General features: G+C 41.7%; 2 protein-coding genes, 5 long non-coding RNA genes and 1 pseudogene across 7 annotated transcripts; 2 read left to right on the forward strand and 6 right to left on the reverse strand.

Annotated features, from left to right (window-relative positions):
- Positions 1–14,705: 14,705 nt before the first annotated feature.
- LOC123484128 lies at positions 14,706–15,068 on the forward strand. The gene is made up of 3 exons (XR_006658412.1): positions 14,706–14,762; positions 14,860–14,889; positions 15,048–15,068. It is a non-coding gene; the product is annotated as an uncharacterized LOC123484128 (long non-coding RNA).
- A 1,199-nt stretch (positions 15,069–16,267) lies between these two features.
- Positions 16,268–16,700, forward strand: LOC123484122. Its single transcript, XR_006658409.1, has 3 exons — positions 16,268–16,304; positions 16,495–16,512; positions 16,630–16,700. It is a non-coding gene; the product is annotated as an uncharacterized LOC123484122 (long non-coding RNA).
- Positions 16,701–17,338: 638 nt separating this feature from the next.
- On the reverse strand, positions 17,339–20,190 carry LOC121552861 (vacuolar protein sorting-associated protein 27). Its single transcript, XM_041865944.2, has 11 exons — positions 20,122–20,190; positions 19,914–19,979; positions 19,767–19,811; positions 19,565–19,624; positions 19,007–19,249; positions 18,689–18,751; positions 18,261–18,386; positions 17,892–17,921; positions 17,698–17,781; positions 17,508–17,571; positions 17,339–17,392 (listed from the first exon to the last, which is right to left on the reverse strand). Exons 2-10 carry the CDS (start codon positions 19,971–19,973, stop codon positions 17,536–17,538), a joined length of 747 nt encoding a protein of 248 aa, XP_041721878.1. The 5' UTR covers positions 19,974–19,979; positions 20,122–20,190; the 3' UTR covers positions 17,339–17,392; positions 17,508–17,535.
- Positions 20,191–26,354: 6,164 nt separating this feature from the next.
- Positions 26,355–28,088, reverse strand: LOC123484121. The gene is made up of 6 exons (XR_006658408.1): positions 28,045–28,088; positions 27,741–27,803; positions 27,145–27,234; positions 26,962–27,012; positions 26,691–26,772; positions 26,355–26,587 (listed from the first exon to the last, which is right to left on the reverse strand). It is a non-coding gene; the product is annotated as an uncharacterized LOC123484121 (long non-coding RNA).
- A 10,146-nt stretch (positions 28,089–38,234) lies between these two features.
- On the reverse strand, positions 38,235–39,547 carry LOC123484124. Its single transcript, XR_006658411.1, has 5 exons — positions 39,486–39,547; positions 39,257–39,307; positions 38,941–38,976; positions 38,570–38,677; positions 38,235–38,268 (listed from the first exon to the last, which is right to left on the reverse strand). It is a non-coding gene; the product is annotated as an uncharacterized LOC123484124 (long non-coding RNA).
- A 1,744-nt stretch (positions 39,548–41,291) lies between these two features.
- LOC123484129 lies at positions 41,292–47,506 on the reverse strand (annotated as a pseudogene).
- Positions 47,507–47,532: 26 nt separating this feature from the next.
- LOC123484123 lies at positions 47,533–56,016 on the reverse strand. Its single transcript, XR_006658410.1, has 4 exons — positions 55,933–56,016; positions 47,986–48,041; positions 47,786–47,851; positions 47,533–47,553 (listed from the first exon to the last, which is right to left on the reverse strand). It is a non-coding gene; the product is annotated as an uncharacterized LOC123484123 (long non-coding RNA).
- Positions 56,017–67,083: 11,067 nt separating this feature from the next.
- Positions 67,084–68,132, reverse strand: LOC123484126 (glycoprotein hormones alpha chain 2-like). Its single transcript, XM_045214141.1, has 4 exons — positions 68,032–68,132; positions 67,790–67,902; positions 67,376–67,551; positions 67,084–67,175 (listed from the first exon to the last, which is right to left on the reverse strand). The coding sequence occupies exons 1-4, from the start codon at positions 68,094–68,096 to the stop codon at positions 67,098–67,100; spliced, it is 432 nt and encodes a 143-aa protein (XP_045070076.1). The 5' UTR covers positions 68,097–68,132; the 3' UTR covers positions 67,084–67,097.
- Between the last annotated feature and the right edge of the window lie 3,687 nt (positions 68,133–71,819).

Genomic DNA, 71,819 nt, shown 5'->3' on the forward strand with positions numbered 1-71,819 from the left:
AGGAATCACTTCATAGTGTAAAGTGTGAGGTTCCAAAGGGTGCTGAATGTTGTGATGAACATTCTGCGTGATGCAGGAAATCAATGGACAGCAGTCGCTGTCTGGGAGTTCCATGAAATACCTGATAGACAGAAAAGTCAATTAATTAATTTATAGGATATACATTTTACTCATGATGTTGGGGGGAATCCATTGTTGGAAAAAGTACCCAATTGTCATACTTGAGTTAAAGTAAATATACTTTAATAGAGAATTACTCAAGTAATAGTGAAAGTCACCCATTAAAATGCTACTACTTAAATATTAAGAGTAAATGTAATTGCTCGAATATACTTAAGTATCAAAAGTAAAAAGTAAAAGTATAAATAATTTCAAATCCCTTATATTAAGAAAACCAGACAGCATAATTGTCTTGTTTATTTTATCTTATTTCATAGTTTTGATGTCTTCACTATTATTCTACAATGTAAAAATTTGTAACAATAAATAAAACCCTTGAATGAGTAGGGTGTTCTAAAGATTTGACCGAAGTGTATATAAAAGCTTTTAGGCATTTCTGAACATTTATTAGAATTTGTAACAGCTTGAGTCATTTATGTTACTATAAAGACAAAATATCAACTACATCCAGCTAATCGCTGAAATAATTTTTGAATGTGTTGTATAAATGGATTTTCATTCTTTGAAAACACATGCAGTACCAGTGTTTTGCAAACAAACACCCACTTCGCTCCCCACCTTTGAATGTTGCCAAATCGTCATGGAACTACTTGATTATAGAATTAAGTAGGCTTTTTGATTACAAGTTAAACTGAGTCACCAGCTTAAAAAGTATAATATGCAGAACACAATCCCCACCTTACCATGAAACTTATGATCAACTTTTTTATTTCTTGAATGTATATGTTGATCAAGCAAAAAGTTTCATTTCAGATCATTTTTATAAGTTCACACGTTTTAAAGGCATCTGTTTTTGTAGAGAAGTAAACTAATATACAACATAAAATATAAAATTCCTAATCTTGAAGTACACTCATATGAGCTACTGTCAAACTGCCACAGAATGCCATTGCAATCACAGGGCTCTTTCTGTTGGTAAACTGGCATTGCGGAACTGAAGGTCAATTAACCCATTACAGTCCAAACCCTGTCTAAGCCAGTGGGAGGAGGGGTGGGGATCTTCTAAGCTATTCATGGGTTGCATGTTTGCATGTTTCGTCACAATATGGTTTTGAACGTTTGTTTTGGACTGATGCCAGACTGAGCATTCTATTCAATGCATCGTCAATGAGTGCTGATGAAGATTTCATCAATACAATAACATTCGAAAATAGGCAAATAATTAGTAGGAAAACCTATTCTCATCATCTTTATGTCACCAGTTTGACTTTAGATGCAGTATAATGAGAGCGAGCTAGCTAAGATTGAGGAGGAGGCAATTCATTTTAGCTAGCTAACGTTAGCATTGCAAGCTATTTTTGTTGAACTTTGCTAACTAATGACAAATTTGACGACATGATAACGCTGGCAAACTTGTTTTCTACTAAGTATTTGACTACTTTAGCAATGTCATCATATTTCAAGGCACTATAGAGTAATTTAGACTAAACAGTAGTTAGCCTCCATCCAGAATGACTGGGTTTATCAACACTTTATGGTGCGCCGATAGAGGGCAGCTTGAGTTCGTTCCATAAGAATGGCATGAAGTGACCAGTGAAGGTGGTGCAACCTATGAATATGGATTTTTATTTTAAAGGTCATACCAAGGATCATTTTGCTGTTTGATATTGAATTTTATGACCCCTTGAAGTATCCCAAAAACAATATATGTAATTGTTCTTACTGTTTTTAGCCCATACAAACGCATTGAATAACATATTCACAACATGGAACAACAGAAAGTCCCCTCAAAAAATCTAAAGGAAGTTTGTTCTGAAGTCCTATATCTGAGAAATAAGAAAGATCAGGAAACCTTTTTTTTTTTTTTTTCATGTATTTAAACCATTATTCTTGGCAATAAACAGACTCCATATATACAGTACTTCCACTCATTTTTTCAACTGGTACCGTGTGACCTTCAGACAAGTCTTGTGAGGCCTGTGGGCATCCTACAGCGAATCAACCAACATGTACGTGTTCATGAGTGTCTCACCTTTCCACAGAGGGGGTCATATTAGTGTGTAAGCCCAAACTGTTCGGATGCTACCGTCAGACGTTGGCAGATCAGCTGTACCGACTTCAGACGAGTCCCAAGAGGCTTGTGGGGGTCATAGAGCAAAGCGGAAAACACCATCATGTTCGTTAGAGTCTCGTCTTTCCATAGCGGGGTCATGTAGCCTAATCCATTTGGATGCTACAGACGATTTTGTGAGAAGACTGTTTTTGGGATGTCTCTTGGTCTAACAAACACAGCTCTAGCTCTGTCAACTTTAACCGCAGATGCGTAGTGCAACATCAGAGGATGTGGTGGATTGAGATGCTTCCAATGCAATAAAAACAGATATCTCTAGCTTAAACATACAGATTTTTATGGGGAATTTTTGCATTATACTAATTAGATTTCCGTGGGGCGCGGACATCGACTCCAGGGCGTACACCCATTAGCAAAGCCTGAGTGATAATTGCCCTCTTGCACACATCACACAGACGTTGTGTTTTCTCAAACTGTATAGAGATTGCACAACACTTAATGTCTAATATAAGTGTCCATAGGTAGAAAACTTAGAGCACAAAGATTCTGGCCAGGTGAAGAGACTTGCGAGACTAATTTCAGATGTGGTTTGTCTCATAGCAACCTCTAAATAAATACATTGAATAGCAATGAAAACAATTATTATCTACTTATCGCTCAGCTGGTAGAGCCACGGCGCTTGTAACGCCAAGGTAGTGGGTTCGATCCCGTGACCACCCATACACAAAAAAATGTATGCACGCATGACTGTAAGTCGCTTTGGATAAAAGCGTCTGCTAAATGGCATATTAAATTAAATTAAATATTACATTTATAAATATGAGCTTTTGTTAATCTTGCAGAGACTGAGAGGGTTAATATTGTGTCTTGATTGTCATACGAATTGTTCCCCAATATCACTGTTTGAATATTATTACTCTGGCATAATATGCTTAATCCATTATAATGGGCTCTGAATTAGTAAATAATGAATCAATTCTCCAACAAAAAGTCTTCACTCTCACACGAGACGCACACGCACACACACACTGGAAAAACACACTACACACACACATCAGGTGAGGTATTACCTTTAACCACATGGTGTCACTCATGGCATGAAATTGAAATTGCTTCCATAACGTTTCATCACTACAGTAGTGTCTCCTTTTTCTTTATATTAGTTTTTTCTTTATCTCTATGTTTTCTTTGTCAATGTGATGGTAACTGTGAGAGAAAGTCTCCCAAAAGTACAAAAAATCTTACTCTCAGCATAGCCAAGCACATCCTGCAAGAGAATAAGTCTAGAACTAGTATTGCCACTTATTTTGCACCTGCCTTGTTCTTTTATGAATACAATGTCTTCGGAAAGTATTCAGACCCCTTGATTTTTCACATTTTGTTACGTTAAAGCCTTATTCTAAAATTGATTAAATTGTTTATTTCCCCTCACTAATCTACACACAATACCCCATAATGACAAAGCAAAAAGTTTCCCTAGAAATTTTTGCTAATTTATAATTAAAAACCCTGACATATCACCTTTACATAAGTATTCAGACCCTTTACTCAGTACTTTGTTGAAGCACCTTTGGTCAGCGACTACAGCCCCAAGTCTTCTTGGGTATGACACTACAAGCTTCGCACACCTGTATTTGGGTAGTTTCTCCCATTCTTCTCTGCAGATCCTCTCGTGCTCTGTCAGGTTGGATGGGGAGTGTTGCTGCACAGCTATTTTCAGGTCTCTCCAGAGATGTTCGATTGGGTTCAAGTCTGGGCTCTGCCTGGGCCACTCAAGGACATTCAGAGACTTGTCCCCAAGCCACTCCTGCGTTGTCTTAGCTGTGTGCTTAGAGTCGTTGTCCTGTTGGAAGGTGAACCTTCTCCCCAGTCTGAGGTCCTGAGCGCTCTGGAGTAGGTTCTCATCAAGGATCTCTCTGTACTTTCCCTCTGTTCATCTTTGCCTCAATCCTGACTAGTCTCCCAGTCCCTGCCGCTGAAAAACATCCCCACAGCATGATGCTGCCACCGTAGGGATGGCTTCACCGTAGGGATGGTACCAGGTTTCTCCAGTCGTGACGCTTGGCATTCAGGCCAAATAATTCAATCTTGGTTTCATCAGACCAGAGAATCTTGTTTCTCATGGTCTGAGAGTCTTTAGCTGCCTTTTGGCAAACTCCAAGCCCGGGCTGTCATGTGCCTTTTACTGAGGAGTGGCTCCGTCTGGCCACTCTACCATAAAGGCCTGATTTCTGGAGTGCTGCAAAGATGGTTGTCCTTCTGGAAGGTTCTCCCATCTCCACAGAGGAACTCTAGAGCTCGGTCAGAGTGACCATCGGGTTGTTGGTCACCTCCTGACCAAGGCCCTTCTCCCCCAATTGCTCACTTTGGCCGGGCTGCCAGCTCTAGGAAGAGCTTTGGTGGTTCCAAACTTCTTCCATTTAAGGATGACGGAGGGCACTGTGTTCTTTGGAGACCTTCAATGCTGAATAAATGTTTTAGTACCCTTCCCCAGATCTGTGCCTTGAAAAATTATGTCTTGGAGCTCTACGGACAATTCTTTCAACCTCATGGCTTGGTTTTTGCTCTGACATGAACTGTCAACTGTGGGACCTTTTATAGACAGGTGTGTGCCTTTCAAATCATGTCCAATCAATTGAATTTGTAACAGGTGGACTCCAATCCAGTTGTAGAAACATCTCAAGGATGATCAATGGAAAATGGATGCACCTGAGCTCAATTGTTGAGTCTCATAGCAAAGGGTCTGAATACTTATGTAAATAAGGTATTTCTGTTTTTCATTTTTAATACGTTTGCTAAAATTTCTAAAAACCTGTTTTCGCTTTCTTATTATGGGGGTATTGTGTGTAGATTGCTGAAAAAAATAAAAACATGTAATCCATTTTAGAATAAGGCTGTAATGTAGCAAAAACATTTAAAAGTCAAGGGGTCTGAATACTTTCGAAGGCACTGTATGTACTGTACTGTGTCTAGGTACAGTAACTGTAACCCAGTGACTTATTTACTTTACTCATCATAAGCAGCCTGGTGAAATAAGCAGTGGAGTGAGAACAGGTTGAATGATTAAATGTATGCAACATTATACTATATTATGTAATGGCTTTCATTGATTTCATCCATCGAATGATTGAAATGTTTGACCATTAAATTTGGCTTCTTGACTTCCTTTAACCTACTTTACTCATCATAATTTGAATCCTATTTAAGACATGTTTAAATGTTTAAAACATAACTCAAATATTGTTCACAACCAATATAGCCTCACTAAATATATTAAGAAACATCAACAGACAAAACAAGATGCTAATCCTCAGATTTAAGTAATTTGTTACTCATTTTCTCTCAAGCCCCACCCCTTTCTCTCTCACACACACTACCCCTCTCTTTTTTTCCTCAGTCGAGTAGATTTTATTTCAAATCACAAATCGGGTATTGATTGAATTTGCATCAGGGACGATAGAAAAATGAAAATTAGTAAAACAATTAAGCAGGGCAGTTGTATACTAGGCTACTATTAAGTGTTGATACTGACTCAGAGCTAGGGAAAGATAACTAGAGTAATCAAAAGGGGACCATCATGCTCTCCCAGAAGCTTGGCCGGTGCGTAAAACCCGCAAATCCAGACAAACAAAAGGTGTAATGGGTCCGCACTCAAAAAGACGTTGCATAAATCTTACTAGATATCTAGAGCACCTGACTTCATTCTGATGTTATAGATTATGTTGTAAGCCATTTGCAAAGTGTCTTTCAAAATGGTCTTGTTATTAGCCACCAAACAACATATTTCATTATGTGCTACCCAAGAGGTACTAGTAGTGGGTCTTGACCCTTTTTTGGAAACACCAATTGTGTTAGGGACTTGTAGAGCCTTCCACCTTATGTCAGAGAGGTTTCGCTCTTGTTTTGAAAGATCTCAAATAGTTTGTCAAACAAACAGAACACAACAGACAAAGACATAAACAATGACAGATCTTAACTTATTTCATTTATTGATAATGGAATAATCAGCTCTGAACAGCAGCTAATCTCAACATATTTGATGTAAACAAGGTGGAGAAATGGGAGTCTGATTTTTTTCTCTGGCTCCTCTGTTGACGCCCATCTCATTTTCCACCGGCTGCTGGGGCTGGGGCTGGGGCTGGGGCGGGAGCTGCAGCAGGAATTGCGGCAGGAGTGGCAGCGAGTCTGGCCAATAGGAAGGGCAGGAGGGCCATCAGGGCGGAGTTACTTTGGGGAGGCTGGGCGTAAGGGAAGTATGACGGGTACTGAGGCTGCTGAGGCTGCTGATAGGGTAGAACCCCCAACACCACCCCATAACCCCTGAACATCTGTGGAGAGAGAGAGCGAGAGAGAGAGAAAGAGAGCGAGAGAGAGAGAGAGAGAGAGAGAGAGAGAGAGAGAGAGAGAGAGAGAGAGAGAGAGAGAGAGAGAGAGAGAGAGAGAGAGATGGATGGATAAATTGTTCTGAACTCAAACATATTGGTAATCGTATTCAAATAGTAGCTCATACTATAGTATCCCATACTCTAATAGAATACCTAATAGATACCAATAGATAGTACTATATATAACTTCACCTCATGCTAGCTGAGCGCTCCTCTCGATCATGTTCCTCCGACACTGCACAGAAACAAAATCCCAGGATGAAGGATATTACAGTATAAAGTAATCAACACTCAAAGTGTGGACTCAAGTCCACTCATATTGAAAGAATTCAGATATTTTTGTATTCCAATGCAATGCAATCTGTGGAACCAGCAATCTCTTGATGTATTGATGTGTAAATTGCAGGATTGATGTTGTATTTCAAGAATTCTTACAGGAATGGAAGAACAAAATCCAATCAGGCACATCACTAGCACTAGTAGTTTCATGGTCGCCATGGAATCCTTGAAATGAAAAAGATGTATAGTGAATTCAAAGCTAGACAAGCATGCCTAAATTCCACTACAGTATTCTTTGAAACTCTTACCTGTTCAAGTAAAATAGTTAAAAAGTTGGAACTAAAGATGTGACACTAATGCTGTATTGTAACTTAACATAGATGGGTTTTTATAGATGTTGTGAGTAACCAATGAGCGTCAGGGACCAATGAGCTTTCAGTGCCAGGATCAAATGTATAAGTGATGAAATTCGGTATTTGGTGGGTAATCCTGAAAATCTGTATATCCACAGTCCCCACAAAGAACAATGTCTCATCAGTATTAGGAAACTTTAGCTAAGATGAGAAGTTTTGAAACTGTGGATGATTCATTCACATGGTTGTTGGGGATTGTGGATGCTAAATGAACACATTTACTCATGCTAAATAACGATATTGATCAAATATTGTTTCAAATTGTATTGTACGACTTTAATTTTCAAATAATGCAATGTAGCTCAAGTACTACAATTTATTTAGATTTATCTTATCATACAAATGTAATGTACCAGACCTTTTTTTTTCACAATTTCCAAAACTTTATGAGCGTTCATCAGAGGACTGAGAGAGACATACAATGTAGCTGAAATATTCATTTGTTTATTGAACAGAAATGTATAAAGGAATCACACTTGTAGGTAAAGGTGGGGGTTCCACAGAGTGCTGAATGTTGTGATGAAGATTTGGCGTGATGCAGGATATCAACGGACAGAGTTATTCTGGGGAGTTCCATGAAATACTGATAGACAGAAAAGGAATTAACTAATATATAGGATATAACCATTCATCATGTTGGGGGGACTGTAATATGTTGAGATAGTGAAATGAATAATGGCTGGCTTACTTGTCATCACCTCACCTGGTTAACGCCAGCAGGGGAGGGGTTGGGGCTGGTGCAGGTGCAGGTGCTGGGGCTGGTGCAGGGGCTGGGGGCTGGTGCAGGGGTTAGGGCTTGAGGGCTGGTGCAGGGGTTGGAGCTGGTGCAGGGGCTGGAGCTGGTGCAGGGGCTGTTGCAGGGTTGGGGCTGGTGCAGGGGCTAGGGCAGGAGCAGGGGCTGCGGCAGAGGCAGCAAACAGGGCAAGTAGCAGTTGAAGGAGCTGATCTGAATTCAACTGTGGCAGAGAGGGCAGAATGGAGCCAGCCTAAATAGGAAAATAAAACAGCAGTTTTTTCTCATTCAATTTCATTTTGATATACACACCACACATGGAATCATATCTCAGAATATCCACATATGTTTCATACACATTTATCTGTATTTACATTTGACATTTTAGTCATTTAGCAGACGCTCTTATCCAGAGCGACTTTACAGGAGCAATTAGGGTTAAGTGCCGCTCAAGGACACATCGACAGTTTTTTCACCTAGTAAGCTCTACAATATGTTGAATAAATTTCCTCATAATCTGAGGGACGTACCTCTTTAGAGTTTGAGTTAGAGTTTGAGTCAGAGATAGAACGTGCAACTCTCAAGTGATCCACATCAGCCTGAAAATTAATAATTTTGTACATGCATATATATTAATATATTTAAAACATTTAAAAAATATCAATAAAATTTGATATAAAGTAGAATATTATGGTAATTTGGGGCATATCCATTGATGTTTATTTTTGTTAAACTCACAGGAAGAGCCAAAGACAGGCCCAGGAGGAACCCAGAAAGATTGCAGTCTTGATCATCATCTTGATGGTCAGTTCTAAAAACATAAAATAAACAAAACCCTTTTTTTGGGGGGATGCGATATAGCATGTGAACACCACACCATAAGTATATTTACCAATGTTCAAAAGCCATGCTTTAAGACCAATACCTTTGAGTCACAGTCAATTTCAGCAGCTGATCTGGTGTAATGATGCAAAGACAATGAGCTATACCCAGTTGGTGGGTTCTTTTTAAATAGAGTTAAGAGCACTGATGTCACAACCCCTACTACTAAGTGGTATTATTGTGAAAATAATTATGATGTTTAATATTCTGAAATCTTTCATCTCTCTGTTGAAGTATAGGTGTGGGTAAGGGATTAACGTTTTAACTTCACAGATGAGTCATATATAAAATGTATGATATAAAACACAACAGTGTGGTAACACTTCACAATAATTTTATGAATAAACCTTTTATAAAGAGTATACATTATTAGTATATAGTATATCATTATTTAAAAAAACAGTATAAGTATTATAAGTATACAATGCATAAGCATTTATAAAATGTATAATAGTATATAGTATATCCCCCAAAATTTAAAGTGGTTATCCCACTGGCTATAGGGTGAATGCATCACTTGTGAGTCGCTCTGGACAAGAGCGTGCTAAATGACGTAAATGGCCCTTGAGCAAGGCACTTAACCCTAATTGCTCCTGTAAGTCGCTTCTGGATAAGAGCTGTCGCTAAATGACTAAAATGTAAATGTAAATATATATTAAAGCATTTTAAACATTTCTGAACATTTATAAGAATTTGTAAAAACTTAGTCTGCATCCAGCTAATTACAGATTTTTTTTGGGAAAAAGTGATATAAATGGATATTAATTATTTTGAAAACACATACAGTACCAGTGTTTTGCAAACTAACACCCAATTCGCTCCCCACCTTTGAATGTTGCCAAATTGTCATGGGAAGTACTTATAGAATTAAGTAGGCTTATGATTACAAGTTAAACTGAGTCACCAGCTTAAAAAGTTTAATAAGCAACACAATCCTCACCTATTTCTATTATTATAATTTTTTTGAAATATTGCAGATAGATTGTAACTCCATCAATATAATTCTCTGTTTCACTTCCAATCCCCCATATGTTTTTTTATATATGTATATACATATACATACATACACATACATATACACATACATACATACTGTATAAATACATATACAACATATACATATCCTTGAAGAAATACATATTTCCCTTTATTACTTTCCAACCCCACCACCCCTCCCTAATTGGAGTAAACTAGTGAACAACAATGCTTAGGCCTCTACTTCAGCTTATACATAATATGTACATTTTATGGACACAGTCAATTTTACAATAATTCTATGTTGTTTGTTTTTACTCCTGAACTCCTCTACCCTCAACCTCTCAGATTATTTTCATGATGTCATCCGGTTTGCTTCTATATGCCATATCTTTCTAACTGTGCCTTTCACAAAAGTCCAACCTATAACCTATATACTTATTATGGACACAGTGTGCTTTACATGAGTATCTTGTTGTTATTAGTTGTTGTTAGTTGTTATTAGTCCCATCCTTCAACTCCATTCAACACCACCCATCTATCTCTTAACACCATCCATATTGGATTTCTATTTGCCATATATTTTTCAACTGTACATGATGTTTTACAAAAGTTCTGAACCTTTCTATTCTCATTGTTTCACAGATTGTAAATTGAAAATAAACATTTTTTCTAAAAGTATTATTATATTATTGATCGATTGATATGACTTTTCAGATCACCTAGTGATATCTGCAGGGTTAGCTCCAGGTAAATATTGCAACTTTAGCCATTCCTGGACCTGTGTCCAAAAAACAAGCTACAAAATGGACAGTACTAAAACAAATGATCTAATGATTCTGTCTCTTCACAGCAAAATTGCAGAGCTGGGAAGATTGTATTCCCATAAAATAACAGTGAGAGGTTGTAATCTGAATAAAGAGAAAAAGGCATTCTTGAACATTGAGTGAGACAATCTTACTAATTTGCTAGAGAACCAGTTCGGATTTAAGTATAACTTTTGTATGACTGAAGCTTTTTAGTGATAGGTCTAATGCTTTAAAATTTAATAATTTCTGTCCCCCGAATTCATATTCATTATATAAATAGGCCCGGAATTTGTCTGGCTTGCTGTTCCAAATCAAATGGAATGTTTTTTTCTCATATAATAAAAAAAACGTTCGCTAGGCGTAGGCTGAGACCATAAGCAAATAGGTAAACTGGAATAGTACTAAAGAGTTAATCAGGGTGATTATTCCACAAATTGACAGGTATTTACCTTTCCCTGGTAGCAAGATCTTATCTATTTTTGCTAACCCCTATTAAAATGTATTGGAGTGAGATCATTTATTTATTCTGTGATATGTATCCGAAGTATATCCACATCACCATCAGACCATTTTATTGGTAAATACATGGTAATGTAAAAATTGTATTTTTTAGTGATCCAATACGGAATATAGTAATATAATGCCTGCTATGAATAGTTGCTATGAATAGCAGGCCTGGTTCCAGATTTTTCATAGTGTTCTATTGTTTCCAGTACTTGCCTTATATTATCTCCAAGATTGTCATGAAAACCTGTCTGATTAGAATGAATAATGTCCGACAATACCTTTTTTAATTCTATTGCTATACATTTTGCTAGAATTTTTGATTCACAACACTGAAGTATAAGGCCTTTTAAATGACCATATTTACTGTATCCTGTTTCAGTAATAATGAAATCAGACCTTCTTCATGAGTGTCTGATAATCTACCATTTAAATAGGAGTGGTTAAAACATTATTCCTGGTCCTCTGAGTATATCAAAAAAGGTTTGTATACCTCGAATGGTATGCCATCCAACCCTGGAGTTTTCGACTAAAAGTCTTTAATTGCATCCAGAAGTTCCTCCTCTGTAATTTTACCTCACCTGAGCTCTTTCCGTATGGCTGTTAATTTTACATTATCAATAGAAAAAAAATCTCTACAATTAGCTTCAGTTAGAGGAGATGGAGGCGACTGAAACGAAAACATATGCTTAAACTTACTTTGTTTCCTCCTTCAAAATATAATTTGGTGAATCAAGACATCTCTGGAGAGACCTGAAAATAGCTGTGAAGTGACGCTCCTCATCCAACCCTGACAGAGCTTGGAGAGGATCTGCAGAGAAGAATGGGAGAAACTCCCCACACCCAAGAAGGCTCGAGGCTATAATCGCTGCCAAAGGTGCTTCAATAATGTACTGAGTAAAGGGTCTGAATACTTATGTAAATGTTGTTTTTCTGTTGTAGTTTCTTAATATAAATTAGCTAAAATTTCTAAAAACCTGTTTTTGCTTATTATGGGGTATTGGTGTAGATTGATGAAGAAAAAAATACAATTTAATCAATTTTAGAATAAGGCTGTAACATAACAAAATGTGGAAAAAGTCAAGGGGTCTGAATACTTTCCGAACGCCCTGTATCTGTGACCAACAGATTCTGTATTCCATGTGAAATCCATAGATTAGGGCCTAATGAATTTATTTCAATTGACTGATTTCCTTATATGAACCGTAACTCAATAAAATCTTTGAAATTGTTGCATATTGGGTTTATATTTTTTGTTCAGTGTACATTATACAATTGAAGTACACTTATATGAACTACTGCCATTGCAATCACAGGGCTCTTTCTGTTGGCAAACTGGCATTGATGGACTCAATGTCAATTAAATACCCATTAGCAAAGCCTGAGTGATAATTGCCATATTGCACACATCAAAGCATGAGTCAGAGGCTGTGTTTTCTCAAACTGTATAGAGATTGCTCTAACACTTCATGTCTAATATAAGTGTCCATACGTAGAAGCTTAGAGCACAAAGAGACCTGGCGAGGTGAAGGTAAGTGCTAGGGAGAAACATTGGGTTTAGAATAGACAGGTTGTTTTCAACAATCTGGTGGCAAAAACGACTTGGTGTTTTCAGTGGTAAAACAACAGTTTTCAGTAATGTGTTTTCAGTGTTAAACAACTTTGTGTTTTCATTGTTAAATAACATCACTGTTACACAACTTTGTTTTTCAGTGTTAACAATATCAGTGTTAAACAACTTTGTGTTTTCAGTGTTTAAATATGAATCTTTTTTTACAGCCTCATAGGAAGCAATGGAGTACCTCTGTGTTGTCGCTTACTTTTCTCCGCTGTGGCTGCACGTGTGAAGTAAATAGTCAAGAGAGAACAGAGAATGATCCGTACAAATATGGGGTGCAATGCATTCAGTTTATTAATATTCAGCACAGCAGATCATGGACATTATTAAATTGTGATTTACCTTCCCCAGGCTGACCCATGGAGACAATGGCAACAGGGAGACACTCGATTCCCCCATTTGGCGGACCCCAACAAAGTCCAGACAGACACCCTATGAGAGTAAGAGAAAAGATCAAAGAGACGTCTAAAAGATCCAAGAGACCTAATCAAAGTCAATCAAGATATAGAGAAAAAACAGACCATTCTAGATTTTATGTCTTTGTTTTCTTACTTAATGGTAATATCTGAAGCTCATATTATTTTCCTTTACTTTGTCAAGCCCAATGGTAGAGATCCCTGGATGCAGGATGGTTCCCGCCCTCCATTTGGGGGCCAGCCAATAGGTGGAGGAGGAGAGAACTCTAGACCAATCGGTGGAGGACCTATGTGGCCAGGATGGAATATGGGTGAAACTGGCAGCCCAAGATGGGTATGATGGCCTTCTAATTTGATTAAAAATGTGATATTCCCAAACTACTAATTCATTGTATCTACTAATAGTCATGATATAGTACTTTTTACTTGACGGAATGTATTTTGTGTAGCCCGACCAGGATCAAATGCCCCCTTGGTACCCAAACAGACCCTCTGGAGGCCCAGGAAGTGGGGACACTCAGCGACTAATGGGAGGGCCTAACGGGAGACCCCCTATCTGGCGGATTGAACGGGGAGACACCGAGTCTGGAGGACCCCCGACTACCCTGATCGGGGTTATAAAAGGGTATGTAGTGTCTGGTTATTTTCTAGTCTATATTTGAATAGAATGTTTTATTGTAATGTATTGCTTTTTAGGATGTTTTTACTTCTCATATGTTGTTTTTGTAATATTTTTATTGCCATGATATACTCAGGTCTCATTTTGGAAAAGTGATTTGTAATCTCAATATGATCTCCTGAATAAATAAAGGATACAAATATAAAAGCTGTCAGGGATCCTCCGTCAATTCAAAATCTATTGACAACATGTATAATATGATGCTCAATCCTGGTCAAGGGAGAGGATGAAGGTCCATGGTGGAACCAGGGAACCATGAGAGGACACAGAGGATCATCATCCCCCTGCCGATCTTCCACCTGTGACAGTGAGTGACCGGTGTTGTAATGCCAACCTCCATGCAACCTGCTATGAATACAATCAATCCCACTTAAGATGCTTGTCTGATTGTAGACTTAGGTGTTGTTCTCTCTCTCCACAGGGATCTGACTTTTGGGTATGCTCCCAATGGACCTGGACCGTACCCTGGCCAGGGCCCCTCGCGGGGCAAGGGGGCCGATGGGGTAGACCTGCAGGGCCCCCAAGAGGAGGGAGACCCAACATGAGAAACCTTGATGCCAAGGTAAGAAAAAAATTATATTTATTTCAGACTATATTGGAAAGTACTAGCCTGGCAGTCCAGTTTGTTAGTGTTTTAGCCAACTTATCCCCTCTCTGTCTTTCTTCGTAAGAGTTGGCTACAGCGCATACATTATGGGACATGGGCTAGGAGACTATAGAACTAATTAGCTTTGATAATGAAGGGGTGTTATGTCTCTTTATCTCTCCAGCCTGACAGGGACCCCCTTCGACCCTCAGCTGTTCCATCTGGAGCAGGTGGACGGCCCCCATTTGATGACACCTTCTTTGGAGGAAGACCATTGCAACCTGAGATGGTGGTAGGTTGTTAAAAGATCCTGGTTGTTTCATAACCCGGCATAAAGTTTAACGTAGACAAAATTAACATGTCTGATGTCTATTTTTTTAATGTTTTAGGGCAACAGAGAATTCATCCCCATCTTTCAGGTACAGTACTTTGATCATTAATGTATGAAGAACATCGCTTTGTGAATACAGACATGGATAATGAGATATGTATAATGTATTATTAAATATAATGTTAATAAGTCATTTCTTGAGAAATGAGAAAGAAAATGTGTTTTCATGTTATGATTATTTTACAGGCTGACAATGTGACATTACAGGTAAGATTATGTTTTTACTATCAAAAACAAAATGGATTTACATTAAGACCTATATTGCTGAAACTCATATTGAAACAAAATGCTTTTTTTCTTTCCCAGAATGCTAGTGGTCTGCCCCTGAAAGAGGTAAATAATGAATTTACCTGAATGATCTAAGATCAAATCAGGCTATTGAAGTGTTATCATGATATCAATGTGTTAATTGTCACAGTATCATACAGTGTATGTCTTCTATATCTGTTCATGTGGTAAACATGTTTTTCCTTGTAGGGTGAGAACATTTTCCTGCTGCCAAAGGTAAGGAATTCACACAAACAATGATCTATTTTAGTATTATGATGGCTGGAGTACTGCATGATGGAATTGTGTTAAAAGAAATACTGTATTTTCTTTACTATCAGGGAGGAAGAGGACCACCCTCACCAAGGGTATGGACTAGCCTGGTCTCACTTTCCATTTTAGCTTAATTATATTACTCTGAAGTATTGTAGGAAAAATAGCAGGAAGTATGCCATTGTGCTGTATATAACAGATAAGAAAACTAAAATCTAAAGTGGCTGTAATATTTTTTCTAGAATGGACGTAAAAGACCTCAAGAATTAGGGGTATGAAGAGATATTCCTTTTCCAATCAAATTCTAGTAGATTTTGGTTAAGTCTGAATTTCTTGAAAGAACTTGAAAAGCAGTTGATATTTTTTCTGTGTCCCTGGTTTCGATAGTTTGGATACCCATACTCATCTGGTTTTCAGGTAAGTGTCTTATGAACCTTTAAAATATTTGTTATATATTTACAATGCTGAATAAATAGAAAACAAGTTGATTTTAAGATGAGAGAAATAGCTAAAATGATGTCGCTTTTTTTCTCAATTCCAGCCTTACCTGAAGCTCATCTACAACCCCTCAGCTACGGTATGTATACATTTATGATTAACATGAACAAAATATCACAATGTTAACTGAAAATAGTGGTCCTCTGTAGCTCAGCTTGTAAAGCACGGCGCTTGTAACGCCAAGGTAGTGGGTTCGATCCCCGGGACCACCCATACACAAAAATGTATGCACGTATGACTGTAAGTCGCTTTGGCTAAAAGCGTCTGCTAAATGGCATACAAATATATATATTTTATGTGAACTTCTTTCTTAAGAAATATACTTACGTTTACAAATGTTTAAATGTTTATCTGTTATTTTCCCTGCAGACAAAAATCTCATTTGAATATGGGATAACAACACTTGTAAGTATTGGCTGTTTACTAAACATGCTTCTTATTGAGATTGTAATATTCCCTTTCAGCTATAGTGTCATCATGAATAAATATTGTCAAATGTAACAATATTGTTTCTTTCAATCAAATGTCACTCACAATACCATCTAAAACATGTATTAATCACGTTTTCTTATAATCCTTCAACCTTTACCCAAAGCTCCCATCATTCATGAAGGTAAGAAATTAGTAATAACATTGCATATTCTTCCTAATATGACGAGTTGTATCTGTATTCTTACAATACACTAATCTATTTCCTACTTGAACCATGATATGATTGATCTATCTGCAGGCTGAGGAGACAGAGACTTGGGAGGAGGAAGAAAAATAATATGGCGGATACAAGGTTTATGGAAGGTGAGGTTATCCTGGCTTGTTAAGCACTTTGCCTAGGCGTTTCTTTGCAATGCATCATCTATTTCTTTATCAATTTCTGACTACTTCTTCCTGTTTACAGGGAGAAGAAGCCGAAAAGGCTTGCATCTGTATTGGAATCGTTGATTGGACTGAGATTACATTGTTGACATATTTACATATCTATCTGGAGTACATTCAACTTTAAAGATGAACTTTGGATTTTTAGTTGCTAAATGTTTTCCTAAATACTAATCCATTTCTTAACTCCTGAAACCACACAATCCTTAGTTTCAGCCTAACAATATATGATTTTACTCATGGGTGTGGGGAGGTGTGCCTCTCTCTGTCCAGTGAGGTTATTTCTGGACAATATTTCTGTCCATTTAGGGGACCCCTTTTGGCTCAAGAGCACCCCAGTTGCAAGTTATGTGTAGCCTCTTTAGAACCTCTTTAAATCTATACAGTACATGGCAGGTGTTGGAGGAGGTTACTTGTGTGATATAATTGCTCATTCATTCATTAAAACTTCCAGCATGCAAACTAAGAATTCTTGTTTTGTGCGCATACAAAGTACAATTGACAACTGTGATTTTGCTTGATAATGGATTTATTTGACAATAGAAAATGTATCATATTGTAACTGAAAACATATCTTTAATTAATATAGGAGTAGGAATATGAGATTGATGTGCCGATCCCTGAAAATTAAACAAAAAAAGAAACACTTAAATGGAAGTACGGTATACTACTGATATGAATACAATGTTTCCTTCCCATCATAGAAACCTGGAAATGGCCCTAATGTTACCCTACCTCAATTTTCTTTTCCCCACATACAATTCTAGGGCTCAAACAGGAAAGCGAAGTTGGGACGACCCTGTAAAAATGTTTTAGCATGATGACATTATAATAAGAATAATAGATGTTTCATATCACATGTTAAAAATCTATATATATTATATTAGTATTTTTATAGTCATAGTATAAGAAGTAGAGGTCATACCTCATCTACGCCAGGGTCAGCTGTGTCTCCACGGTGATCTGGTGGAGGGTTGGCAGCCTCTGTCTGGAATCCTTTAGGCCATGTCTATCAACAACACAAAAATACAGTTGAATATCATACAGCACAGTCTACATCAGAGGACAGATTATTGTTATTCATATATGATTCAGACACAGTAGTAAGAGCTTCCTTACCTTTGCTGGTGCCTGAGGTTGGGCAGCCTGCTGTAATTTTGAAAGGGAAAATAATGATTATTAAAATACTCTGTCTGGCCTGTTGAATTTTCGAATTATAAAATGATTGTTAGTTTAAAATTTAACTAAAATCATGAAATGACTACATACTATCGGTTCATTGTCTCTAATTTCCTTTCTGTTGAGATATTTCACTGCACTTTAAACTGCCACATTCAACTTTTCTATTATTGTGGAGCCGTGCTGCTTATGCATAGGTTTCATTGAAATGAATAGGAGCGTCTCACACTCTGCAAAAGTCACGCGTCTAGTGTAGCAGGCCAGTATGAGGGGAAGGGAGAGGACACCTATGTAAGGACCACTCCTCACCTGTAGTGGGAGCTGAGGTTTCTGAGGGGGTTTCTCCAAGTTCTGCTGGTTCTTCCCGTTCACCTGGTTGTTCTGGTTAGGCTGGGGGTTGTTGGGGTAACCGTAAGACATGTAGTAGGGGTAGCCCTAGGGAAGATACACTTGTGAAAGTTAAGAGTCTTAAAGGATCAAAAAGTGTGATGATGATATGTTTTGCATCATGTTATGCAAAACGCATCATCATGACACATTTAGCTTTTTAGTGCTCTATCTTGAAAACTTTACTGGCGACATGCACAATTTGTGGGGACCATATCAACAGTGGACTAAAGAAATGAACAAAATACAACAAAAAAATGGGGGGTAAAATGATCCTTTAATCTGAATAAAGAGTGTATATCATCTCTTACAGGAACAAATCACATTGAAAGAGTGAAACTCCACTGTACCTGCATTCTTGGTTGCTGGGGAAATGAAAAGGATGGGTAGTACTGAGGAAACTGGGGAACCCCCTTCAGGAAAATAGAAAATAAATACAACTTCAATAAATACTGGAAAGACTTTGACAATTAGTAGTGGATTACCTTGACACATGGTATTTCATTGAATTGCATTGTATTTGTATAAAAACAGACAAACTGACTCCAGGAAAAAAACAACAATGTGTATTTGTCATTGGTATCCATCAAAAACATTGGTATTTCATTGAATTTGTGTAAAAACATACATAGACCAACTGACTGATCTGAAATGGTACAGTAGCCTACCTGTGCAGGGTTTTGTGGTTGCTGGGAGTTATTTGGGTTATTGGGGTTGTTGGGGTCCTGGGGGGCCCCAGGCTGCTCCTGTTGGGCATTGGCGTACAGCACGGGGGGCAGCTGGTTCCCCTGTGTAGGGAACATCATCTGGGGGCCGAAAGGGCCTCCCACCTGGGGGTTAAAGTTCACCATCTGGGGGAGACCCAGTTCAGGCTGCTGCTGGATCACGTACCGGGGCATGAACGGAGACGCCTGAACAAGCAAGATTGGGTAAAAAATCTGTCTCTGACCTAAGATAATATCAAAGCTTTGCTGACCTAAGTTGTTCAAGTGGTGATGAGCAATCGAATTAACAATTCAATTGACATGCCAAAGCTGAAAATAAGTGTAGTTCAAGGTAAAGTGGGAATGGAAGGTGCTCCTGAAATACATTACTGGAGACCATTTTTAACTATTATGCTGTCTGCAAATGCGGCTAATGATATCAATCTTCTTTACCACAGTCTATAGCATTATCATGGCTAATGATTTCTATTTCGATTGAGTTCGATTGGATTGGTTCAGTACCTGCATTTGTGTTTGCCCAAAGCCTACACCTGACAGGGTCAGTCCATTCAATCGCAGGATCTGTAAAGGATGGGTGGGCAGTCAGAAAATTACTCTACATTGCATTGTATTTTACTACACATCAAATTAAAAGGAAAAATCACGAAGTACAAATGCAATGTCAAGAGTTGCAGACAAAAACATATGGGATAATTCAATGTACCTCATTGCTGTTACTTGCGAGGATTCCAATTTGCTGTTGATATATCTTTAAAAAGCAACAAAAGCAATTTGATATGTTTCATTTTGAAGTGTATAAATGTATAAAGTGTATAAATTACGGAATATTCAAGTAACGTGTGAAACTCACAGGAAGTGAAAGGCTAGCACCAAAAAGGCAGACCAAAACAGTTACAGTCTGCAGCTTCATAATATCCTACAATGAAGACAGAAAAAATATTGTTTATATCTGACATCTCAATACATGTTACCATCTTGAGCATGTTGTATGTGATACATACTTATTTTTAAGTATTTTTGTTGATACAAAAGCAAGTGATAGCCCATGACAGTATTACCTTATCAGAGAATGCAGCTTCAGTCCGTCTTCCTTTTTTCCTGTGTGTTCTTTATATCTCTGTCCAGCCTACTGTGTCTCTCCTACTTTTAAACTATCTCTATCCTTCCATTTGAGCTGTCATGTCCCAGACACACACAGACTATGGTCAATATGACGCACAGGCTCTTTGAGATGACATCACTCTCAGACTCAGACAGTTACGGTGCAGGTATATGCAGCTGTATCATTATGGACTGACCATAAGTCAAAATGAATCTCATGGCTGGACATTATCAGGGGTGTCATACTCCAATTCTAATGTTGTTGTCCAATATGTTGACTCTATATGACACAAACTAGTTGGATGAAAGGGGGACAACGGTCAACCCTCTCCCATTATTTCAAAGGGTATTCTGCCCCTATGTTCACAATATATAGATAATCTCCTGTTATACATCACTTTCCCTATATTGGCCAAAAGACGCTTGAACTCAATACCCATGATGACCATGAGTCTGCGTTATTTGTAAACCTTTCATAGAGACCTGTGATTATAATATGTGTCATTGCAAGAGAGTTTTCTGCAGGTGGTTAAGAGTTTTCAGACAGATGATTAGTCAATGGACTGGTGTGGGGTTGACATTTGTAAATGGAAGTCTTTTGATTGACATTTTCAGTGTTGATTATGTCCTGCAAATAAGGTATTATAGGCAGGTAGCTGTAAGGTTGCTGGTTCAAATCCCTGTGGTTACTGAACTGGCAAACAGGGGGCTGCTGGTTTTAGATCCTAACGTTAGGATTTTACTTTTTAAAGAGACATTTGCAAAGTCTTATGATATTATATTACATAATTATATTCTAAGAGTGATTGAGGAAGTGTGAGAAGTGCCATGTACAGTAGAAACCTTGCCCTTGTTCTTCATCAGGCCCGGTTCCACGAGGGGTCAAAGGGGGGCTTAGGCCCCTCAGTTGAAACTTGTGCCCCCTCAGTTTTAGTTCTATGTCCCTATATAAAAATATCAAGTTCAAATGATTGAGTGACAGTGTCACGATCGTCAGGTACAGAGGACCGAGGCGCAGCGTGAAAAGTGAACATATTTATTAAATAATGATGATAACACGAACAAAACAACAAACGATAACGTGACGTCCTCGGTCTAACACAAACCACACTGGAACAAGATCCCACAACCACTGTGGGAAAACAGGCTGTCTAAATATGGTTCCCAATCAGAGACAACCAGCAACAGCTGACACTCGTTGCCTCTGATTGAGAACCATTCTGGCCAACATAGAAATACAACAACTAGAAACGAAAAACTAATGAAAACTCACACCCTGGCTCAACATACTAGAGTCCCCAGAGCCAGGGGCGTGACAGTACCCCCCCAAAGGCGCGGACTCCGACCGCGCCAACCAAACACCACAGGGGAGGGACCGGGTGGGCACTCCGCCTTGGTGGCGGATCCGGCCCCGGGCATGATCCCCACTCCTCTCTAACCCCCAAAGTACCCCCTGGTCCGGTCTGGCCCTGCTGACCGGAGCTGGACTGCACACTGGTGGAGCGGATTGCTCTAGCTCCGGCGTGAAGCAGCTGACCCGTGCCGAACCAGGCACCGGTTGAACAGGCACGGGCTGTGCCGGACTGACAACGCACACCACTGGCTTGGTGTGGGGAGCAGGAACGGGCCGAGCCGGGCTGACGAAACGCACCCCTGACTTGGTGCGGGGAGCAGGAGCGGGCCGGACCGGGCTGACGATGTGCACCATAGGCTTGGTGCGTGGAGCAGGAACAGGCCGGGCCGGGCTGACGACGCGCACCACAGGCTCGATGCGAGGAACAGGAACAGGCCGGACCGTACTGGGGACACACACCACTGGCCCTACGCAGGGATCAGGAACGGGCCAGACCGGACTGGTAACACACCCCAGTACCTCTCGCCGTGCCTCTACACTTTCCCTCTCCTCTGTGACCAGTGGCCCCCTTAACCTGGCGGCCTCCTCTGCAACCCTGCTGGACAGCTCTATAGCGGCCTCCTGCTGCCCCGTCGTCAACGGCGTGAGCCCCCCCCTAAAAATTTTCTGGGGGTCTCTCCTCCCCATGGGCCAGGCCCAGCAGAGGTTGATGTCCTTTAGTGATACCTCTGGCGCTGGCTCCTGGACACGCTGCTTGGTCCAGTGTTGGTGGGATCTTCTGTCACGATCGTCGGGTACAGAGGACCAAGGCGCAGCGTGAAAAGTGAACATATTTATTAAATAATGATGATAACACGAACAAAACAACAAACGATACCGTGACGTCCTCGGTCTAACACAAACCACACTGGAACAAGATCCCACAACCACTGTGGGAAAACAGGCTGTCTAAATATGGTTCCCAATCAGAGACAACCAGCAACAGCTGACACTCGTTGCCTCTGATTGAGAACCATTCTGGCCAACATAGAAATACAACAACTAGAAACGAAAAACAAATGAAAACTCACACCCTGGCTCAACATACTAGAGTCCCCAGAGCCAGGGCGTGACAGACAGGTCGTGGCAAAATGTGTATCTCCGCTGTGCTGTGTCAGCACAATGGACAGAGAGCACGTGATGTGTGTGGGGGGGGGCTATGGAAAGCCCCTGGGGTCGTTAGGTGTGACTCCTTTGGGTTTCCATAAAAAGCGGGGGAAAACGCTTCTCATCTGTGGTAGGCTAAGTGAATAACGTGGTACGCCTCCACCTGTAATATTTTATTTCGATTTATAAGGGCGTGGTCAAGTTTACCGTTGAAGCTGCTTCACTCAACCTTGCCTCAAACCCCACCACTACAGAGTTTAGTTACAGTGGGGGAAAAAAGTATTTAGTCAGCCACCAATTGTGCAAGCCACTTAAAAAGATGAGAGAGGCCTGTAATTTTCATCATAGGTACACGTCAACTATGACAAACAAAATGAGATTTTTTTCTCCAGAAAATCACATTGTAGGATTTTTAATGAATTTATTTGCAAATTATGGTGGAAAATAAGTATTTGGTCAATAACAAAAGTTTCTCAATACTTTGTTATATACCCTTTGTTGGCAATGACACAGGTCAAATGTTTTCTGTAAGTCTTCACAAGGTTTTCACACACTGTTGCTGGTATTTGGGCCCATTCCTCCATGCAGATCTCCTCTAGAGCAGTGATGTTTTGGGGCTGTCGCTGGGCAACACAGACTTTCAACTCCCTCCAAAGATTTTTTATGGGGTTGAGATCTGGAGACTGGCTAGGCCACTCCAGGACCTTGAAATGCTTCTTACGAAGCCACTCCTTCGTTGCCCGGGCGGTGTGTTTGGGATCATTGTCATGCTGAAAGACCCAGCCACGCTTCATCTTCAATGCCCTTGCTGATGGAAGGAGGTTTTCACTCAAAATCTCATGATACATGGCCCCATGCATTCTTTCCTTTACACGGATCAGTCGTCCTGGTCCCTTTGCAGAAAAACAGCCCCAAAGCATGATGTTTCCACCCCCATGCTTCACAGTAGGTATGGTGTTCTTTGGATGCAACTCAGCATTCTTTGTCCTCCAAACACGACGAGTTGAGTTTTTACCAAAAAGTTTTGTTTTGGTTTCATCTGACCATATGACATTCTCCCAATCCTCTTCTGGATCATCCAAATGCACTCTAGCAAACTTCAGACGGGCCTGGACATGTACTGGCTTAAGCAGGGGGACACGTCTGGCACTGCAGGATTTGAGTCCCTGTCGGCATAGTCCCTGTCGGCGTAGTTACCCTGTTACTGATGGTAGGCTTTGTTACTTTGGTCCCAGCTCTCTGCAGGTCATTCACTAGGTCCCCCCGTGTGGTTCTGGGATTTTTGCTCACCGTTCTTGTGATCATTTTGACCCGACGGGGTGAGATCTTGCGTGGAGCCCCAGATCGAGGGAGATTATCAGTGGTCTTGTATGTCTTCCATTTCCAAATAATTGCTCCCACAGTTGATTTCTTCAAACCAAGCTGCTTACCTATTGCAGATTCAGTCTTCCCAGCCTGGTGCAGGTCTACAATTTTGTTTCTGGTGTCCTTTGACAGCTCTTTGGTCTTGGCCATAGTGGAGTTTGGAGTGTGACTGTTTGAGGTTGTGGACAGGTGTCTTTTATACTGATAACAAGTTCAAACAGGTGCCATTAATACAGGTAACGAGTGGAGGACAGAGGAGCCTCTTAAAGAAGAAGTTACAGGTCTGTGAGAGCCAGAAATCTTGCTTGTTTGTAGGTGACCATATACTTATTTTCCACCATCATTTGCAAATAAATTCATAAAAAATCCTACAATGTGATTTTCTGGAATTTTTTTCTTCAATTTGTCTGTCATAGTTGACGTGTACCTATGATGAAAATTACAGGCCCTCTCATCTTTTTAAGTGGGAGAACTTGCACAATTGGTGGCTGACTAAATACTTTTTTCCCCCACTGTAGCTGCTTAGCTAGCTGTAAAAAGTGTTATTGTTATTAATCTTAGCCTATTTAGCTAGCTCGAACCAGCTAATATGCCACTGCCACGATGGATATCAGTAATTGGCTTTGCCAAAGTACCCAAACAAAGCCAAAAGGAGAAGGAGAGTGATGAGCAGCAGCAGCTGCAGCATCAAACCACCGAGGCCACCGCCAAGCCCAGCAGTGATGATGCTGCCGAGCTCCAGCTGGCTTCGCGTGCAGAGCCTACCCACCCTTCCACAAGCACTGCCAGGATATTGGCAGGATACAGCCCCCTCCACCTCCGACTGTTCCTGGCGATCTTGGAACAGAGGAGCCAGCCCAGGTTAATCTAGAATACTACCCTAGTCGCAGGTTTTCTGTCCAAAAACATTCATTTAATAGCATCTGGTTCATAGGAAGAGTGGCTGGAATACTGGGTTACTGCAGAATTCAATATAATTCCAATGCAAGAACCCAAAGGATGCCCCTGGGTATAGTTACATATCGGTATGTTTGATCATAGAAATAGATACATTCTATTATGGTTTTCTTGGTTTTTGTGGTTGTAAATGGAACTGTGTGTATTGGAAATGTGTTTATGGTAGGCTGGCATTGCCTAATTGACTACGTGGGTTGAATTTGATTCACATAAGTGTATTGTGCTATATCACAACGTGTTGCTGTACTCATGAGCGCCATTGTTTTCTATGTTAGACGCGGGCCTATAGCCCTTTTTGTTAGGCAAGACAGCTGTGCATGGCTGCATCTCACTGTAGTAGGCTGTAGTCTATATTTGGATCTCCATTAGCCTTTTGTTTACTGTGTTAGTTTACTGTTAATGTAACTAGCATAAATATAGATTTTGTCATGCCTTTATCGATCTGATATTTTGTTTACTAGGCCTACTTAGTACCGCTATTTTGTGCTGTTCGCATTCATTCATTCGCATTCGCAGTTGTGTCGGTATTCTAAGCCAAACTGCTATTAAGTATTTTTGTTTGCATGCATGAATAACTAGGCTACTACGTTCAGCATTTAGTTTGCATTATTTTGTTAAGACAACTGTGTGTATGGCTGCATTCACATAGGTTGTTTGTAATAGGTGAATTACCCTTTCTATCTTGTAGCCTATATTCATTACCAATTGTGCTGATACAGTGCAGCTGATACAGTGTCACTTCAAAAGCACTCAATCAATGGTCTCGGAGTCTTGGCATTTGAACTTTATGTTTATTGTGGTATAGCGTGATATAAGCAGAATTCAATATAATTCCAATGCAAGAATCCCCCAAAATTGTGCCTCCTCACCGATTTCAACTGCCCCCTTAGTCACTTTTTCATGGCGCCGGGTCTGTTCTTCATAGAGCCCTGCAGTCACTTGTAGCCTGTCTATGTGCTTCTTCACCAACCGTGTCTTGACTTTCTTAAGTCCTCACCAATTCTTAAAGGGCTGGTTTCCTGGACAGAAATTCAAGCTAGTCCTGGACTAAAATGCATGCTCATTGAAAGTGCTTCTTATGGACTAAGCTTAATCTGAGTCCGTTAAACTGGGCTCATAATATTTTTGTTACTCAAATTAATTTCATTCTGCCAATAGATGGCAATATAAGCCAAAGTTAAATTCTAGAAATCGGGGCAACATGCCATACATTTGCATGATACACATAGAAGGCACAAAAATCAACCCACTTCATGGAGTGGAAAGCCATTTCAAACCAACCAAACAAACAACTTTTATGAAGGCTAATAGTCATGTTTATTGAAATTTCAAGAAGAAACATACAAGAAATGTCAAATAAGATCTACATGTATTCAATGTTATACGTTTAAATTTTAGGCATTTAGCAGACACTCTTATCCAGAGCAATTAGGGTTAAGTACCTTGCTCAAAGGCACATCAACAGATTTTTCACCTAGATGGCTCAGGGATTTGAATCAGCAACCTTTCGGTTATACCGCTAGGGTATCTGATATGATTAACTTATAGTGTTGTGGACGATTTTGTGAAATTCCCCTGCGTCCATCTTCTACAGTAGACACCTGTAAATAAATGACCCAAGATACATCTTGCTTTTTTTTTTCAATAATGGGACATTGTACAGTACCACATATGTAAGTAGACTGTTTGTATTTTGATGTATACCTTGTTCCTCTCCAATTTGTCCACTCTAAACTTGAATATTGTCTTAACAAGTAGTTGGGGATGGAGTTGTCTCAGTCGAAATCTGAATGAGAAAGGATAGCCAACATGTATAAATACAAATCATTAAAACCCTTCTGATAACAATTTATTTGAAGGGTACCACCTTCATAAATTCATAACACATTCATAACCCATACATAACACCTTCATAATCAGTACTTAAGCATTTCAACTACTGCATGTATCAGATTAAATGTGCATCATTTTGTACCTGAATATCCAAATCAGGTTTCATGGTGTGAGCCCTCCTCATCAGAAAGCGCTAAAAGGTGAAAATCATATGAACATATGCACATTAGCTAGATTCCTTTCCTACCACAGAGTTAATTACAGATTGAGATACACTATTGACCATGAGGCACATGTACTGTACGGTCGTTGACCATTACTGTACCTTGAATCTTCTCACGGCCTCTGTTTGTGGAGGACCCTGCTGCGGCTGCTGCTGTTGCATCATGGGAATCCCACCTGCACCTTGGACTCCCTAACCAGAAGGAAGAGTTATTAGTATATATTTATTATAAATTGTAAATGATGGAATGCTCAAAATAAAAAAAATGTATTCATGATTTGTGAGTGCCTATATTTTCCTGTAGTCCCGTGTTGCTCAGTTCGTAGAGCATGGCACTTGCAATGCCAGGGTTGTGGGTTCGACTCCCACGGGGGACCAGTATGAAAATGTATGCACTCACTAACTGTAAGTCGCTCTGGATAAGAGCGTCTGCTAAATGACTGAAATGTAAATGTATGTAATACACTCTCTCCCTCTGGTGATAATGCCGCATTCATGTCAGATCCTTGGGATCTACGAGTTAAATTTAACATACCTTATTTGCCTAGAGCTTCCTATTGGTTAATTCTGATACCTCCCATGTAGGAGACTCGCATTCTGACTCTTCCGCCTAGGTTAGCAAGTCGGAAATTTCAGCGTTCCGATTTCCGACATCAAGTGAACGCAACATAAGTTTGAGTACATAGAGTTGACAATACCATGACTTGCTGTTGTGGAGGATTCATTCCTGCCATTTGAGGGACACCCATGTAGTAAGGCAGCTGTTCATGAGAATTAACATTTTAATTACTGCATAGCATTTCCCATTGTTTCTTCTCATATAATACCCTAATAACACCAAAAGACAAACGCAGAATGTGCAATATAAACATGTGCAGTTTTCCAAAGTTGTACCCCAGAACAAAAATGTGTCCAATGTATTTCCCATGTTTAGAACTCGTAAAATATAAGCACATATGTAGCAGAATAAGAAGTATCAAGTGTATTTATTTAGAGTCATACCCCATTAGATGGTGGGCCAGGATACTGGTACTGCCCAGGGAAGTTAGGGGAACGGTTGTGGCTGCTGCATCCCGACATTGGGGAAACCATAGGGACCAGCAGGGACAGCTTGGGGCTGCATGACATACGTGGGGACACCTGGAACCATCTGTATGCGTGAGGAGAGAAAGTTGTGCCAAATTATTCAGCACTTAGATAAATATATAGTTTTCCCTCCCACACCATCTCTCCCTAATACACAATTGACTGTCTGTTGCATAAACTGTTGATATTGTTTTAAAAAAAGGTGCTAAGTAGTTTAAAAACTATTAATTATTTGTTTATCCACCTGTAGTGAACAGTTACTGTATAACACATTTGTTGAAATAGAATGAAACTGAAAACAGGGATATTGATGACTGACCTGGGCAAACTGAGGCTGCCCAATCAACCCAGTGCCACCAGTGAGGACGCCAGGGTTCAGGGCCCCCACCACCAGTCCAGGGTTAACCCCAGACACCACTCCACCATTTAGACCTGCCAGCAGTCTCAGCTTCTGAGAAACGACAAAGGCAAATATGATATGACCTTGAATTCTATCAACAGCTTTTCCTGAGGTGTGCACTCATTCACTACTTCCCACAAACCTAAAAGCATTGGATTGGTGAAGGATAAATATGTTTTTAGTGCCCAGTATCTTACCTTGCCAGCATTGACCTAAAGAGATCATTGAGAAAAGAAAAAGAAATGTCATTATTGGCTGAGTCATTTTGAATGCAAACATTGGATTTTGTACATTGTTGTGTGATGATCATGTGATATACTCACATTGAAGATGGTGGCCATGAAGGCTACAAAAAGAAGAAGCTTCATTTTGCAATCTGGAATATTGACAGACAGACCACAAACATGATTAGTATTGCTCAATATTGGGCTAGTGTACCAGATACATTATCTAGATTATTTGCTGCTAACAAAATTATCAAATCATATATAATGTTTGAATATGAAGGCAAAAATACAGACCTTAAAGTGGTGAAAATTGTTTTGCTTTAGGTGCTGTCCTCCAAGCAGTATTCTCAGTTGCCCTCTGAGATTTGAACATAGCCTTTTATTGACGTTAGATCTTCTAAAGCAACCAATTAGAACAGAGCCCAGAAATAATACATCTTCATGTTGGTCACTTGTTGGCCATAATAACAGGAGTGACCTAATTAAAATGAAGCCAAAGGCACTGTGTGGTTTTAATCTTCAAAGACTCCAATACCTGGTCCATAAGACCATTGACCATTGTTCCAAATATTACTAAGTGACCATTAGTGACCGCAGTAGGACCATGAAAGGTCACAAACAGATTAAGCAACCAGGTTGTAATCTTGTAGGCCCATGACCTAAGTATAGCATGAAATCCATATGGGTAAATAATCTAAGAACGTAAATCAACATAATATGATTGTAGATGGCTTCTGTATAAATTAAACTATTTTTACTATCACAATTGTTGTGGTTTTAACAAATAATGTACTCCTTCTGTACACCCTTAAGTAGGGTAAATGCATACTTAATGATTCCTAAAGAGATTGTGAACAGACTTGTGACATTGTTAAACCTTAAACTGCCTATTTACTTTCACATGCCATACAAGTCTGCACATGTTCACAGGACCCATGCTTAGCTATGACACGTCTCCATTGTGGTTGGATGGGAATGGTGTCATGCAGCTCTTAGGTTGTCTGGGATGGGTGTACAGTATTACAGGTAAATGCCACCTAGGTGAGTCTGCGGCTGTATTGTGATAATAGAATGTCATGTCGTTTGTGAAGTATGAGACCAAATGTTCCCACTTAGTTTTTTTAATTATATGTTATGACTAATGACTCATCCTTTTTGGTTATACACACACACTGAAAAATAGTTAGAAATATTGTATAATAAGTTTGTTTGTTTAAAAATGTCCCACCGTATGGTTCAATCCACAGTCAATCCGCAGCCATTGTGGCTTGTGTTAGTCTTGAACATCTTACTGAAAATGTGAAACATCTTACTGACATACTTGTGGGTTTGTGAATGAATGGGCAGGGAAATTTCACAATGCAATATGTGAACTTCACTGTCGTACGAAAGCATGTGCAGCTTGTTCATTGAACTGGAGTAATAGTCTATGGAATCAGTGATCATTTTATTACATATTGCACAAGGGGTTTTAAAGATATACAGTATTTAAGTGGCACAAAACTGTTCGAATCAAAGCACTCAAAAAATACTGTGTTGAAATGTTTAGGGAGCAAGTGGGTTAAATTGACTGGTCACCTGTCTTGGATAGTGTAAGGGTAGACTACCTGGTAAGCCTTTAAATGTAGATACCTTGATCTGGTGAATGTGATGGCTCCAATTAGACAGGTCAGAGTAAAGCAGAGATCTAGCCCTTGGTTTAATCATGAGATTCTAGCAGTGGTGGAAAAAAGTACCCAATTGTCATACTTGAGTAAAAGTAAAGATTCCTTAATAGAAAATTACTCAAGTAAAAGTGAAAGTCACCCAGTAAAATACTATTTGAGTAAAAGTCTAAATGTATTTGGTTTTAAATATACTTAAGTATCAAAAGTAAAAGTAAAAATCATTTCAAAATGCTTATATTAAGCAAACCAGAAATTTTGTTTTTGTTATTTACGGATAGCCAAGGGCACACTCCAACACGCAGACATCATTTACAAACGAAGCATTTGTGTTTAGTGAGTCCACCAGATCAAAGGCAGTAGGGATGACCAGGGATGTTTTCTTGATAAGTGTGTGAATTGGACCATTTTCCTGTCCTGCTAGGCATTCAAAATGTAATGAGTTCTTTTGGGTGTCAGGGAAAATGTATCAAGTAAAAAGTACATTATTTTCATTAGGAATGTAGTGAAGTAAAAGTAAAAGTTGTCAAAAATATAAATAGTAAAGTAAAGTACAGATACCAAAAAAAACTATTTAAGTAGTACTTTAACGTATTTTTACTTAAGTACTTTCCACCACTGGATTCTAGAATCTATCCAAGCAAGGAATAAGGCCTTTAAGAAATTTAAGAACTCTCAAGAGCAGCCTGATATTCTCCAATATAAACGTCACAGAAATGAAGCACAGAGCAGGAGGGAAGAAGCTAAGAGGGGTTACTTTGCTGATAAAATCATTGACAGCAAAAATGACCCTAAAAGCTTTGGAAATCCTTTAAGGAACTAGGCTGTAGTAGTGCTACCAAAAACGAACTATACAGTATTGGACTGAACATCAGGGGGGAGATGATATGTGAAAAAGCTCTTTTTGAACTTCTGTTGCCAGCAAGCTGGTTAGCAAGCTGCCCAGCAGTTCTAGTTCGTATGGAAACAATCAAGTCAATAAGTATTATGCCGAGTTAGGGGTTCAGCCAAACTCTTTTTCTTTTGCAAAGGTAGCAACAGCCAAAGTAGCCAGTATGCTCCAAAGCCACAGGCCTGGACAAAATTCCTGCACGGTTTCTTAGAGATTCTGCTGAGCAAATTGCCCATTGTATTACGCATATCGTTAATCTCTCTCTTGAACAAGGCATCTTTTCCAAGGACATGAAACAAGCTAAAGTTATACCTCTGTATAAGAAGGGGGAAAAGTCTGACCCTGGGAATTATCCTCAGTATAACATCAAAGATCCTGGAGAGAGTTGTACATGAGCAAATATATGAATATGCCAACAAACAAAGTCTAATGTATGATTTTCAGTCAGGGTTTAGAAAAACATACTCCACTGATTCATGTCTACTTTACGTGACTGACTTCATGGTACAGCTTGACCTACAGAAGGCATTTGATACAGTTAACCACTGTCTCCTAATCTCCAAACTGGAGGCACTGGGGTTAAGCAGTATCCCTCTATGCTGGGTGAAGTTCTACTTGTCAGGTAGGGAGCAAGTGGTAGAGGTTAATGGTTCACTGTCTCGGGCAAAACCAATAAGTTGTGGCGTAGTGCTTGGGCCACTACTGTTTTTACTGTAAATAAACGATATGAAAGATGTTTGTTCTTTGACGGATGACTCTACACATCTGGTGTCTCATAAAGTAAAACTATGTTGGAGAGCATACTTAGCACAGAGCTTACTAACATCAGCAAATGGCTTGCAGATAATAAGCACTTAAAACTGCGGCAATTCTTATTGGGTCCAGACCTAAATTGGGTAGGTCCTCTGAAATCAGAGTGGAGTTAGGGGGTGAGGTGCTGACTACTAAAACGTCTGTTAGCTACCTGGGATGCATCCTTGATGGAAGCTTTGGGGATGTGAGCATGGTCAGTAAAGTGCTAGGTAAGGTTAATGCCAGGACCAAGTCTTTGGCTAGAAAGTTCAAGCTGTTTGATAAGGACTCCATGAGAGTGCAGGCCACTGCCCTCATTCAATGCCATTTTGATTACGCTAGTAATCCCATATGAATGTACCCTACGATGTAACTGCAATGATGAGATAGATGTTGTTCTTCTTTGTTTTTATGTTTTATTATTTTGCTGCCATACTGTGTTCAACAGTGTTCGATCTTGCCTAGCCATCTTGTCTCAAGAGGACCACAACGGAAATAAGTCCCAGACTTTATTGTGTGTTATCTTCAATGATTTTACTCATGTGCATGTATGGCTTTTTCAAGTTTTGTGTGTGCTTGTTTTTTACAATGGTCGAATTAATAAACTTAACAACAGAGAACTGACGTTGCACTTCTGTTTTGACCTCCACGTATACCTGCATACTGTATAGTACAGTTATTTTAAATATGTTAATACAATTTATAAAATATCTGTTCTAACTTTAGTGGGGGATTGGGACATGATACGAGCTGCTATTTGGTTACACTTTAAAATGGTCATAAATAAGCCATAAAAAAATCTGATCATAGTTTATAAATTCTTTATAGATTATTATCAACGTTTACACATGCTTTATACATTATTATCAATGTTATAGATTCCTTATTAATTGTAACACCATGTATGTAACGCCCACTAGATGCTGCTATACTACACCACCCCTTGTGTTGATACAAGAGCCAAGGGGAGATCTGAAACGTAAGGTGACCCCAAGCAGATGTCAGTTGAATGACCCCCCAAAAAACAAGGTTCCAATATCACATTTATTTGGACTTTTCTTAAAATGACCTATTGTAATGATTTTAAAAAAATAATAAAATGAAACCACAAACAGTAAGCTTGACTGTAGCAATGATAAGACAGACCCTAAAGCCTGTAAATCACTAAACTGCAAATGTATACACACGTGAAACTCACACTTTAGATATTCCACTGCAAATGTGAATAGTCCCACCTGTTACACTTATAATCCTATTTATACATGGTTTATTCATAAAAGTTATTATAAAGTGTTACCTGAATCCTCAGGGCCTAACTACTGCATTTGGGACTCTGGGCTAACTTCCTGCATTTCAACACATTTTGCCATGGTGCAGAGATTTTTTTTTGCCATTTTATAATGCTATTCTACACATTTTTGTTAGGCCTACTGCTGCTAGGTAGCTCTCTCTCTGCTCTCCCCCTCCCCTCTGTCTGTCCTTGATTGCAGGAGTGAAGTCTGGTGTGCGGGAGTCAGGGTTCCAGCTGCAGCTCATTCACCATAATCACCTCAGCCTTTAAGACCCGGTCAAACTTTCCACTCATCGTCAGATCATAGTCAAGACGACCATGTTAGTCTCGCTGCCGACTCAACCTGTTTGTTTTCGCTCTTTGTGTTTTTGGCCTGTTCTATTTACTTTTCTCCTGTGCCACAGATTATGGGAACCTGACTTCTGCCTCCGCTTCACTCCTGCCACCACCATCCTGCTCCCCACTACCGGACCTCCCTTTTGGACTCACCACGGACACTAGGACATTACGGTACCACACCTGCCCTGACCTGGATCTGTTACCCTCCCTGTAACCTGGACTTGCTCTTCCCCTATTATTGGAAACCTGGACCTTTTTGAACATTGTAAATAAACCTGTTAAACCTTCTCTGGCTTGGTGTACTTGTCTGCAGTTGGGTTCTATCCAGTTAAATCATGACAATTTTGTCATGAGGCTAAGAGAAAATGTTGCAGTTTTAGAGCTAATTTCCTGCAATTCAACACTTTTTGCCATGGGGCAGGGAATTTATTTTGCTGTTGTATAGCTCATCTCATGCTTTGGTTACATGTCCCCTTAAAACTGCTTATAACACAAATTCTGCTTGTGATATTAAGATACTAACAACGAGTGTGTGTTAGATAGACTTATTTAGGAAAAATCCAGGACTTTAAAAATGGCAGAGTGATTAAAAAACGGTATTTGTTTTGAGTCAATATGACGCTCTCTGCTCTCCTAATGTTAAATGGTTACATTTGTGGCCTCCTAGCCTAGCCTACTATCTCCTGGTCGCTGTGCCTAGCCTATCCTAGCCTACTATCTCCTGGTCGCTGAGCCTAGTCTAGCCTAGCTTAGCCTACTATCTCCTGGTCGCTGAGCCTAGTCTAGCCTAGCTTAGCCTACTATCTCCTGGTCGCTGAGCCTTGCCTAGCCTAGCTTAGCCTACTATCTCCTGGTCGCTAAGCCAGTGAAAGGTTGCCAAGCCTATTGTGATTATTACTGTTGTATCAGGGAATTATGTTCTAGTCTCATAGTCTATTAATTAAAAGCTATTGATTTATTATGTGTGGGTCTATGTGAGTCGTATGTTAAATGCAACAGTCATGGATTTACATAGGCCTATAAGACTATTTGGTCTGTAATGCAAAATCACATGTTGGATGGGTTATTGTGTGTGATCGATTACAGTAGGTCATAGGGTAGGCTTTTATGATAATTGAATGATGATTTGAGTGACCAAATTGTGACCCACCCACATTTTTGCTGGCCCTGCAATCAACACCAGCCTACGCCACTGGTGTGTAGACATGATCTTTCAATAACGGCGCTCTTGATGTGATATACACATTCCAAAAAAGGGATAAATATTTGTTTCAGAATTTTTGTAAACGCACATACAGTATATATGGTTCTTCGTTGCAAGGGTCCACCTGACATTTTAATACTCTTCTCGATATAACTGAGGAATTGTCTTATCTATACAATACATTTATATCTATCTGAATGTTCTGTAAAGTTGCTACCCTCATCAACCAGGCCTCTATCATGCCAGTCTTGTGTTGTATGGGCTGTTGTGTAGCTCAGTTGGTAGAGCATGGCGCTTGCAATGCCAGGGTTGTGGGTTCAATTCCCACGGGGGACCAGTATGAAAAATGTATGCACTCACTAACTGTAAGTCGCTCTGGATAAGAGCATCTGCTAAATTACTAAAATGTAAATGTTGTGTTGTGTTGGCATTTAGTGAGAATGTGTGGGGCTTAAACAACAGTGGTGTTTCATTCAGCTATCAATGTCTTGGGGAATTTCCTCTCCAACACCAAATTAACAATACCTATCTAGATCTCTCCTATATTCCCAAGAAAGCAGTTGTTGTTTCTGGTCAATGGTCAATTGTGTGTGTAATTATCAATCACAATAGTTTAAATGAATGGGAATGAATGGCGATTAGATTGCAGGACATGGAGAGACAAAACCTGCAAAGATTGCCATCCATTTAATACTTTTATTCAAAGACATCAGCTGTGATAACATCATTTCCAGTACATTGGGAACGCCTTACAAAACATGGATATGGACACATCCAGTTAACATTTTTGTCAAAGGAGACTGGAATTCCACTTTTCTTTCATAACGTTTATTCAGAGATAGATTTTAAAATAAGACAAACAAGAGGGCAACACAGCAAGTTGTAGTGGCGGACCCGGGAATTGAACCCCCGCCTGTAGAAGAAATTTGTAATCTGGAATTGGCAGCTTGACGAGATTCTGGTACTTGATATTACAGTTTATATAGTTAATTTTGGGTTGCAAAATTCTGTTAATTTTCCCACTTTCCAGAAATCCCAGTTACCAGAATTTTGCAACCCTAGTGATAATGCTGTCCAAGTTTCAGATGCTCAGCCTCACTTCAGCATTCACTGGTGAGTCAGAGCCAGAGGATTCTTCCACCTCCCCAGCAGTCACCTTCGTCTGATGGGCAGAATGGAAACATGATAGAAGCATTATTAGCTACTTTGTACATTTGTTATTGCTACCACAAGTGTTATATTAACAAAATGTTTATTGCTTCAACCTGAGTTTATTAGTGACATATAATGCATGTTTCATGAGAATTAATGTTTCATGAAGTACACCTTGGACAAGTAAGCCTTGTCTGAGACGGAACGGCTCACAGGGGCAGGAGACTACAGTATGTCCTGATTCTGTGGCTTGTGGCAGCTTGATGTACAAAACACTAGTATTTCGCATGTACAAGACGCTAGTTGTCACAAGGCCTTACCCCCGATATATCTCCTTAATGCTGAGTGCCAAGCAGAGAGGCATCAGGTCCCATTTTTAGAGTCTTTGGTATGACTTGACCGGGGGTTGAACCCCCACCCTTCCAATTTCAGAGCGGACACTCTAACCAAAGACAGTACAGTATAAAGATAGGCAGATACTGCTTCTCCAATAGAAATCCCCAATCACGCTTGTATGCGATGTCATGGCAATGTTGGCTAGCTAAACTCATGTGCAGAAACATTTAATCGGGTCTAACAGTCTTCTTGAGTCGAACTGCGCAGTTGTTTTTGACAAAAATGAAAACGTGAATTTGTCACTTCCATGAGGTTGGAGTAATAACATGTTCAACTACTTAAGTAATTGGCCTTCGAATCTAGGTTGTCCTTTACATTTCGAGAAAATTAAAAACTATGGAAGAATTTTTCAATTCTCTCATTGACTTCTCAAACCCCAAACCCCGGCCTGGTCTGTTTCGCAGGCGTTCCCGGAAGTCTCGCGATGTTGCGCCTCTGGGTTTAGAAACTCTGTGCTCTAACCACAAGGCCACTGAGTTGTTTCATGTTTCATGAGAATGTGATTAAAATGTGAATAATTAATGGTTAATTTGAGAGCTGCCTTGGTAATTTGGAAATAAATCATCTTTATTTGAGGGCAATTCTTTCAAATACATGATGAGGGTTATAAGGGCAATCACACTGTCAGAAATGAAGTGAAGAAGAGGAATAACTGTGAGAATATACCAGTGGAGTATCTGTTCTTGTTGATGTGGGCATTCCATGAAAAGGGACTGAATGCTGTGAAGGGGATTTAAAATGAGAGGGCAGTTGAAACACTTACAAAGGTATATCAAGGTACATAATACATTGCTTTGTGACTGTGATGTAGTCTGTGCAATCTACAGTTGCGAGCACTAAAATATTTAAAGAATCTGGTGCCACAGTACATGTTTTTGTGACAAACTGTTACAAATTGTACTAATGGATACTACAGTAGTTGTTCCTGCCAAAACCAGCACTTGGATCTAAACGCACTATTGTGCACAGGGTTTTATATTTATTTATCGCTAGGATATGTTAATGCCGCGTTGCACACGCTTGCGTGTGGCAAGTTGTTCTACTAATACCGCAGAACAACCTAATCTCATTCACAGAATACTTCTGCCATCTGCGCTTTACACAGTTAGTCTGGGGAACGTTTTAGTGCCCGCAACTGTATGACTGACGAGTAGAGGTGGCCCATCATGTTACCTTGACTCTAGCTTTGCCTGCCTTCCCTCCAGCCGCTGGCTGCTGGAGGTTGTTTCCTCCACCCACAGGAATAATCTGACAGGAGAGGATGAAAAAGCCAGAATCACCATCATGGGTCATTGACATCAAGGTGTGAGCACCGTTAAATGGGATGTATTTGGTGCACTGAGATATCTAGGTGTATGACATTCAAGACATAAACATACAAGACATACTACTGATACAACAGTGATGATATACCTGCATCAACATTGGAGCCTGGGGGCCTCCGATGCCATTTGCCTGTGGCAGTACTGCAAATAATGGTACAACCTGTAAAGATATGTTTAAAAAGTCAAACTATAACGCTGATTATTTTCAATAGATTCTCATGATATCTCTAGGCTTCTGTTAAGTGTTAGGAAGCAAAGTCGGACAAAGGAGACAAACCCCATTGGCTAGTTGAGGAAGCTGTCCCTGTTGTAGTGGCATGCCATTGGCTGCTCCCGCCTGTCCTACAGGGAAGTGCCCCACCCTGCTGAAGAGCACCAATGGGGACCAGCTGGTGCATGGCAGCCTGACCAAGTGCACCCGGTCGTTGAATAAGTAATGATCCACCAACTGGTACCACCTGTTTTGCCAATAAGAATAGTTTGGACCAGTAGAAACAGTGTATATTAGCAATATGGCATGTTAGAGAGGTAGCCCATAGTAGAGATGCGCTGGTTCAAAAGTAACTTTTTAAAATCCTGTGCTGCAGCACCTGTGCATCGTATATCACTCTCTAGTAAGTTTGCTTGCAATCGTCTAACAAAAACATATGTAATGAAATATATGTGACATTTCTGAAATATGCCCCTGATTGTGCAGCTTTTTTTGTACCTGTGCTGCAGCGCAGTGACACTTTTTAACCACCCACACTGTATACGTACCTGAGCCAGAAAGGGTTGCCCATTTAAGACAAGCCCATTCATAACCCCTGGGTTAACAGCGTTTCCGACCATGCCTCCATTCACAACTCCTCCATTGCCACCACCAGCCTGGGAAGAGTAATGCACATTATCCTATTACTTAGCCTATAATGACTTAACTTCTCTCACTGAGTCATACTGTCCACACTATTTCTTTATACTGTGTATATAGAGACATTGCTATGTACTATATTGTATGTACTGTATGTATGTATAACATTATGGTGAAAGTTACACTCAGTGATTATAAAGAAGCGCAGGAAGTAAATGTATATTAAGAACATTTTATCAACAATATCTTATTGTTAAGATGTTTAAGAAATGCACAATACCTCACCACTACCTGAAGACTGTCCTCCAGCTTCCACCTACAAATTAAACCAGGAAATCACAGTGGACGCTATCAGACCTGGGTCTCAAATTCTTGGAAAAGAATTTCAAATACTTTGTGCATGTTTGAGCTTGCCAAGCTAAATTAACCATTAGAAAAGTCCAAAACTGGAAACCCTGAATCTGAAAGTCCCAAGTCTGACACTACTAGCGAATTCAAGCAAATGCTCAAAGTATTTGAAAGTATTTTCAAGTATTTGAACCCAGGTCTGGATGCTATAGTACCTACAGTATTCAATAAACATGTAAATGTGTTACCAGGAGAGCCATCGTCTGAAAGATGATCCACAGCATACAAAACATGTTGCTCTGCTTTCCCATACAAAAAAGAAAGTCAGAAAAGCATCTCATTGTTAGAAACATATAACCAATAGGAGCAATAACCCAATGTCAAGAAGTTTCAATAAATACAAAAGAAATACATGAAATTGGATTAAATTGCATGAAGGCTGTTCCGTGAAAATGGTTAAGTTGTCATCTGTCATACCTCTGTGAATGATGGCAGTGTTTCAGCTCACAAAGACACTTCTGAAGATGACACATTGTTCCTAGTTTCGCTCTTATAAAGAGCCACTTCCTCCATGTCCACTGGTAACAGTCCAATCAGAATACAGCTCTAAATGTTGATCTCAACATGGACAGTCATTCTCACCATCTTGACAGACCACACAATTGTGGCTTGCTGACCCAAAGAGGGCCTTATTCAAAATCACCTGCATTGCAAACCCAAACCAGGAATCTGAACCATATTATCATATTACAATTATGTCCTTATTATAAGCCTTTGTTGGATGAGTCAACTGTTCACCTGTGGTTGCTGTGTAAAATAGATACCTGTAATTATTTTCATCCAAACTAGAAGAGACAAAACGTCACCACTGACGTGAAAGTGACATCACCAACCACAACTTATTACAGTTACTTCCCAATTATGTAATTGTACAGTACAAATTATCATATAAGAATATAAAGAAGGTTTGAGTGTATTTCAGTGTAACCTAAATACTAAAACATAATATTCTGCAGTATTTTCTCTTCGTTGTATCAATTTATCATAATGCATGAAATAACTTTATTGATAACAATTTCCCCCTGGGGGTAAATAAAGTTACATTCAATTCAATTGTGCATAAAGTAAAACAATCAAACAGGAATGTGATGAGATCCAATGAGGTCAAAATTACTTTTATTAGAAGGGTTAGTGAAATAGCAATTTCAGGCAAGACATAAAAAACAGTTGCAGCATTCAACTCTTAGTAATTCTGTCAACATCACATGTTCTACTACATTTAATGCCATTTAAATTTCTCCTTTTGACATAATATAAATAAATACTCTATTCAAGCTCAATTTATTTTGAGAGTCAATTACAAATGGTTTCCATACAAAAAATATTGTTATGCTCCCACATCAAACTATAGCATTTTTCTGTGCCATGTTTCAAATTAATACTTTAATTCTTGGCCAAAAAGTAAAGTGATAGGTCTTACCTGCATAGAAGTCAACATATTTTTTGTTTTCTGTCATCTACAAAAAGCACTCGTAAACTTTCCCCCTCTTGGAATGTGTTCATAACAGTGATATCATTGTTAATGGTTTAAAAAAATTGTTCTCATCCCCTACTCTACAAATACCACTATCAGCTATACAGTATCTACATACAGTATCACAGAACATCCACATATTTATAGATCCAGATTTGCTCTACCTTGGTCTGATTTAAAGACAACATGAACTATCCTCCTCTTCCATCTATGACACATGACATGGAAGGACAGTGGTCCATCCTCACTTTTACTTTTTAGTCAATTGCACTTTGCAGTAGAATGGTAGAACCAGCCTGATTGCTGTGTTCACCATTCTGTTTACTGCACATATACATTTGGGCTTTCTCCAATAGATGGGGGTTTGGAATAAGCCAAGAAATGACGGGTCAAATCAGCATCTTCTCAGAAAACCCACCCTCAAAATCCTGTGCTTTGAATTAGGTTGTCCTCTGATTGGTTTAAGGTGATCCAATCACTGACAAGTTAGTTTTGAATAATGCCTCTTATTACAGACATAGGCTCAAACAGTTTCAATAAGGAGCAATGCCAGACTGATATGTTAAGTAAAATAGAATGGTGAACACAGCGGTCAGGCTGGTTCCACCAGGCTAACTTTGCAGAGCATCCCAAAAACATACAGTTTAAATCTCTCTTCTGCCGATTAAGGTATGTGGTTCTGCCATTATTGAAGGTGATCTTGTTAAATGCTTTTTTAATCTGGTTGCTTGTTGAGGTACAGATTGGGCTCAGAAGAGCAGGTTGACATCCATGTCTCTCTGCAGAGGGGGGAAATGGGGGAATGTCAGAGATTTAGAATTGCGGACACTGTTATCGTAATCACAAAATATTACATCTTTACAAGAGTTTACAATACAGGGTCATACTATCAACCATGTGTGAAAGCACATGACCATGGTCCTTCTGTAAGCTACAATAATGCAGCATTCATTCATTCACTCAAATCTAACTACTACAACTATCACAACATTGGCAACATCATGTCAAGCCTCATTCTTTGGTCATTGAATTGGTTTCACTTTGTATAAGGGAAGCTACGGACTGCCACTCTTACCATCCTTGATGCCGAAGCAGTTGGCCCACTCCCTGAAGGACACCTGTTTGTCTTTGTCTGCGTCACACTCCTGGAAAAAGCGGGAGGTGCAATGCTCCATGGGGACCAACGGGACCCTCAGGGGGGCCAGCTCAGAGTGGGATAGGAACCTGGATAGGAACACCAGTGTCATGTTCATAAGCCTTTGCAATGGAAAACGTTTTGAAACATTTTGCAACAGAAAACAAAAATGAGCATCTCTTATTGTTTCCCTGTTTCACTCTGTTTTATTCCGTTGGGGGTTGAGAATGGGGGAGTCTGACCCCAAAAACTGCAACTGAACCGCAAGAGACTTCTCAGTGTAAAATTACGTTCTGGTTATTTTTCAGGATTATGACAAAAAATATATTTATCCTGAAGTACTGTACCTGTCAGAAGGGTGCTGGTCCATCTGGGCAAACTGCCAGTGCACGGGATAGATGTACATGTTGTAGTTCTTCTCAAAGTCCTGGGCCAGCAACTCAATGGGGTGGTCGCCGGCATGGAGGCGCCTCTCACTCTCGTGGATTTTTCTCACCTGGGAGATTGACATCATCATCATTTATGGTCACACATTAATAATAAAGTTGTATTGAATTGAATATGAATATGTGCTAACAAGATCCTAATTCGAAAATCACTTGTAAGGCACTGGTGATTTTATGGCTTTGAGATACACTGCCGGTCAAACGCTTTAGAACACCTACTCATTCAAGGGTTTTTCTTTATTTTCTATATTGTAGAATAATAGTGAAGACATCAAACTATGAAATAACACATACGGAATCATGTAGTAACCAAAAAAGTGTTAAACAAATCAAAATGTAGTCTATTTGAGATTCTTCAAATAGCCACCCTTTGCTTTGATGACAGCTTTGCAAATTTTTGGCATTCTCTCAACCAGCTTCATGAGGTAGTCATTTGGAATGCATTTCAATTAACAGGTGTGACTTCTTAAAAAGTTAATTTGTGGAATTTATTTCCTTCTTAATGCGTTTGAGCCAATCAGTTGTGTTGTGACAAGGTAGGGGTGGTATACAGAAGATAGGCATATTTGGTAAAAGACCAAGTCCATATTATGGCAAGAACAGCTCAAATAAGCAAAAGAGAAACGACAGTCCATCATTACTTTAAGACATGAAGGTCAGTCAATACGGAATATTTAAGAACTTTTTAAAGTTTCTTTAAGTGCAGTCAGCAAAAAACCATCAAGCGCTATAATGACACTGGCTCTCATGAGGACCGCCACAGGAATGGAAGACCCAGAGTTACCTCTGCTGCAGAGGATAAATTCATTAGAGTTACCAGCCTCAGAAATTGCAGCCCAAATAAATGCTTCACAGAGTTCAAGTAACAGACACATCTCAGCATCAACTGTTCAGAGGAGACTGTGTGAATCAAGCCTTCATGGTCAAATTGCTGCAAAGAAACCACTACTAAAGGACAACAATAATAAGAAGAGACTTGCTTGGGCCAAGAAACACGAGCAATGGACATTAGACCGGTGGAAATGTGTCCTTTGGTCTGGAGTCCAAATTGGAGATTTTTGGTTCCAACCGCCGTGCCTTTGTGAGGGCGTGGTGTGGGTGAACGGATGATCGCTGCATGTGTATTTCACACCATAAAGCATGGAGGAGGAGGTGTTATGGTGTGGCGGTGCTTTGCTGGTGACACTGTATGTGATTTATTTACAATTCAAGACACACTAAACCAGCATGGCTACCACAGCATTCTGCAGTGATATGCCATCCCATCTGGTTTGGGCTTAGCGGGACTATCATTTGTTTTTCAACAGGACAATGACCCAACACACCTCCAGGCTGTGTAAGGGCTATTTTACCAAGAAGGAGAGTGATGGAGTGCTGCATCCGATGACCTGGCCTCCACAATCCAACGACCTCAACCAAATTGAGATGCTTTGGGATGAGTCGGACCGCAGAGTGAAGGAAAAGCAGCCAACAAGTGCTCAGCATATGTGGGAACTCCTTCAAGACTGTTGGAAAAGCATTCCAGGTGAAGCTGTTTGAGAGAATGCCAAGAGTGTGCAAAGCTGTCATCAAGGCAAAGGGTGGCTATTTGAAGAATTTCAAATACAACATATATTTTGATTTGTTTAACACTTTTTTTGTTACTAAATGATTCCATATGTGTTATTTCATAGTTTTGATGTCTTCACTATTATTCTACAATGTAGAAAATAGTAAAAATAAAGAAAAACCCTTGAATGAGTAGGTGTTCTAAAACTTTTCACCGGTCATGTATATGCTATCAATCACTAAGAATGCAGTTGGTTAAACTTCATAAAGCTCCTTTATAAGAATATGAATTATTTAGAAAATATAAATAATGGAACTATCAATGAACTACTTATAACCCCTTTATATATGATATGTCTAATGTAAAGTGTTACCCTCATATTTTAATCTTACAGTTAAGGGTGTCCATACAAGGGTTTTTTCAAATCTATGGATCCAATGATATTCAATTAAATAAAAATGTATTTACTCACTCTGATGCGTTGCTTGGGGGTGAGGAAGCCAGGGGACATTGAGTCATGTTCATAGAGCTGCAGCAAGACGTTCTTCAGCCAGTCGCGCATACGCAGAGGAAACTGGACCAGTTCGGCATTCATACACGGTGCTATGACTAACAAGAGAGCAAGGTAGTGGAAGAAAGAGAGAGAGTGAGAAAGAGAGGAGGGGGAGAGGCAAGGGAAAGACGAAATAATTAAATATAGAGTGAGAAACAGACGAGAGAGAGAAAGAAAAAAGAAAGGGAGTGGAAGAAATTGACCAAGAGGTGTTATACTTTAGTTATTTCAGGTTAGTTACTGTATTGGTCAGAAACTGTAGAGGGTGGTCTGACTATAGCTGTCTTACATTTGCAGGGTCCAGTGTAGTCCAGGTGAAGTCTATGGCCTCTTGGTGCCTTCCAGGTTGCACTTAGTGGCAAAGAGCTCACAGGATGTGTCGTAGGTGACATTGTCAGTTCCACATACCTGCAGGAAAGATACATTACTTCATGTGTTATGGATTTCACAAAGGAAATACTTCAGTTAAAGATCTTGTAGTGATCCTGCTCTTGTAAGCAACTAAGCATCACAGAGTTCCAATAGAGTTAACTCTATTGGGACTGAGGCTAGTGTACCTGTCTTAGGAACAGAGGTCTGCAGATAAAATTCTAGCCAGAACCAACAGCTCCCCAACATTACTAGAACATCATGTCAGGGTTGTACCATTGCCAGATTCTTGGCATATTTCCTTCAAGTTTCCTCGAACAACAGATGTAGGATCAGATACCCTATCCAAATCCTAACTTTTATAGAGGCATAGTTCTGTGGTACCGATCTTATCAATTTCCATGGCCCACAGTTCCTGTCCCCAGTAGCAACTTTTCCCAAAGGTTTTTAAAGGAACTCCTTTCGTATTGTTTATATTTATTGGACAGGATAGAGCGAAAGGAAGGAGTAGAGAGAGAAAGTGCTAGAGCAGTGGGTCGGATTCAACCCATGCTCGTAGCAGTACATACTGTATAGTATATATGATCCAGAGGCAACGATTCAGAACTCTGAACCCCCCAAGGCCACCCCAATGACCACCGTTCATACTCACATGATCATAGTCAGTGACACTCTGTGGGCAGGCAGAAGGCTCCTGACACACACACATAGGCTTCTCCTCCTCGTTGAGTTTACAGGTCTTTCCACGTTTACAACGGAAGTTCTCACAAGGGTCTAAAAGAGAAAAAAATTGCCTAAACACACTCATGCCCTATAACTTTATATCAGTGGAACATTGATGTGAAAAAACTGTTGTTTCTTTTCTGCTAGATTCCCTAAGTCATTGTATTAATACATTCTTCATGTGTTATTCAAGTTTTAATCATGTCTTAATCATAATTTACAGGTATGTACTTTCCAGTGATTATAGATGTCAATGGAAACCCCAGCACTACCACCACAGCCATTACCCCCTGCATTCCCATTGCCATTTGAGTTTGTACAGTGCCCGAATTCAATATGAGCTCTCTCATTGACGCCTTAATCCAGCGGAGACGAGATGGGGTTTGTTTTGGTAGCGGCTGGTGAATTGGAGTGGCACTATTCTTCTGGGAGTGTTAGTGAAAGGGCCCAGTCAGCAGATTCCTAGGGTGTGTGTGTGTGTGTGTGTGTGTGTGTGTGTGTGTGTGTGTGTGTGTGTGTGTGTGTGTGTGTGTGTGTGTGTGTGTGTGTGTGTGTGTGTGTGTGTGCCTTGCTGAGATTGACACTTACCAGCAGCAGAGGCTTGGGGTCTGTATAGGCTGGCCGCCAGATAGGGCCTGGCGCTGGGGTAGAGATCCACTGTCGCCTGATCTGGACTGGGTTCATTCCCACCAGAGGAGCCTGGGTAGGAAACAGAAGATGAAATCACAATAGAGGTCAACAAACCACCCACAAATGTTAATAGACAAGATGTGGGATGCATTTTTAAATGACACCCTATTTCCTATACTGTATAGTACACTAATTTTGGGAAGCTCTGGGAATAGAGTAGATCCATCCATGGATCATCAGTTTAATTTCAAATAGGTCACTCGCAGAAAAGGGCCTAGCTTTATGTAGGGTTTACATGGTTCAATGTAGGTTTCAGTTTTAGGATGACAGTGTATTATAGCTAATGGGCGATATGTGATGAGTGTTACCCATTTCCCTGCTCTTCTTCTCTTGGGCTTGTAGACAGTATTGTCGGTGGTGCGGTAGTGCTCCTTCTCCCCCTCATCCCCCTGGTGGTCTGGGACTCCCTCTCCTGGCGGTGCCTCGTCCCTCTGTGGGGGGTGCTTCCTCACCCTCTGGTTCTTCCTCTGCTTCCTGGCTTTGCCTTTGGTGTGACTGGCGCTCTCGTTTACGTTCTTCTCCTCCTTCTCTTCTCCCCCTTCTACAAAAAGACGTGTCCCGTCAAGATCCACACTGTTCTTTGTCTCCTGGAGGTCAGCGTCTGTGACTGCGTCTTGTTTATTGGTCACCTTTTCTTGGGAATCGTCATTGGAACCTTTCTCCTGGTCCTTGCTTCCCTCAGGGAGTTTGTCCTGGCCGAGCACTTCCTGGCTCTCAGAGGCCTCGGCGTCTTGTATGTCCTGCTGAGACTCATAGTCATCAGTGGCAGTGGGGTTTTCGTCTTCCTTGCTAGCTTGTTTTCTTTCTCCTCCCACCTTTGCCTCCTCTTCCTTATTTGAGAGGAGCTGGGCGTCTTCGGCGAGGGGCTTCCCTTCCTCCAGCTCGGTCTCCAGGGGCTGTATGTTGTCACTGTCGCCAGCGTAGTCCAGATCCACTGGAATCTCCGACTCAGTGTTGCTGTCCAACTCTTTGACTTCAGCCTCTTCCTCCACTCCACTGTCCCCGACCACAGGTTCCTCCTCTTCCTCTTTCTCTCCCTCCTCTTCATCCTCAACTGACTCCTCTTCATCCGCCATCGCCTCCACCTTTTCCGCCTCTTTCTCTGCCTCCACCTCCACCTCCTCCTCCTCCTCCTCCTCCACCACCTCGTCATCCTCCTCCTCCTTTTCCAAGTCTCCCTCCGCTTCTTCTCCCTCCTCCTCTTCCTCTTCCTCTTCAGATTGTGTCTCCTCAGACTCGATCTTTCCCTCCTCCTCTTCTTCCTCCTCCTCCTTTTCCACCTCTTCTTCCTCTGACTCCCCCTGGAGGAGGTCCACCAGTGCCTTATCGCTCAGCAGGACAGGGGTGCTCCTCTCACCACTGTCGGACACCTCTAACACCCCTTCCTCATTGGAGGGACCCACATTAGCGTTAGCATTGGGACCCCACATTAGCGTTAGGATTGTCTCGTAGCTCATGTCCTCATCCTCCTGCTCCTGACTGCTAGACACGAAGGTCATGAAAGTCGGCAGGACCGCCCCCTCTTGGCCTCATCTGGAACAATGTCCTTTAGCAGGAAGGGAAGTGTAAAAAGTCAGTACAACTAAAAATGAAACATTTCTGGAAAAACGTTTTGTAAATATAACAAAGATATAGCCTCTGGACAAACGTTTGCCCATAAATATAATGAGAGGTAAAGTTTCTGGAGAATCCTTGTAAATGTGTTCTGTTTTTATAGAGATGGGGGTTTACTTACAGTATGGAACCTATTTAAAATACAGGAGTTGGATGCACTTTACCTTCTCTTTAGCTGTGTGTGAGGACTTGGATAAAGCTTGATGTTTGCCGTGAGGTTTGCCTTTGATCTTGGGAGTAACAAAGAATTATTGATAAAATATCATTAGACTTGTGGTTATTCAACAGGGCTACAATGATTGGCATCATACATTTTTATTAAAAAGCTGTTTCATAAAGCAAGAGTGGATTTATCAGTACTTACAGACACAGCAAATGCTGAGGCCAATAGGCAAAGGAACAGTAAACGGGTCTTCATACCTATAATGACACCAAATTTAATGGCATAAAAGCACATTCCAGTGTCTATTCCACAAGTTACCACCGGCTAAATCTGTGATGCCTATTTACTCTGTTCCATCTGACTGCGCAATCCACTGTCTCATCAGCCCAGCCAGGCAAATTATAAACTTGATCTCCACTATAAAAAGCATCTAGACATGATCTCACATTTCTTTTAGACAAACATTTCGTTTTCAACACCGGAGATTTGTATAAACCTTGCTGTCTGTCTCTCCGACATTTGCAACATTGTTTCAATATTCAAATTCGATCTCCAGCTGTCCCATAGTAATGAACGTGTAGGGGTCGGAGGTCGGGAGGAGACAGTCAGGCAGCGTTTCTCAGCCAGTCAAAATCATGAATCAGCTGGCATCATTTTTATGAATTTATACAAAGAAATGTCAATTGAAAAAGGTAAAAACGAAACGAAGTGCAGCTAGTTTGCAGTCTTTACAGCTTCAGTGTTTGAAGTGCTTGTGTTAGCTGTGTTGTTGATTAGCTCCTCTGAACAACAGTGTCCTGACGAGAGCACATGCCAGGCGAAATCGCGCCTCTTTAGCTCATTGTTATGGATGTATCCAAATAAATGTCACTAGAAAACAGCTTAAACAAATGCAAATGCTGCTGCTGTTGTTATTCGTTTTGACGTGACTGTAAGTTAGCCGTAGTTGGCTAGCTAGCAAGCAAGGGATAAGAACGTTGTCAGCCAGTATGGCAATAGAACATTTAGAACGAACGACTGGGTCGCGTCTCTGGCAACCGAACCAATAGAACGAAAGACCAGCCGGGTTGGGTAGCAACCCTAGATTTGTGTCGGGACTAAATCTTGTGGAAGGATGAAATAGTATGAATAAATTAATTCAAATAACGTTTTTAATGAAAATATGTCAATCATTATTTGAATATGTTGGTAACCCATTGTATAAAAGTGAGAATGCCGGATAAGCTGGTGTTTGGAGGATATATTGGCACGGTTTGCCGGCCCTCGACTTCATCTCGGGCCTAACAACACGTGGCCAATATATCCTCCAAACACGGGCTTGGTTTATTGGGCATTATCACTTAATTATAATTGAGTATAAAGTTCAAAGGACCAGTGCAGTCAAAATTATTTTTTTACTTTGTTTTGTATCACATTGTACAATAGCTGATGAAAATAACACTGTAAAGTGTGAAGAAATTTGATCAGTGTTATTTCCAGACAGTTGCTGGTTGAAAATACAATCTACTCAGGACCTTCTAAATCAGCAGGTTTTGCATGGGTGGAGTTTTGGCTTGCCTGCTGACATCACCAGGCGGTATAAGTTAATATAGACCAATAACAAAGAGAGTTCCAAACCTCTCTGCCAATAACAGCCAGTTTTCAGATTACATATCATAAGGTTATGACTTCCACAGGTGATAAACCTGAGGCTCAGATTCATTCCTTCAATTCAATACTGCTCTTCACTGAGCCCAGAACCGGGCGTTGCGGGGCCAAACAGGTGTTGTACCTCATTTCCCTTTTCAGGGAACATTAGTTATAGTCATTACGTTACATTCCCTTTCAGTCGGTACTCTCAGCACACAGGGTTGGGGAGTAACAGATTACAAAGCAAAAAAAAATCCTGCTAAAATCCTGTAATTGGATTACAGATACTTTTGAAAAACTAGCTGATTATTTATTGGATTACTTTTAAATTCAGAAAGGATGTGTGCAAAAAAATACATCACACCTTTCCGTTTTCTCAATGACATTCAAATCAGCATTGAAAAAAAGCACAAGTTTAAATTTGTTCCGCCTGAGCGAGTCTGACCACAAGTCAGAGACCCTGAAGACACATCAAATGCTTTTGATGGATCACGGGAAAAGAGCAGGAATAGTATTTTGAAGGCTACAGTGCAAGTTATGTCTTCCAATGATGAGACTGCTGTCGGCATCCAAAGATTATACATCCAACTTAAATTAATGCTTGGGGGTAAGGACGACAGCATTGGTGTAGCGTACGGGCAATAGGCTACGGATATCACTTGGCCTTTTATTGATATCTACATAGCAATGATGTGAATCAGACTGCTGATTTCTCAATTATTCACGCCTTACGGATTGTGGTTGTTGTGAATGGCTGTTCACATATGTATAAATGTAGCCTTTGCAACACGTGGATAGCCAGTGAAAAATGTGCTGTGAAACATGTTGTCCCGTGTGGCTCAGTTGGTAGAGTATGCTGCTTGCAACATCAAGGTTATGGGTTTGATTCCCATGGGAGACCAGTACGAAAATAAAGTATAAAGATGCATGCACACGCTACTGTAAGTCGCTCTGGATAAGAGTGTCTGCTAAAATGTAAATACCCTGCAAACAATAATGAGTCATTAGGTTATCATGAAATTATAAAAAAGTCATCAGGACTTGGTGTCATTGTCCCCTGGAAGTTTTGTCTAGTTCCCGGTTGATCCTGGGGCGTCCCCTAGGATGTTCTTTGGATGTTGTGTCATGGTCCCCTGGAGATTTTGTCTAGTTGGTTGGTCCCAGGAATGTTTTATGGATGTTCTTAGAACGTTCTCAGAACGTCAGTGGGATAACGTTGTGCGAAACCCTTAAGGGACCTAATGGAGCGTTGCGAATGTCCTCAGGATGTCCCCTGTTTGCTGGGTGGATCCCAGCCTATATGGAAAGTTTGTGGTGTTGTGCTCCACATACTGTCAAAAAATGAGTTTAATTTCAGAATACCACAAGTGGGACTTTTTATTGCTCAATCTAATTTGTGCTGATTTAATATTTTTCCATAGGCCTAACGGACACATGCTCAAACTTGTGCACTAAATGGATTACATTTAGAAAGTAACCTACCAAATCCTGTCGGTTCAACGCAACTATGGGAGTGAAATCCCACCCCAAGCCGGCCCCAATGGAGACCAACTGAAATGGCCCATGGCAGACCACCCAGACCTCCACCCACAAGGTAGTCTGGGTATTGCGCACACTGTGCGCTGCCTAATGACCCTCTCCTGTTCCAGCTGTAAGCACACTGTGGGCTACACTGGGAGCAGTGACATCAAGCTATAAAACCTCACAAAAGTGTGTGGTGATGCCCAACTTGCCGCAGCACAAATATCCCCTACAGTCAACACTTTAAATAATGCCCAAGACGCTGCCAGGCGTACACCGCTTAGTAACCCTTACCACTTGCTGCTGTATGCCAGGGAGATAGCCTCCACAAGCCAATAGGAGAGACGCTGCTTAGAGAGCGCCCTGCTACGAGCTGGATTAGCTAAATAGACTAAAAGCTGGTCACATAACCGGATATCTCCGGTCCGCTCAATGTGCGTGCATAAAGCTAGTACTGGACACAGGGCATGCAACCTCTGTTGCTCTTCAGAAGCAAAAGGAGGAGACGAAAAGGGAAATAGCTCAAAGGCTAAAGACCTGTAGGTCATAACCATGAAGGCCGCATTAGGACACAACGTCACCTTAGAGTCGACTGGGGTGAACTGAGTACAGGAAGGGTGTACGGATAAGGCGTGGAGGCCCCCAACACATTTAGCCAAGGCCAAAGCCATGAGCTGAGAGGTTTTGTAGGAGAGGATCTTGAGATCCACCAACTCCAGAGGCTCAAGGGGGGCAGCACACAATGCCTCCAAAAACAGAGCCAAATCCCACATGGGCGCAATAGGTAAAGCAGGGTCGAGGCCACTGGTGCGCAAGAATGTCCGTTCCCAATGGGGCACTCGGGTCCCTCATCGAGAAGAACAGGACGACACTGCGCGTTTTCTTGCGATGCGTAAAGATCTATGACGGCCCTGCCTAATCTCTCCCATGTCTGGGCAACCACACATGGGTGTAGCCTCCACTGACCAGCACATGCCAGCCCAACAAACATGGGAGGAGGCGCCTGGAGTGCCAAATACACCCTCAGAAGCTCCAGGCAATTTATATGTCGGACACTCTGTCCCACCGTCCATACCCCCAGAATCGAGTAGCCATCGCACAGCGCGCCCCACACTTGGGGGGACATGTCTGTCTTTGCAGAATAACACCTGTCCCATGAGCACCCCTTGCGACAGTACCCGAGGATCTCCCCACTGGGCCAGTGCCTGCAGGCATGCCAGAGACAACCGAAGCGACCAGTTTAGGTTGCGAGACGCGTCCATGCGAGTGGCTAGCACCCAGCGCTGGAAAGGCTGCATCAATAATAACCCCAGGGGAATGATTACTATCATAGAAGCCATCATGCCCAGTAGGCGCAGCAACTGGTGAAAATGCATTGTGCACGCCATCCGAAATTGGGCCAAGCAGAGCCGGAACCCGTACACCCTCTGTAGGGATAGAAAAGTGCGAGATCCAGGAACGAAATGCACTGCGATGGGGTCAGACAGCTCTTTTTACTGTTTGCAATAAAACCTAGAGACTGAATATGGGACACTAACCTGGATGTGTACAACACCGCTTGTTCCCTTGACTCTGCTGCTATTGGCATCGTAAAGGCACAAAGCAAGAGTGACAGGCCGCGAGAGGACAAAAACTCATAGGCTGTCGCCTCAAATGGAACCTCTGAAAATTCCTGTGACCGGGATGGATGTGTGCGTCCTTCAGGTCAATGGTGGTGAACCAATCACCGGGATGCACGGACCCGTAACAGCCGCTCGTTTGTGAGCATTCTGAATGTGCAAACTCTGAGGTGCTTGTTTAGAACACACAGGTCTAGAATAGGACGTAAGGCCCCGTCCCTTTTTGAACCAGGAAATACTCACTGTATCAGCCGTCCTGGGTTTCCGACAGAGGAACCACCTGTATTGCCTGCTTCTGGAGCATGGAGGATATTTCCTCCCTTAACCCTGGCACTGATGTCAGGGAAAAGTCGACGTAATGATTCTACAAAAATGTGGGGCGTACAATGAATTGTAGCCTGTATCCTGACGTCACTGTTCACATGATCCAGGGCAAGAGTGCGCATGCGCGACATTGGTCAGAGCAGGCAGTGAGTCTCCCGTAAAGTGCCATCTGAGGGGGCATGATGCCCTCCCGTGGACTGGGATATATTGGTTATTTTTTATTTCCACCACTCTTGACAACTGTGTGTCTGAGCGGGACAGCCCACTTAGCCGGCAGGGCTCCACTTGTCTGCTTTCGGAAGGTTCTCACCGTCAGCCCAGAAGGACCTCCGGAGAAAAGCCCGCAGGGCCTCTTCCTGCTTCTTTTTAGCCTCAAACCGGGCCAAACAAACCCGTAGGGAAAAATCTGTCCTCTCTGGCACCTCCAAGAGAGTCAGCTAAAGGTGACACTGTGCCACCACTGTAGCTCCCATACTTTACCCGTAAGACAGAACGGTGCACCGGGATATGCACAGAATGAAATTTGCGCAAGAGCTCTGTGTGGGGCTCCCCGGCAGTCAAAGCTGCATCCAACTCCGCCAGCAGCTCGGTCTGGTAGAACTGCAGCATAGTGACAGACAAAAGAAATGTGACTTGGACCAGGTTGTCATCACTTCCTCGCCAAAATCTGGAAAAAGAGGCAAGTGGTGCTTGACTGCGGCAATCACAGGGGGCAGGTACTTCCCACCGTGGAAGATTTCTTCTGCGGGGAGGACGGTCACTTCTGGGGGGAGGATGATCACTGGCGTGAGGAGGTGGCTGCCCGAACTAAGTCCTCCTCATCAACCAAGAAACCTCCTGAGCCCGCCAGAGACAACACGTCGTCATCCGAACCTGGGCCCAATGAGTCACTGTGGGAGACCGATTCAGACGGCTCACTATCGCCCTGCGGGGAGGCTAGTTCTATCTGCTCTGCCCACAGCCCCAAATCCCTCCCCACGTCCTGCAACTCGGCAGGTACCGGCATCCAGCAGAGGAAGGTCGTCAATGTTAACCCTGCGCTTTCTCAAGAATTCGACACATCTATCCAAGGAGTTTGCATGCAGCCGCTGGCAATGCGCACACAAACTGGTTCGAGCAAGGGCCTCCTGAGCGTGCTCCAAGCCGAGACAAACAACAGAAATCGTGAGTATCTTTGGGAGAAATAGTATAAACGCATGAATGGGGGCATGGTAACTTAGCCTTCGTTGTCTCGGTCTCATTTTTTTGCCATCTTACTCATTGCTGAAGCAAATTGAAGAATAACACATTTTTCGTGACAAGGAAACTCTGAGAACAAATACAAAAACCCCCAGCACGCAACGTCCATCGGGTGAGCACGCTCTACCATGAAGGGACAGTTTAGTTAGCACAAAGTCAGATAGTCTCATGTTTTTTTTGTAGAATCGTCAATTGTTCCTGCTCACATCGAGGTGAAGAGTGAAATAATTGAAGGAATGAATTCGAGCCTCAGGTTATCACCTGTGGAAGGTGGGGCTTTCAGAAAGGCACAGATTTCATTAGCCTTGACAGGTGTGATTTTTGTTCTTCAATCGAAGTCGCGAGAGTGAGTTGTGTTGTACCGAGAGTACCGACTGAAAGGGAACCCCTCCCTCTCCCCACTCAGACCACTTCCAGACATTCCTAGCAAAATCTTGCTTGAGAAATAGTTTTGCTAAAAACCTATTTTTGTTTATTTTGACAATGTTAATGGGAAACGATTACAGTAAGGTACTTCCTTTTTACCAGTAAATGTTTTGATATTGAGATAAAAACAGCTGTATTGGGCCTTTAAAGCGGCAATCTGCGATTAGTACATACATTTTTGTACTTTTTTTATTAATGTTATATACCCATTGATTCTTGAAGAATCTAACTTATGAATGCCTCATGAGTATAATTGTCTTATCCCATCAGAACCTAAAATATTTTATTTTTTTATTCAAATGTTTGTAAACAATGTATTTGTCAAAACATGGTTAAAACTATACATGTTATCTCATGGATGGTCAGTCCTTGCATCCATAGCTCTATCTATGAATTAATAGTCGTTAATGTTCCACCAGCCCCTTCCCTCAGCTGTTTACAAAATTATTGTTATTGTTCGAACAGCAGATTGCCCCTTTAATTATGGATATAAAGTGGCCATTCAAACGATTTTATCATACTGTATGTCAAAGACAGACATGAGGACTGTCCACCTTGGTCTCTGATAATGGCAATGACAATCTCTTATTATGCAATAATTCAAAACCAATGGACAAACCATTTTCCCCAACTTTAGAAGATTTAAATCTTTAAACCCCCCCCCCTCTCGGTTACCATAGCGTGAAGCTCTCCCTTCCGAGATGCGCCCTCTCTCAAAAGTCACATTGAGAGTTCAGCGGACGCTAAAGCAAACACCAGAAGCTACTAGACAGGAAAGAGAGTCGACTAAGTCCACAAACTTTTTGTCTCTGGGTTTGAGAGACAATGTGGGGGGTTTTTGCATGCCAAAAATGATAAATCACTTGGAAAAGATTGAAATGGGATGATTCTGTTTTAGCCTAATGGTAGAAATACCACGTGTATGTTGTCTTTGTCGGTTTTACTAGCTACATAAGTTAATGGGAATACTCTTTGGTCAAACTTTGTAGAGTTTTTAAAGTATAAACAAAATGTTTTTTTGTTTTTTTTTACCCAGTAATTTAATGAAATGTTCTCTAAAGCATGCATGCTAATGTAAAATCATAAAGGAAAAATCTGAGTCATAGATGTCTAACACGTCCATAACATCTAAAACAACCTGCGGAAGCACCATATGCAACACAATGGGGCCAAAAAATACATCTGAGCAGATTGATTTACCAGTAGACATAACACAAAATCAATTATCATTGCAATATATACCCACCACATCCCCAGTATCAATTTCCTCAATAAGACAATAAATACATTTAGAGGGTTTCGTTTTTGCGACAACAAAATGTGTCTTCAAGGGAATTTAAAATGATCATTTCAAGTGCTGATGTAGCTAAGAGAGAAGAAGAAGTGTTACCTGAGGTTGGCAGCTGCACGGAGAGGTTTGAGACTGGGTCACACAGATGCAAAAACACATACACACACAATGTACTATCTCAACCAAGACAGTGACACACACTGTCCCTCGCACACTGATGCGTCGTCCAGCAACACACACACCACACCTCTCAGGGTCTTTTGTGCCTTCTGTGTCAAGGAAACAGTGGACAGTGGACCACAGCAAAAGGAGACAGTCAACTAGAGTATAGCCAACCAGGGAAGCGAGAGAGAGAGAGCTTATTCAATCAAACCCGCATTGCGGCATTTTACGCACTAGCTATTTCCTATGGTCAACTAAAATCATCCAAAATGGTTTACAATCAAGGATGGATGACACACTGATGCGTGAACCTCAGGAGGCCGGTGACACCTTAAAAAGGAGAGGACGGGCTCATAGTACTGTCTGAAACGGAATCAATGGAATGGTATCGGACACATCAAACACATGGTTGCCATAAATATGTGGACACCTGCTCGTCGAAAATCTCATTCCAAAATCATGGGCATTAATATGGAGTTGGTCCTCCATTTGCTGCTATAACAGCCTCCACTCTTCTGTGAAGGCTTTCCACTAGATGTTGGAACATTAGTACAGGGACTTGCTTCCATTTAGCCACAAGAGCATTAGTTACATATTTACATTTACGTCATTTAGCAGACGGCTCTTATCCAGAGCGACTTGCATGTTTTTTCATACTGGACCCCCGTGGGTCCATTATTCCTCCTCCACCAAACTTTACAGTTGGCACTATGCATTTGGGCAGGTAGCGTTCTCCTGGCATCCACCAAACCCAGATTCTTCAGTCGGATTGCCAGATGGTGATGATGATTCATTACTCCAGAGAACGCGTTTCACTGCTCCAGAGTCCAATGGCATTGTGCATGTTGATCTTAGGAAACCCATTTCATGACGAACAGTTCTTGTGCTGATGTTGCTTCCAGAGGTGTTTGGAACTCGGTAGTGAGTGTTGCAACCTAGGCAGATGTTTATACATGCTACGCACTTCAGCACTCGCGGTCCTGGTCTGTGAGCTTGGCCTACCACTCACCGATTAAGCTGTTGTTGCTCCTAGACGTTTCCACTTCACTATAACAGCATTTACAGTTGACCGGGCAGCTCTAGCAGGGCAGAAATTTGACGAACTTACTTGTTTGTCTATGGAGATGCATGGCTGTGTGCTCGATTTTATACACCTGTCAGCAACGGGTGTGGCTGAAATAGCCGAGTCCACTAATTTGAAAGGGGGCCACATACTTTTGTATATATGGTGTACCATTCCATTCACTCCATTCCAGCTATTATTATGAGTCATCCTCCGTCAGCAGCCTCCTGTGGCATGAACACACATAAGCATTGTGTTATGTAGTAGGTAGGTAAGATTGGTAGGCAACAGTCAGGGCCAGAATAATGCAGGTGTTTACCGGGACTGAAGCCCCTCTGCCCAGGAGGCAGCAAAAAAAAGAAGGAAATATATGAAGTACATATTACATATACAGTATATATTATATATGTAGTATAAATTGTTTCTGTTTTTTACTGCAACTGCCAACCACAGGATGACAGAAAAGAAAACAACAGCCACGAGCAACAACTTAAACAAACAATACTACAAACTGACCCTAAAAACTCTTTTCCGGTATGATGTGGACTGCCCATGCACAAGCCACAAAAGCATTATGCCTCAATCATGCCAATGTTAGTCAGTCTCTTCTAGAAGTATCTGAGGACGAAAATCACACTTTGGCCACGGCGTAACGAGGCTCTAACGCTCTATACCCAAATGGATAAACTTGAGATTGCTCTTCAGTGTAACTTGTGGGAACACAATACTCCAACGTTTTCAGAATACAAGCACTGCACTTCAGGCAGTCCAACTGGACCTGTCTAACGCTGTTCGTTTGGTGGCCACGAGATAATTTGGTGCTGGGCTCCGGGATCAGTTTGATAGCGTTGAGGCAAAAGGATGAATCCTCCAAGCCTCTGTAGTGACTGGCGCTCTCAAAGCGTAGGGCAAGCAAGTACCGTAGATCCCTCAAATGATTGACCCAGCAACCCAGTTAGCAGACACCTGGTTTTCAACCCAGTTAGCAGACACCGGTCCCCCTTCAATTCAGTGCGGGAGGTTTTGTTGCGGAGCAACGGAAGGACCCTACCATGGCCCCTCTGATCGATACTGCATCATCGTTCGAGGAAAGTCAGGAGATAGAAGAGGGGTGTTAGCTTCAGGAAGAGGTCTTGATGCAGAAATGGAGGGCTGCAGACCGACCCGCATCAGAAGAATGTAATGTACTACATCAGATAGTAATGCCAGAGTGTTTTTGTGAGGAAGAGTTGCGATTGGCTCATGAGAATCCAATGGCTGGACACCTTGGTTAGCAAAAGACACAGACCAAAGTGTTGAAACATGTTTACTGTCCAAAATTGCAGGGCGATGTAGCAGCATTTTAACAAACATGTCATGCCTGCCAGATGGTGGGGAAACCAAAGCAGACTATCCCGTGGCACCCCTGCAACCAGTTCCTGTGGTAGAGGAACCTTTTTCTCGGGTGATGATAGACTGTGTAGGACCAACCCAAAGACTAAGAAGATAAATATGTTCTTGCTGACAATTATGGAATTGACTACACGTTTCCAGAGGCCATCCCTCTTAGGAATATTAAGGCTAGGACTGTAGTGGAAGCCTTGCTCCAATTATTTACCAGGTTCAGCCTACCTCGAGCGGTCCAATCAGATCAGGGGTCGAATTTCATGTCCTGAGTTTTTTGGGAAGCACTGAGTGAGTTGGGGATATCACCCACAGTCACAGGGGGCAATTGAGCGGTGTCATCAGACCCTGAAAACCATTATGAAGACATACTGTGTGGGGTACCCAGGAGATTGGGACACTGCCGTCCCCTTTCTGCTGTTTGTCATTCCAGAAACAGCAGAATGAATCCACAGGATTTAGATTGTTTGAGCTTGTGTATGGGCACGAGGTGAGAGGTCCACTTTAAGATGGCAAAAGAGAGGCTGTTGCAGAGACGTGAGTTAATGTTCTGCAGTATGTCTCCTCCTTCAAGGATCGGCTCTGGGCGGCATGTATTTGTATTTGTATTTATTAAGGATCCCATTAACTGCTGCCAAGGCAGCAGCTACTCTTCCTGGGTCCAGCAACATTAAGGCAGTTACAGTATATACAAAAAAATATATTACATGACATTATATTTCATAACACTTTCCACAACACATAAAGTGTGTGCACTCAGGCCACTACTCTACTACCACATATTTACAATACAAAATCCATGTGTACGTATGTGTAGAGTGCGTGTGTTAGCATGTGTATGCATGTGCCTGTGCCGTGTGTGTGTGTGTGTCTCTTCACAGTCCCCGCCGTTCCATAAGGTGTAATTTTTATCAGATTTTTTTAAATCTGATTATACTGCTTGCATCAGTTACCTGATGTGGAATAGAGTTCCATGTAGCCATGGCTCTATGTAGTACTGTACGCCTCCCATAGTCTGTTCTGGACTTGGGGATTGTGAAGAGACCGAGCTATGTGTTAGTAGTTTAAACGAGACAGCTCAGTGCATTCAGCATGTCAATACCTCTTACAAAAACAATTTGGGATGAAGTCAATCTCTTCTCTACTTTGAGCCATGAGAGATTTACATTATTAAAGTTAGCTCTCCGTGTACATTTAAGGCATGTGAGTTGGCCAGAGTAATTTGGCCGGGGTCAAGCAGACAATGATACAGCATGGCAAAAGGGCAGTGGCACGCTCCTTTTCTGTTCGGGACTCGGTCCTGATATTGCTGTCAATGCAAGGGGACTCCCTAGGGACTCAGTTCTGTGGACCATACAAAGTACTACGACAAGTGGGGAGGTTAATTATGTGGTTAGCACTCCCCGTCCACCAGTCAACAGGAGGATATTCGTAGCCTGGTGTAGTTGCACATTGCCCCATTTAGGGATACCCCAGGGCTTACATCAATGGCTACCCATCATGTGGAGACGGGGGATGCAGCTCCCATAAAACAACATCCATACCGTATTCATCCAGTGAAAATGTCTCAGTTGAACGAAGACCTGGTCTATATGCTTGAGATTGATGCTGTCGCCTAGGAATGGCGAATGGAGTTCTCCAATTGTGTTGATTCGAAACCTGAAAAGTCAATACTGACACAAAAAACGATTTGTTCCGATTCCCGGCTGGAGGATTACATCGATCCGGATTGGGAAACTCAGTGTGTCTCAAAGTTTTATTTGCTGAAGGGATACTAGCAGGTGTCCCTGTCAGAACATGCTAAGGAGGTATCTGCCTTTGTGACACCAGAGGGCTTGTATCGGTGTCGGGTTCTTCCGTTTGGGATGAAAAAATGCCCTAGCCACATTCCAACGTTTGATGAATACTGTGACGGCAGGGTTGAGGAATGTGGTCACTTACATTGACGATGTGGTAGTGTACAGCGACTCATGAGCAGAGCATGTGGACCACATATGTGGATTGTTCCAGTGTTTGGAGGGGCAGGGTTGGTGGCAAACTTACCCAAGTGTGAAATTGCACAGGCCCAAGGTTACCTTTTTTTGGGTCATGTGTTGGGGTTGGGGAAGGTGAGGCCAAGGGCAGCCAAGATCCAGGCAATACTTGACTGGCGGTGCCACGGACACGGAAAGCAGGTGTTGAGAGTTCTGAGAATGAGTGGGTTCTATCAGAGATTTTTACCCAACTTTGCAGCAGTGACTGAACCCCTCTCCCTATCCACTGTGCTACAAAGTGTTCGATAGACTTGCATTGTGATTAACGGCTTGTGTCTTTCTAATATCAAGGAGTATTTCATTTTCTCTAATCATACAAGTAAGGGTAAAAACATACATTAATGCCTGAGTCAGAAATAATGAAGTGCGGAAGATAGTTTCCCCTTTTGGTCAGTCAGCGGAGAGAGGAAGAGCTGAGGGACGGTGGGAGGCAGTGTCTCCGCTGCTCTCTTTCTCTCTCTCTCTCTCTCTCTCTCTCACTCTCTCTCTCTCACTCTCTCTCTCTCTCTCTCTCTCTCTCTCTTCGCTCTCCCTCCATCCGCTGAGACTGACCATCAGTCCAGTAATTTTTTTTAAATGCAATGATTTCAATGTATGCTTCACCAAGTAATACAACAAATTATATATTACCAGTGTGATCACATACTTCACATTTTAAAATATTTGTAAAAAATGGTCTGAGAATGACAACATTGGCAGGGCAATTCAAGAATAGCCAATATGCAGTGATATTGTATTGAGCCTATAGCCTACTGCATAAACCTCATTGCTGCATCATTGTTTTTAAGAAGTTAATGTTGCATAGGCTTATGTTTTTTAAGTCATGTTTTTTTTTATCTGAGCGGTAGATCTCGGCCTGCATTTTGACTCAGAAAGTGATCTCGGCTCAGAATCAGTGGTTGTTCCGCTGGAGTTATGCTTTGAAGCTTTACAATCGGGTAATTTGTCATGTAGTAGGCAAGGATAACGTGATAGCCGATGCCTTGTCCCGAGTTGGGAGTGACCGATAGGAAAAAGGGGAGGGCTATACGCCAGTCAGGTCAAATCAAGGTCTACAGTGTTATCCATTTCATGGGAACATACTGTAGTTGTTAAAACAGCCAGCTCATCTCCTTTCCAATACTTTCTTTTGGTTTTCTTATTGAAATAAGTCACGCCAATCATCATAATTTTATTAGCCAATCAGCAGCCTTTTTCCCGGGACTTAGCGTAATACCCGACCAGGCAGGGCTTCATCGGTCTGTAGTTTCCATTCCGATGACCAACCGTTTTTTCTCTCCTACTTATTCTACCCCCTTAGAAATAATAGCTTTTCTTTCTGATGTTTTTATTGTGTGTGCAGCTAAATGTAAGTTCCAAAATCCTGATGTCTTGTTGTTTGGAGCTAAATAGTGTCTGTTGTAAATATGTACCATTTGTGTAAAACTTACTAGCTAGCTAGTCGCTCGCAAGATACTCCCACTAGGGTTAGCATTAGCATTGTCATCCAGAATGCATTGTTATTTATCATGTTCATTACGCGATTAGCATTTGTTAGCGTTTTTCTGTGTGCTAGGCTATTTTCGGTTGTAGATTGCTCATGCTTATGTTTTATAATGTGTAGATATTTGTACATTGCTCTATTGTTTCTTTGTGCATCTAGCATGTGTTTGGGTCCACATAGCCAGTTTAGTTTGTTGACATACAAAATAGGCATATTTTTCCCATCAGATTTTTAATGTCAATAAAGACTTCCTAAAGTGCCAAAATTATGCCTAAGTGCCTAAGTTCTCCTCTTTTCTTTACAGAACCACAATTAGTATCAGAGAGAGTGGTGTTGCATGTGTGTGTGTGGATCTTCATGAAACCCTTGAACTACTGCTTCCTCGTGTTCTGAACGGACACCCTGTGGTGGTTGCTACCCGCCTAAAATCCAGCGCCTATGTTTTTTATCCCTTTTTATTGGTCCTTGAATTCATAAACAACCCATATTTTTCAGTAGTAGTAGACATTTAGCCTAGTACACAATGTGTAGCTGAAGGCTGGAGCACCTAGGAAAAGACAGTTGGTATAAAAAATAAATGAAAAATGACCGAGCTAATCAGCTGAGCGAAAGTGTGATCTCTGACCTGCGGGGCTTTTGATTTGGTATCGTTAATTTGATATGTCTTTTGGAGTTTTTCGTATTGTTTGTCGCCAACTGAAAAACAACCACCTGCTTGCGCTCGCTCGACTGTAACATATACACAGGGGAGTCAGGAAACAGGTGCAGAAGGTGAGTTTAATAATAATAATCATGAAGATAATACAAAACAGGAGAAGCGTACTGAACGTAACCAAAACCAATACTGCCTGATGACTGAAGCTACTGAGGGCTATATGAAGGAGAGTAATCAGGGTGGTGATGAAGTCCAGCTGTGCTTAATGATGGGGAGCAGGTGTGCGCAAGGATGGTTGCCAGGTGTGCGCAATGTGCGTTGCCAGGACTGGTGGTTAGTAGACAAGCGACATTGAGCGTCGGAGCGGGAGTAGACATGACAGAACCCCCGACGAGCGGCTCCAGCCGCAGGACAACACCGGCCAGGGGACGGCCCAGAGGGCGAGGAGCGGGTACGCTCCTCAGGACCGTCCCCCTCCCAGTCCACCAGGTACTGGAGCCAACCCCCACGATGTCGGGGAGTCCAGGAGGGATCTGACGGCATAGGGCGGGGCTTCCCTTGATGTCAAGGGGAGGCGGAGGGGTGTCCTTAGGATCAGCCAGGGGACCCAGCAACCACCGGCCTGAGGAGGGAAACATGAAAAGAGGGTGAGATCCAGTAGTTAGTGGTGAGCTGTAATCTATATGTCACCTCGTTGACCCTTCGGAGGACCTTGAAGGGCCCAAAACCGGGGGCTCAGCTTGCTGGCAGGGCAGGCGCGTGGGAGGTTCTTGGTGGAGAGCCAGAAGCGATCACCAGGATGGAACACGGGAGCCTTACTGGTGGCGGTCCGCCTGATCCTTCTGATGGCCGGCGGCGTTCCACGCCTCCTCTGCGCGCCAGAACCACTCCTCCACTGCAGGGGCCTCGGTCTGGGTCGGAGTCCACGGAGACAGGGCCGGCTGAAGTCCCAGGACGCTCTGGAAGGGAGTCAACCCGGTGGAGGAGTGACGAAGTGAGTTCTGGGTGTATTCCGCCCAGGGAAGGAACCAGGCCCCCCTCCCCTTCCGGTCCTGGCAGTGACTCTTTAGGAACCTCCCCAGCTCCTGGTTGGTCCTCTCCACCTGCCTGTTAGACTGAGGCTGGTACCCCGGATGTGAGGCTGACTGTGACCCCCAACTTCTCCATGAAGGCTCTCTATACCTGTGACGTGAATTGGCGGCCACGGTCGGAGACGATGTCCGCCGGAAGGCCATAGTGCAGGAAGACCTGCTGAAACAGTGCCTCAGCGACCTGGAGAGTGGTAGGGAGACCAGAAAGAGGGCTAAAACGGAAGGATTTAGAAAATCTGTCCACAACAACCATAATAGTGGTGAAACCATCAGACGGAGGGAGATCAGTAACGAAGTCTATGGACAGATGGGACCAAGGCCGCTGAGGCACAGGAAGGGGGTGGAGTTTCCCACTGGAGCGTGCGGGGAGATTTTGTTTAGACACATACGGAGCATGAATTGACTTAGCGGACGACGTCCTGTGCCAAGGTGGGCCACCAGTACTTCGCAGAGATAGATTGAATAGTGCGGGTGATACCTGGGTGTCAGCGGCGAGGATGTATGCGCGACAGCCGATCCCTCACCTCTGTGGGGACGTAGATGCTCAGGAGGAAAGGTAGCAGAGCTTGGCAGACGTCCACACGGGGCCAACGATATGGGAGGACGGAATGATGGGCTGGAGGACACTCACAGGACTCTCAACCGACGTGGAACCACAAGGTAAGGGAAAGCAGGTCTTCCGTTTTCGGGGTGCCCAGGTGGTGATTTTCATCCTCGACCAGGAGATTGTGGGGGTCATGACGTTGGAGCCACAGAAGGCAGAGGATGACTTTGTGTACAGAAGCAGTGATGATGAGGAAGGGCTGGCTTTCTTGGTGCATGGGTCCCATGGTGAGGGTGAGTGGTGCTGTTATGTGCATGATAGTGCCCGGAATCCCAATGGTTGTTTATCCAGGGCTTGGACCAAAAAAAGGAGAGCGGGTACACACTGATGTTCAGGGAGGAGACGAGGGCCTGGTCGATAAAAAGTCCTTGCGGCACCAGAGTCCACTAGAGGCTGTAGAGACAACCCCTGAGGGACAGCCAGACAGTGAAATGGAAACCAGGAAGTGTTTGGAGGAAAAGCGATGATGAAGGAATACTCACGCCTACCTTGGGAGACAGCTGATCACGGGGCTATCCCTCTGCCCCAGTGGACTTCGGGTTGGGACGCACCGGACACCGCTGGGAGGTGTGTGACCCCAATCTCCATGGGTTCAGGCTCTGCCCGGGACGGCCAAAGGAGGAGGGTGATGCGTGAGGAGAGCGGGCGCTCCTGAAGAAGGTTTTCCAGACGGATGGCCATCGCGATGAGCACGCCAGGGAAAGGTTGTCGTCTCTGCACGCCAACTCCGTCTCGGATCTCCTCGCGCAGTCCTCTTCGAATATGGTGCAGAGCGCGGCTCATTCCATCCGTTGGAGGCTGCCATGGTCCGGAAGGTGAGGCGTACTCCACAGCTGTCTGGGCACCATGCCGGAGTTGAGTAGTCGCTCACCTGCACTCCGGTGGATGGTCGAAGACCGCCCTGAACAGAGCCATGAACCCCTCGTAGGAACCCAGCTCTTCCTCTCCTCTCTCCCAGACAGCCGTAGCCCACTCCAACACCCGCCCGGTCAGCAGGGAAATTACCGTGGCAACCTTGGACCTCTCAGTGGGGGGCTCCTGTCTGATGAGCAAAATAGAGGGAGCACTGGAGTAGGAAGCCATGGCATTTGGATTAAGTCCATTTGGATGAAGTCTGTCATACAATAATAACACAATATTTCAGTTGTCAGTGTTTATTATGATTTTAGTGGCAAAGCAGAATAAAAAAATCCAAAGATGAGGTGCGGAAACTCCCAGTCGAGCCCCAAGTCCAATGGCTTATCATCTGGTGTGTTGATGTTAATGTGTTGATGTTTTCCGTATCCATAGGCAGAATGATTTTGCAGTGCATGGTGATCGAACAGGTTTCCTGTTATATTCATCAGAGATGTAGGGAGTGTGTGAATCCCCAAAATTGTAATTATACAGATTTTTTTTTTTTAACGTGCACATGGCAGTATTCATACCTTGGTTTTTGTGGTAAATGTGAATGAAAAGAAAAACTGTTCACTTTTGATCATGTTTATTATACAAATACCTTGTCCATGTTCATTGAAAAGGTAAGGGAGGCTGCTGTGACTGAGTCGATTTTTCTCAAAATGGGGTTGGTCAATACCATAAACTACCACATTGCCTACACAAGCCACAGCCACACACACACAAACACATGCTTGCACACTCCACAAACACACACCCATGGTGTGGTGAGAGACAAAGGCCCTCTCCCAGAATAGTGCACAGTTCTGAGAATCTGTCGTCAGATTCAGATTCAACACCCTCGGAGGACCGATTTAGGATGAGCCAAATATGGATATCCAGGAAACAATTTATTACATAAGCTTCAGAAGTAAGCGCTATAGTCAGAATTTAGACAGACTGTGCTATGTTTATAGCATAAGAATTTCACTCATATCCATCATATTACTGTGTATGACTCATATTATAAGCATTGAATAATGTACTATCGACATTCAGAAAGAAAACAATAAACTTAAAGTAAAATCGTCTGTATAAAATTCTGAGCTATGCATAATGCTTTTGGTATCCTTGTCTTAACAAAAAATATCAATGTATAATCCACCCTATCATTTACACCGACTGAAAGGTACATTTTCATTCACTTACAACCAGTGCAGGCCAGTGATGGGAGAAATTAGGGAGGACAGGCTCATGGCTGGAAGGATGATCTATGCATGTTCAGTATGTATTTACTGTATTATTTTGAGGAAATGGAATCGTTTCACAGGAAGGAGACATGTTCTTATTTGACCTTCCATCTTCGTTCGTGAGTGGGCACGCTTGTTTTTACAAGAGGCTGCACACCCTATAGTTTAGCCTCCTAAATTATATTGACTTAAGTCAGTGAGGGGGAGGAGGAAGAAGACGAAAGACTGAATGGAGTAACTCTTGGAAGCCTGCATGTGTTTGTGCGTGCGTGCCTACGTGCGTGTGTGTGTGTTTATGTGTTTATGTGTGTGTGTGGGTGTGTGTGTGTGCATTCAGCATCCGGCACCAATACAGTGTGATGAAGCTGAGTTGGCTGGGAGGAAGTGATGCAATCATGTTAATTGGCATTTTAATCAGTATTCAATTCATACAGTAAAGTCTACATTTGATTAACACAGTACAGGAATACAACTTTATATCTTGCGACCATAAGAGCACTATAAATATTCTCTGCAGAATATGACCTTTTGTGGATCACAATGATTTCCCTAATATGTGATTTCTCTTAAAACACAAGGAACTTCAGGAATAAGTTGTGCAAAATATATGATCTGTTGCAGCTTTTACTTCTACGACAAGGAGATTTCAGCCCTCACAGACAGTTTATGATTTATGGTAATAACAGGTGCTGCAGTGACACTCTGTGTGGTTCGTCACCGGGAAGCCTTCCTTGGTGGTGACCTGAGAGAGGAGGAGGAGAGAAAGTATCAAGTGAAAGAGAGATGGTAAAAAAAAACATTCAGGTTAATTCGAGTTGTTGTTAAATGATACGCTTAGATCTTATGTGCATTATACTAGGAAGGTTGTCATGTCAGATTATCAAACTTTTTGCAGCAGAGAATATCAATCCCAACTACTTTATTAGCTAAATATTGTCTTACTCTTTTCCCTTCTTTTGCAACGCAGCATGTGGCTTCAGAGGTGATGTTCTTGGGGACCAACATGGTTTGCTTGGACCGTAGTGGGGTTGGATAAGCTCTGGAGAAGCAGCAGCCTGTACACTGCATGATGTTGGGGAAGATTGTGTTCGGCTTCAGTGTGCATTCCTCACAGCCCACTGTGAAGATAATGAAGACATTAATTAATTGAGAATCTATTGAATAGTCTGATCTTAAGCTTGGTAACCATGCATCACCAATGTATGGCTCTCTTCCTTGTAAGCACACAGTTTGGGAATAAGGAGGTAATATACCAATTTATATTCTCTTTATAATGAACAGAAGAACTCACTGGTCATTTTGTTTCCAGAACACATAAACCATCAACAAAAACAGTTATTGTAACATAAAACTTACTGTTTGTCTTCTCACTGTTTGGATAAGAGTCTGCGATGAATAGAAGTATGGACAGAATGAGGGATACTCCAGTTGATTTCAACAAGCACATTTTAGTGATGGTTGGCAATATCCTGACAAGAAACATGAACAAAACCATTCAAAACCAACATATTCATCTCAGAAGTTGAAAACTGATAAACACAAGAAAGCAGTGAAACAATACATTGGAAACACAACATAGTGAATGGAAAAAGCATTACCTGTGTATGTTTATCTTGGTGGAAGCCTGTTCGGTGTTCAGTGTAGACCCTACTGCTCCCTCCATGAACTTTTATACCGCTGTCCTCTGCCCATGTGCTCGACTGGGATTAGGTAAACCCCTCAAACCTTATCAGTGATATCTGTGAGGCAGTGGCCACTTGGCTACCTGCTCTAATCCTTTAAATGAAAAAAGGAACTGACACACACACGGTCGAAAGTCAAAACACACTTCCATCCTTCCATCCTGACTATGGATGGAAGCTTCTAATCAGCTTAAACAGGTGGGATGTTGCTAGGTAACTGCTGTTATGTCGTACGGAAGGCAAGGCAGTGTGATTAGTTCATTAGTTTAACTTATGTTCATGGTCTTTTTGCTTTGTAAATCAATACATCAAAATACATTTTAAATACTTTGAATGTCTGATTAATCTTTCCGTGCTGGATTATAACCCCCCAAAATAAGTAAATATGTAAGCTATGGTGTATTTACCTCAGAGATGCAGTTCAATGTTATGTTTATATTCATGTAATAACATTAATGAGTCAGTGTATCCTCAATTAAATTAGATGTATGCTAATGAATGTGTGCTCTAAATTAAAGGTGCACTATGCAGACATCGCTCCGCCATTTCCTGGTTGCTAAGATTCTAATAGTTGGCCTAATTTCAGTTTATGTGACAAAACAGGCAAGTTACATTTTTGCAGCTTTAAGGTTATATTGAGGTTACTGCTTAGAATCCTCTGTGAACTGAAATCATGGGAACATTAACCTAGTAACACAAAGTGAAATGAAAATAAGAATTGTCCCAGGGTGACTTGTCAAAACAAACCTTTCATTGCCTTACAAATATGTAATTACAATAGGTTATGACAATGTATGAATGCTTGAATAATCATTTCAGGAATATATCAATCCATCCACCTCTGAAAGTTGGAAATATCAAGGATGAATATTAAGTTGCAGTACTTGTGATGTTCATGTTAAACAAGTGCATGCTCCTTAAAGAGCGCACAAGAGTTATGGGCTAAGGGAGAAATAACCAGATAGAGAAAGGAGAATATACAATGTAAGAGGATGAGAGAGAATGTAAGTAAACAAGCCCAGGGTTCACATATGCCTCACACTGGATACCCCTCTTATTACTACACTGAACAAAAATATAAACGCAACATGCAACAATTTCAAACATTTTACTGAGTTACAGTACATATAAGGAAATCAGTCAATATAAATTAATTATGCCCTAATCTATGGATTTCACATGACTAGGAATACAGATATGCATCTGTTGGTCACAGATACCTTAGAAAAAAGGCAGGGTCGTGGATCAGAAAACCAGTCTCAGGCAGATGGGGGTCACACCATAGAGTTGATCAGGCTGTTGATTGTGGCCTGCGGAATGTTGTCCCACTCCTCTTCAATGGCTGTGCGAAGTTACTGGATATTGGCGGGAACTGGAACACACTGTTGTACACGTCAATCCAGAGCATCCCGAACATGCTCAATGGGTGACATGTCTGGTGAGTATGCAGGCCATGGAAGAACTGAGACATTTTCAGCTTCCAGGAATTGTGTACAGATCCTTGCGACATGGGGCCTGCATTATAATGCTGAACCATGAGGTGATGGCGACGGATGAATGGCATGACAATGGCCTCAGGATCTCATCACCGTATCCCTGTGCATTCAAATTGCCATCGATAAAATGCAATTGTATTCATTGTCCGTAGCTTATGCCTGCCCATACCATAACCCCACCGCCACCATGGCGCTCTCTGTTCACAGCGTTATCGGCAAACCACTCGCCCACATGACGCCATACACTTTGTCTGCCATCTGCCCGGTACAGTTGAAATTGAGATACATCTGTGAAGCACACTTCTCCAGTGTGCCAGTGGCCATCGAAGTGAGCATTTGCCCACTGAAGTTGGTTACGATGCCGAACTGCAGTCAGGTCAAGACCCTGGTGAGGGACGACGAGCACGCAGATGAGCTTCCCTGAGATGGTTTCTGCAGTTTGCGCAGAAATGTTTGATTGTGCAAACCCACAGTTTCATCAGCTGTCCGGGTGGCTGGTCTCAGACGATCCCGCAGGTGAAGAAGCAGGATGTGGAGGTCCTGGGCTGGCATGGTTACATATGGTCTGCGGTTGTGAGGCGGTTGGACGTACTGCCAAATTCTCTAAAACAACATTGGAGGTGGCTTATGGTAGAGAAATGAACATTAAATTATCTGGCAACAGCTCTGGTGGACATTCCTGCAGTCAGCATGCCAATTGCACGCTCCCTCAAAACTTGAGACATCTGTGGCATTGTGTTGTGTGACAAAACTGCACATTTTAGAGTGGCCTTTTATTGTCCCCAGCACAAGGTGCACCTGTGTAATGATCATGCTCTTTAATCAGCTTCTTGATATGCCACAACTGTCAAGTGGATGGATTATCTTGGCAAAGGAGAAATGCTCACTAACAGGGATGTAAACAAATGTGTGCACAACATTTGAGAGAAATACGTTTTTTGGGATCTTTTATTTCAGCTCATAAATCATCATATTTACATGTTGCGTTATATTTTTGTTTAGTGTAAGAACAGCTTCACCACAGTATCCTTTCATCTTTCCGTTTACCTGTGTTTTAAAATGTCCCGACCTTGGTTGCGTTGGAGACTAGTCCCTGGCAGATGTAACTGAATATGCATGGAGGATGGCACATGAAATCTCTGAGATTTAAAGGCTTATAGTGCAACCATGTCATGAGCCATAAGTGTTCTTCACTCCTGCACTCTTACTGTAATTGTATTTCTCCATTCAAAATGCTAATTGTATAGCCTACTGTGAAACATTAAGACTAATTGCTAAGGTGTTTTATTATTTATGTTTTCATTAACAAGTTGAAAGATGAAAACCATAATTGTCAACTAAATGCATAGCACAGTACATGTACTGTACTTTTGTTATTGTAACATGCAATGATGTAGTGGTAAAAAAATATGTGGTTAAACACTGACCACCAGTCAGTGTGAGTATAGTAATGCTCCCTTTACTTTCAATGCATTTTTCTGCAAAAGGTGGGTAAACGCTTGTGCAAAATAAAATAAAACGTGCATGAACAGTGTTTATGTGAACATACCCTCCACTACACCACTGGTAACTTTCTGTAAATTATGTTATTTACTCTTCTTTAATACCGCTCTGGATAAAGGCTATCTACTATTTTCTCAGTTGAAATGAAACCCGCTTTTATTCCCCAAAAATGTAAACATTTGCTATGGTATAGCATAGCATCTTTAATACATTGTTTACAGCCGATTAACAATCAGTCCAGACATAGCCATTGAAAGCAGTCCTAGAGAGACATTGGTGTGACGGGGCAGTTACTCAGGTAGTTGTGGCTGCTGGCTCTCCTCTTACACAGGGTCACCGAGGAGCTCCGTTTGTGGTACAAGGTCTGGGCTGTGATGAAGATCCTATCGTAAAAGGATGAAGATGAGGCCATGGGGATGTAGAATTCCCTAAAGGTGGAGGAGATGGTGTGGCCGATGTGGTCATGCTCTTGGAATCACGTGTGGTGTGTGTGCGCGCGTGTGCGTATGTGTTTATGTGTGTGTACATTCGGTATCCGGCACCAATACACTTTCACAAAAAGTGTGGTGAACCGAGTTGGCTGGGAGGAAGTGAGGCGATCATGTTAATTGAGGGTTCTGGTTAGTATATATCCCTGTCTGTCTCCTCAACTCACCACATCCATTTAATCCTGCTCACATTGTCTCAACATCCAGTGGGATAGTA

Source organism: Coregonus clupeaformis, unplaced genomic scaffold (genome assembly GCF_020615455.1).
Source record: "Coregonus clupeaformis isolate EN_2021a unplaced genomic scaffold, ASM2061545v1 scaf0202, whole genome shotgun sequence".
Classification (NCBI taxonomy): Eukaryota; Metazoa; Chordata; class Actinopteri; order Salmoniformes; family Salmonidae; genus Coregonus; species Coregonus clupeaformis.

Excerpts from the sequence above, each read along its gene's own strand:
- LOC121552861 (XM_041865944.2), bottom strand. The coding sequence starts at position 19,973 with ATGAAGCTGCAGACTGTAACTGTTTTGGTCTGCCTTTTTGGTGCTAGC. Across the intron at positions 18,387-18,688 it reads CCCAGCAACCAAGAATGCAG|GGCTACCCCTACTACATGTC; the intron begins GTACAGTGGAGT and ends TATCTTCCCTAG. Across the intron at positions 17,572-17,697 it reads CTGACCCTGGCGTAGATGAG|GGTCGTCCCAACTTCGCTTT; the intron begins GTATGACCTCTA and ends ACATTTTTACAG.
- LOC123484126 (XM_045214141.1), bottom strand. The coding sequence starts at position 68,096 with ATGGAGGGAGCAGTAGGGTCTACACTGAACACCGAACAGGCTTCCACC. Across the intron at positions 67,552-67,789 it reads AAACAGTGAGAAGACAAACA|TGGGCTGTGAGGAATGCACA; the intron begins GTAAGTTTTATG and ends TTATCTTCACAG. Across the intron at positions 67,176-67,375 it reads TTGCAAAAGAAGGGAAAAGA|GTCACCACCAAGGAAGGCTT; the intron begins GTAAGACAATAT and ends CTCCTCTCTCAG.